The 60948-nt window shown below is 33.8% G+C and overlaps 5 protein-coding genes and 2 pseudogenes across 9 annotated transcripts; 2 read left to right on the forward strand and 5 right to left on the reverse strand.

The window, feature by feature from the left end:
• Positions 1-7473: 7473 nt before the first annotated feature.
• On the reverse strand, positions 7474-9982 carry LOC131601690 (probable plastid-lipid-associated protein 10, chloroplastic; annotated as a pseudogene).
• A 9200-nt stretch (positions 9983-19182) lies between these two features.
• On the reverse strand, positions 19183-28744 carry LOC131601695 (uncharacterized; annotated as a pseudogene).
• Positions 28745-31106: 2362 nt separating this feature from the next.
• On the reverse strand, positions 31107-35927 carry LOC131601706 (uncharacterized). The gene is made up of 9 exons (XM_058873576.1): positions 35914-35927; positions 34595-34673; positions 34428-34504; positions 32953-33189; positions 32453-32549; positions 32243-32293; positions 32080-32160; positions 31747-31818; positions 31107-31506 (listed from the first exon to the last, which is right to left on the reverse strand). Exons 1-9 carry the CDS (start codon positions 35925-35927, stop codon positions 31489-31491), a joined length of 726 nt encoding a protein of 241 aa, XP_058729559.1. The 3' UTR covers positions 31107-31488.
• Positions 35928-40482: 4555 nt separating this feature from the next.
• Positions 40483-46384, forward strand: LOC131601088 (uncharacterized). Its single transcript, XM_058872814.1, has 9 exons — positions 40483-40838; positions 41757-41987; positions 42099-42201; positions 44085-44164; positions 44254-44331; positions 44437-44528; positions 45025-45136; positions 45571-45696; positions 45783-46384. Exons 1-9 carry the CDS (start codon positions 40587-40589, stop codon positions 45897-45899), a joined length of 1191 nt encoding a protein of 396 aa, XP_058728797.1. The 5' UTR covers positions 40483-40586; the 3' UTR covers positions 45900-46384.
• Positions 46385-47330: 946 nt separating this feature from the next.
• LOC131601086 (F-box/kelch-repeat protein At1g51550) lies at positions 47331-50034 on the forward strand. The gene is made up of 2 exons (XM_058872812.1): positions 47331-48015; positions 48715-50034. Exons 1-2 carry the CDS (start codon positions 47589-47591, stop codon positions 49668-49670), a joined length of 1383 nt encoding a protein of 460 aa, XP_058728795.1. The 5' UTR covers positions 47331-47588; the 3' UTR covers positions 49671-50034.
• A 57-nt stretch (positions 50035-50091) lies between these two features.
• Positions 50092-53736, reverse strand: LOC131601087 (kelch repeat-containing protein At3g27220). Its single transcript, XM_058872813.1, has 6 exons — positions 53236-53736; positions 52262-52491; positions 51171-51341; positions 50953-51058; positions 50621-50827; positions 50092-50465 (listed from the first exon to the last, which is right to left on the reverse strand). The coding sequence occupies exons 1-6, from the start codon at positions 53587-53589 to the stop codon at positions 50295-50297; spliced, it is 1239 nt and encodes a 412-aa protein (XP_058728796.1). The 5' UTR covers positions 53590-53736; the 3' UTR covers positions 50092-50294.
• Positions 53737-56514: 2778 nt separating this feature from the next.
• Positions 56515-59993, reverse strand: LOC131601089 (uncharacterized membrane protein At1g16860-like). Of its 5 annotated transcripts, XM_058872820.1 has the most exons (6): positions 59793-59993; positions 58033-58748; positions 57758-57879; positions 57411-57566; positions 57097-57308; positions 56515-57004 (listed from the first exon to the last, which is right to left on the reverse strand). In XM_058872820.1, the coding sequence occupies exons 2-6, from the start codon at positions 58658-58660 to the stop codon at positions 56812-56814; spliced, it is 1311 nt and encodes a 436-aa protein (XP_058728803.1). In that variant the 5' UTR covers positions 58661-58748; positions 59793-59993; the 3' UTR covers positions 56515-56811. The 5 variants fall into 5 exon arrangements, with proteins under 5 accessions (XP_058728803.1, XP_058728801.1, XP_058728799.1 ...); XM_058872818.1 differs by having other exon boundaries at positions 57758-58734; XM_058872816.1 differs by having other exon boundaries at positions 57758-58748.
• Between the last annotated feature and the right edge of the window lie 955 nt (positions 59994-60948).

The following is a 60948-nucleotide window of genomic DNA, read 5'->3' on the forward strand; positions in this document are numbered from 1 at the left end:
CCACCATGTTAGGGTAGATAGCACCCTTCAAGACTTCTTCAAAATAGAAGTCCAGTTCTTGGTTGACAAAGAGGGTTTCGAGGTTGATAAAGTTACGAACAAGTTCATCCTCAGAGAGTCTGAACTCGCCTTTGATGAGGGCTTTGATGTTATTAAAGGAAAGAGTTTCAGCCATTGCAAGGTAAGAAAGGTTTTTGAGAAAGAAGTTGTGTGTTTTCTTTTTCTGTGTTTGGTTTGGAGAGAAAGCGCATGAATGAAGAAATGAAGGCAATATTAGACCCTTTATATAGACTGGGAATACTGAAGGGTGGTTTTAAATTGTTAATGATTGATTGGACTGCGTTTGGTTTTCCAAAAAGAGAAGTTATGGCTTCCGCCGTTTCCCGCCCTTGGAAGTTGAGAAGTAATCATGAAACTGATGCACGCACGTCTTAAACTGACGTTTTGAAGAAAGTGACGTCACTGTTCAATAATGATTATGACTAGAGAAGTGGAAACGTCAAGTCTAGAGGCAAGGATGCTGCGAAAGATGTTCAGGTTCTACACGTTGCATTAAATAAAAGCACTGTAGAAAATCTAAAGATATATTTTGGCAGAAATTGAAAGACTCGCTAAAATAGTGCTGGCAAACATTATAGATATGAACGAAGAAAATAGGAGTCAAGCATACAAATAGATGTTTCTACAATAGTTTCGATTACAAAACGAAAATGTAACAAGTAACAGAATTGGAAACAACTAGTTAAAATCCTCAGGGAGATCCTTTTTGATCTTCAAGTATTGAGTCTCCCACGAAGACATACGAAGCTCAATTAGTGCCCGTTGTTTCTTCAATCTTTCGATCTCTGGCACTAATTTCTGTGCAGTCTCGAAATGTTTAATTCCCGACTGCACCACTTCGAGCAAATCTTGTTGGTTGGATTTTTGTATGGCTGCCTGACAACGTTCAGCTTCCTTTATCTTGTCCTCGAGTGCCTTTATCTCTTGTTTCCAGGAGTTGATGTTCTTCTCATAATCATCAAAGGCCTTCTGATTTTCTGAATGTTTAAGCTTGAGGGCCTCACCTTGTTTCGTTGCGTCCACAGCAGAATTCCATGAAGAGTCATGAGAGGCCATTGTCTCAGATAGCTCTTTTTCGACATTTTGCTTTCGAAGAATGTTGGCCTGGAGTTGCTCAAGTAGAGAGCCTAGCAGAACAATTACCTCTGAAACTTCTGTGGAAACTTGAAACAAATCTACTTTCTTTAAAAGTTGATTTAAGTTGTGACTCTTAATAGGTTCCCGGTTGAGAACATCCACAAGATTGACCCCAAAGAATCTCTCTTTTATTTGTCGGAGGAGGCTAGGAATATCTTCTTTGTCACTAGATTCTACAGTTACAGCTGGAGAGACATCAAGTTCCCAAGGCGAAGAAGTATTCACATTCATGATAGCCTTTAAGAAACTAAGAGGATCAGTTCGCTTAAGTTGTTCCAGCTCCGAAGGAGTAGGCTTCGCAGGGGCAAGCGTCGAAGTTGTCCCAGGAATGGTTTTTGTATCAAGAGTCGAAGTTCCTTGAGGATCTTGTTTTTCCGGTTGAGAAGTTTCTTCCATAGCATCTTGCTCCGACGCAGTATCTTCGCTGTCATGTGGTTGTGGGTTCACATTGTCGCTGCCTGAGAATGGGTGATCTTCTTCCAAATTTTTGTCTTGATGAGTAGGTGGGGATTCGTCAGTGGATTGGCTTTCTTCGACTGGTTCATTAGGCAATATGGTAGCAATTGGTCTAACATCTTCGAAGACTGGCGAAAGAACATGAGTTTGGTTTTGAGAGGTACCTGTGTTAAACGGAGCAAAGTTAGTCATAAAGATAAGCTGTTGAGGGGTTTAGTTGACGAAAGTAAAAGTTTGACAATTACCGTGAAGTTTGTCAACATTGATGGTAAGGCCATGATCCTTAAAACCTGAAGTGGCAGTGCCAGCATCATCCTGCAATAACAAGGTAAATGTCAGTTCAATTATTTGGTTAAAATCACAAGATAATATGTGGGGTGGAACCCAAATACCTTGGTTGGGATATTGTCTGGACTTGAATTATGACTTTCCACAACGAAAGCATTACTAGCAGTTTTCAAAGGAGATTCTTCAGAGGACGCCTTATCGCCAGGAGAAGCATCTTTAGAGGGGATTTATCTTCGCCATCTGAGGCAGCTGTCGAAGAAGCTTTCCGTTTCGAACCTGTTGGGGGTTTCGAGCTCTGGCAAATAGGTGATAAGTAAGATGGATACTACTCACAGATTATACAAGATTAAGAATATGAGATGAGTATGTACCGTGGGCTTCTTGTTAGTGACGATGGAATCACTCTCACTTGGTTTGTTGCTCTTAGATGTCCCAGAATCTTTTTGGGCAGAAGCTTCTTTGATCTTCCTCCTTCGTGCAACAGCTGTAGTCGAAACTGAAATCAGTATATCAGCAAAGAAAAGAAAAGTCAGTCGAAAAGACTGTCTTAATCCAAACCTTCAGGTATTGGAGTCAGGACACGAACATGTTTAAGATCTATATGAAGATGTCCTTTGAAAGTATCCAAGGTATGCTTAGTCGGAACCACTCGTTCAGCGCGTTTTTTGGTACTCTCTCGAAGAATTTTGAGAGCATTCCCACACACAAACCAGTCTGGGAAAGGAGGACTTAGAGCCACACCAAAATCAGTACTTGGTAGTGGAGGGAATTTTGGAGGATTAAGTTTGAAAGCCACTTCATAGCGTAGTTCTGGTCGAACATACGAGGGCAATTTCAATTTATCCAGTTTGGCGGAAAACTTTTCGCGCAAAATGACTGCAGCCTCACAAACGGTCCGACTAAGATCATCAGGCCTCTAGATAGTTTCAAAGAATTTTTGAAAAGCTTGGATTTCTTTAATATGAGTTGAAGTACCTTTTTGAAAATTCTCCTGCACATCAGTAAAAGCTGCAGTTAGTTCTTGAGCAAGGCTATCAGCATCAAAAATTTGAGAGCTATAATAATCCGTCCACCATTGATGAAAATCTGGTGTAGAGCAAAAAGCAGGTTCGAAAGGAACAGGAGAAAGATTGGTGGTGCCAACGTATTTGTTGATTTTTGTTTCACATTCTTCTTCAGTCAAGTACAAGGTATGGAAACACATATGGCTCCTTTTCTCATATAAGCACTTGGGTTTTATTTGAACCAACCCAAACTGTCTCGAGACCTAATTTGGTTGATAGCACATGAGAATACATTGACCTTTTGATGGTCGAAGGCGATGGGAAAATAACCTTGGAGTCAGAAAAGCTTCACAAATTTCCATAGACTCAGTTTGTTGATCCTGAGATGTTGATGGGAATTTTCGAGTAAACCATTCGGGACCTATTGTTCTGTGTACAAATGGGGCCATAGAAGGATCGAACTGGTTACGCCGGGCAAACATCATTGAATACGCCAGAAAGTGTTCACGAAGCTTTCCAATTTCTTCTTTTGGAGTTAGGTAAGCTAACCTGGTCCCTTCTATAGTTCGATTTTTGATTTTGCTATCCTCCTCATTGACGTTTCCTCGAAAAGGAAGATGAGTTTCGAATGTAGCATTAAGCCACAGTTGTAATAGCCAGAAAGGACCAGCATAAAGTAAACTACCGGATTTGAAATTCTTGGTAAGGTTTGCAGCTTCGCTGAGGTTTTCATAAAGAGACCCTAAAAGCAGTTGGCTGAGGTTGAGCTTTTTTCCAGCATGCAACTGATTAGCCATGCAAAGGTACCTCTTTGCAACTTGTATGGATCTTGAGCAGAAGGCACATCGTGAGAGCCACAGCGCTAGGAAAGCAATATGCTCTTCGTCGGATACTGCCGTTTCGGTGGTGATATGGTGCTTCTGGATGAATGCAGTATAAGTGACTTGCGAGTCATTAAAACCAATAGTATCATTATCCATTTCATTGGGATCGAAGGTTTCGCCAGTTGGTCGAAGTCCTGTAATCGCAGCCACATCGAAAAGAGTAGGGGTAACCATTCCACATGGGAGATGGAAAGTGTTGTGAGAAGCATCCCAAAAGTGAACCGCTGCTACTAACATGGGTTGGTTATATTCTAAGCCTGTTTTTGACAGTTGAATCAAATCGTATATTCCTAACGATTTCCAGAAGGATTCTTTCTGTTTCTCTACTTTTTCTAACCAGGCATAGTACAAATCAGGATCTTTGGCTAGAGGAATTGACCTAAAAACCTTCACAGAATTGGTCATATAGTTTACCCTAATTTTCGTCAAAGCCAAAGGGGTTACAGTTGAAGTTTCTTCAATATTAGCAGATTTTCCTGAGGGAGAACAGCCATTTTCATCTATCTTAATTTTGCTAACTAATGGTCTAGTCTTGTAATAAGCAGGGAAGAATTTATTCAGAGATGGAATGTTTTCACCTGGTAACGGACCCATAAAAGCAAGAGATTTTCCAGAAAGTTCAAAGGGAATGATTACCTGGGTACATGGTTCAAAGTGGTAGCAGGAATTGCTATGAATATGTACTTAACCCCTAGGTACATGGTTCGATTCCTGCGGAAGGCAAAAACAATATTTCCTGGGCAGCCGATAAGCGGACCTAGGGGGATTATTGATTAAGCCGGTAACAATCTTGGTAGGCCGGAAGCCCTGCGGGGTAAGCGGAAATCCAGGGTGTTACAGTACCTGACATGGTCTCAGAGACAACATTGCTGCGAGATGCAATTGGGTCATTTGTTGCATGGCCCTCGGAACTCATTTTCATTGATGATGAGGTATGTTGAAAACCATTATAAATCATTTAGTTTTCAAATGTCAATTCTGAACCGTTACGTTAATTATTTTTTACATGATAATTTTAGACTCCTTTAAAACCCGCAATTAAGGGTAAAGGGATTTTGCAACTCAACGAGTCTGTTGCATCACTAAAAGAGGTACATTTAAAATGTTAATTATATGATCTGAATCTAAAATTGCATGATTTTATAATTTACCTAAGTTATATGATTTTTAGGAATCTGCTCAAGGGTCACAACAAGTGAGCCAGCAAATTCGTAGCGTACCACCCAAGGAAAAGGAAAAGGGTCCTCCGAAGGCCGTGACAAAAAGAGGTGCTTTTGTGCCTCAGTATCGGCATACGCTTGTAACACTTGTGGATATGTCAGATTTGACGACAGGTGCTATTCGTGAAATTAATATGGATGAAGCTGTCTTTGGTTTTGAATTCCCCGAAAGAGTTGCACTAGAGGACATGGAAGAGATTTTTAAGCATGAACAATTAGGCGTTAGTAATATTCACTCATACATCCGGTAATCTGATGAATATATTATTTAATTAGTTGAACAATTTATTTACAGATTTCAATGAAAATAGTCTAATGTTTATTATGTTTTTATTTAAGGTTGTTGTATGACCAAATGATGCGCGAGACTGAATTGTCAAACATATTCCATTTTGTGTCTTCCTCCAATGTCAGCGGAGCGACACTTGATAGAGAACCGGATTCAGTTAGACAACGCTTAGTCGAGAGATTCATGGCCACTGGCAATACAGAAAGCTTGTATCTTTGGGCGTATGATACTTGACCAATAGGGTTAGTTTTTCATTCTTGGTTCATCTAATCTTTGTTTCTTTTGTGTAGCAAAATTTCCATATAAACTTTTGTTTTAATTTATAGAGCACACTGGTTGTTGCTTGCTATCGATCCTATAAAAGAAGTGGTCTATTATCTGAATTCGGTAGATGGTGAGTGGACCAATTATTCAAATATGAAGAAAATGATTGATATGTAAGTGAGATCGTTCTAAATATTCGTGTATATTTATATATTTAATTATTTGTGAGATTGATCTAAATATATGCTTTTATTTTGTTAGATCAATACAAGTATTCCGAAGTCAAAGAGACGCACAGGTATCACGGACTAAATCAAACAACATTACTTGGATCAAAGTGCAGGTACATTAATTTTCACAATTTTTCTTATAATAGTTATGCTACTTATAAAACAAGATAACTATAAAATCTTATTTGTTTTTTCTATGTAGTGTCCGCAACAGCGAAACAGTACAGATTGCGGATACTATGTTTTGAGGTTTTTGAAAGAAATCCTTCAAATGAATCAATTAGAGATTCCAATCACGGTATGGATTTATAACTTAGTATAATTTCTTATAATTTATTACATTTAACTAAATCATGCATATTATGTTTTTGTTATGTAGTACTTTGATGAATTCTATTCTGCTTCTTACACGAGACTTAAGTTGGAAGAAATCAAAGAGGAATTGTGTCAATTTTATATTCAGCAAAAAAGCGTATAGGTATGAATACATTATTGTGTGACGGGTTTTGATAATGACTTTGTGTTTGAGCCTTTAATTGTGTTTGAGCAAAGTTAGTTTAATTGACCGTCTTGCTCTGTTCATACTTTGCAGGACCAGGACCGTCCGCTCGTTGGATTTTGAGAATTTCGGGCTTATTCTGATTTAATTATGTTAGAGATGATTTAGTTATATGTATCTGTTGCAAACATATGTGAATTGAACTATAATGGTGTATATATTTTATTTTGGATTATAATGGTATATAATGTTCTACATACGAGTTTTTGTTGAAATAATGGTATATATATATATATATATATATGTAAGGCTTGAATTACAGGTTGTTATTTCCAAATAAATTACAGGTCGAACTGGGAGGCTTAAATTACAGGTTGCACTTTAAAATATTGCGTTTAGCAACGACAGCGCTTTTAAAAACGCTCTTAAAGGCCTACCTGCGAAAAAGCGCTGCCTAAGATGATAAAAGAAAACAAAAAGTTGAAAAAAAACGCTGCTAAAGGTTACCTACGAAAGTGCTTTTTGCTGCTAAAGACCCTCCTACGGAAGCGTTTTTCAAGGGAAAACGTTGCCATAGGCCTATATATGAAAGCGCTTTTTAAGAAAAAGCGCTGCCTTAGGCCTACCTACGACAGCACTTTTGCCTAAACAAAAGCGCTTCTAAAACCTATAGCAGCGCCACCTACGGCAGCGCTTTTAAAGCCAAAAAAAAAGCGCTTTCATAGGTCTTTTTTGACATAGTGAAAAGAAGGCATGTACAATTGAACTATCATCGTCTCGACATTTGATATCAAAAGTTACATTGAAAATAAACTATATCAACATCAATATACAAGAATGAAAATGAAATCAATAGATACAAAACAAATTTACAATACACCCTCCCCTTCCCCTAAAAAGTAACAAGATCAAATAATATCACATAGATTACATTGAGGAGAATCCCTTGTAGGCTATGATAGGTCTCCAAATTATTTCTTCCGCTCCATATGGCCAATTCCATAACGACGGCTCAAGGAGTGTTACTGTTATATTGCTGTCAAGCAGTTGAACTATTGATCAAAGCTCCTCAATAATGTGATTGGGCTCTTGTAAACACAAATACACCACCTCTACCAACAGCACGGCCCAAAAGCATATTATCATCCAAATAGCTTAGGTAATATAGTCCTCCTACCGATTCCCTGCAATCCAAAAGAGCATTATGCGTGTAATTTGCCAATAGACACTTTAACCATTTCAACAAAATGGCGCGTCATATATACACTTTAAAAGTACCGAAATATTGCAAGATCTGTAGGAGAGAAGCACACTATATAAGTTAACGGTTATGGCCACTGGTCTGCACTGGCCACTGGTCTCATTCACATAAAACTATATCACCATGGTTTTGGATTTGATGCTGAAACGTTTTTGTGGCATAAGTTTCCGGTGTCATTGGGATCTCAGTATTATTCAGTGCCAGTAAGATAGTGCATGCAAATTATAAACGCATGAGGCAAAATTAAGGTTGATATTTACATGTAAACTTATAAAAGATCGTGGTATTATTGCTGGAGATATTAGAGCCTGGAGCTGTTCACTAATATTTATATCTTGAAGTGTGATCTGCTAGGTATAAATCACATGTTTGTTATGACAGCATCATAGATACCAATTGAAGAAGGAAATGTCATATTCATACCAATTATGCATCGTGTACTAAAGGTCCCCATCATTTGTTGAGATATATTGTATAGAAAACATGTTTGTGCAAGATGATTACCTCTTGAAATTGTAGGTAGACATTGCGGGCGGACACAAGAGTAAATTTGGCAAATACAAGCAATGTGGCACCTTCTTGTTCCTACAAGAGTTGGGCTGAAGGTGAGGTGAGTGAGAACAATAGAGGTCAAGGCTCAAGCTAAGTTTCTCATCAAAATTTGTTATTCCAACCATCTAAGGTTAGGCTAGATGTTAGCAGGAAATAATAAGTGCAACTACTAGAAACAAATGAACTAGGTTTTGAGCATTTTGACATTCCGGCGTATTTTAACACACCCTTCAAGACAAATATCAGTGAAATTAGCATGTAAACCATCTAAGGTTTGACAGTGTATTACTTACCTCTAACAAATTTGGAATACTCCAGCGGACAACGATGCGAATGATGCCACTAGTAGAGTTATCACGGCATTCGAATTTCTGAAATATTTGTTCAACCTATCTCATTGCGGCGGAAGCAGTAAAATGGTGATGAGAGCAATAAGAGAAAATATGCACAAGTGTTGATGAGTGTGGGATAAAAGAAGTGAAATAAGCATAGTTAAAGTTTAGTAATAGAATAATTGAAAGAAAGAAAGTGCAGCAGCAGCAGCAGCATGGAATAGAATGAGAACATCGGGAGCAGAAGTATAGTGGAGGCGCCAGGTTTTGTGGAGTTTGTTCAAATCAATAGGTTCACCCATGTTGGTTCCTTCTACATTCACCTAACAGTAAGTATCAAACACATTGGTGGTCGGAGAAACAAAAAATGAATGAAAGAAAGTGAGAAATTGAAAAGAGTAGAGTAGTAACTAGTGCTTGCTCTATAGAAGAACGTTGATTAGGAGTCTTTGTGTGTCTTGAAGAGAAGTTAAAAGGTGATGATTTTTGTTCTCTAACACTGAATCATATACCTTCAAATTTAAAACAACCAAACAATTCAATGCAATTGAGAATTGGAAAATAAATTAATGACAAGTGTGTGCGGATTAGAAAAGAAAGGAAACATTGGAAGCAGATGTCATCATCATAGCCATGGAAATAGAGATTCTTATTGACATTGAAATTGATAGAATTGAAATTGTAGGGTGTGTGATGAATTGAAATTGTAGGGTGATGAACTGAAAACCAACATCATGAAGGATCAATCCTTTTGTTCAGAGCATTAGGTGCTTGTTTTTAGCCATACAGAGACTTTCTCAACTTCATAACCTTCTCTTCATTCCCTTTACTTCTGAAACCAAGAGGTTGTACAATGAATACTTCCTAATCAAGTGGTCCATTGAGAAAACTAATTGAACATCCAACTGTCATAACTTTCAATTCTTCTAACTAGCAAAAGCAACAATCAACCTCACAGTTTCCAATCTAGCTACAGATGCAAACAAACACCTTTGAGTAATATATGAATTCCTTCTAAATGAAACCTTTAGCTACCAGTTAGCATTATGCTTGGAAATTAAGCGATCTGTTTTGAGTTTAACTTTAAAAATCCATTTGAAATCTATAAGGATCTTGCTTTAGGGTAATTCTACCATTTCCCAGGTATGATTCTTCTCAATGCTCCTAATCTCTTCTTTCCATAGCTAATCTCCATACTATGCTACTAACAGCTTCATCAAGATTAATAGGTTAAACATCAGTAATAAGTGCCAAGTGCTGAACTAAATCACCATCATCTGAGAGAGCATTATCAAGATAAACTTGATAATGTGAAAGTATTGAGGGGAATTTTCTGATCCTTGTAGTTATGTTATTCACCACATGAGGCTCATCATTCACTGCCTCCTGAGTGGTTTCCTTCACTGAGTTGCTTTTCTCCCACTTAAGCTGCAATCTCGAAAATGTTTCAATTATAGGTTGTGAGTTGTGACTCACTCCATGAATTGGATTCCTCAAAATAAACATCTCTATTGAAGAGAACTAGTTTTGTCTTAGGATTGTACAACTTGTATAATGGATACAATATTACTACTCGCCAGTCAGTATAAAAGTAAAAGTATATCATCATAAACTAGAATGTCTGGATGATATAAACTAGTAGAACTCATATGCCAGTTAGTATTTGTTGTTATAAGACAAAACTCATTGTTGATGGAGGCTTTCGCGTCCGATCTTCCAAAACACGACCCACACACCACGAACACTATTAATGATTTTTTCACTCACATCATCAAGGAACTTGTGCTCAAATTTCTACCTGTAATTCATTACAAATCACAGTTACGACAAACTATGTTTGAAATTCTAAAGGTTAAACGTAAAAAGGCCATCCAAAGCAAATTATTAAAAAGAACTAGTATCAAAGGTTCACATCAAAGCACCAAATTTCAGAATTTGTGTAAATATTAATCATGTATCGGTTATGTATGCAACAAGTTCTAATACTTTCTGCCCCATATATGCAACACAACAAGAATATCAAAAGGAAAAATATCCTTAACTTTATGCAGAAGAACATCATAGCCATGCATACTTGAGGTGAAATCATACGTCTCTGCTGTCATTCCATCTTCACTTGTAACAGCTCTAAGTGCGACAACAAATGAGAGTTTTTACGAGAATTTTTTTGATTCCTCAAATTAGAGCTACATAAATAAAGGTGAAAAATACTTGAAAAAAATAATATTGTAATTTTAGGGGATTTTTAGTTACTCTATTCCATTTCAATAAGTAGCCAAACATAAAGAATGTCAAAGGAAAAAATAATCAAAAATTAATAAAATTATTGTGTAATTGCACATTTTTTGTCACACCAATTGAAATTGACACTCACTAGTTCTATATCTCCCACTATTAACAATTTCATCTAATAAATGAGTTCTAAGTTTGATTCCAAACAATCCTGCTTTTACAACATCAATTTCAGAAACCTTTGTTGTTTTGTTTATCTCCAAATTTGAACTTGAACACCATTCTCCTTGAACTATTCCTTTAAAACTTCTATTAAGAACCAAGTCATCAATTTTTTCTAGAACAAGTTCATCTTCCCCGATTGGACGCGCAAATGCCACGCCAATTTCCATCATTGTATCATAATGTGACATGTCAAGTAATTGAGATTCCGATGGATCATCGTCGAAAAGACTGTAAATTAGATTATTGTCGACGATAGTGTTTTTGAACTCTTGAGAGTTACATAAAACTGTGTGGAAATATGATTCCATAGGATAAGCCACATTGCTGAAAAACATTAGTAACTTTCTTGGTAAATTGTCCCATCCATAGATACAATACTCCATGAAAGATCTTGTAAGAATCATCCAAGGTGAACCTATTCAATATCTAACACACATTAGTATCTGACTCTAACACAACACAAGTAGTGAAGGTATGAGGAAAATTCATCTCACGCATAATATCCTCCAAAGCTCTCCACTCAACCGTTTCGTATGCCTTTTGAATATCCATTGGGATAGCACATCTAGGTGATACGTGTTTACGGTTGCAACCCCTCATAAGCTCCAGAGCCATAAGAATATTATCTTGGATCACTCTCCCTGACAGAAACGCCGATTGGCTATTATCCACCACACTATTAATAACTCTGTTGAGCCTTTGAGTCAGAATTTTTGAGATTATTTTATAGATTGTGGTACAGAAGGCAATAGGACGCATATGTTTCATATATTTTGCTGCAGGAGTTTTGGGGATCAGCGTGACAATCGCACAGTTTACAGCGACAAACAATCTGTTGTTTCCGAAGAAGTCTTGAATAGCTTTGATAATGTCCACTTTGATAATCTGCCAAGCACATTTGAAGAATTTGGAGTTGTATCCGTCCATTCCAGGTGCTTTATTTTCTCCTATGCCTTTAAGAGCATCCCAAATCTCTCCCTCTGTAACAGGTTGAATTAGATACTCTATGTGGTTTTCATTCATTTGGGTGCCTCTCCTAAGGGCCACAATGTCAACATGCTGCAGTATTGGGGATGTTGTTCCAATAAGGTTTCCATAGAATCGCAGCACTTCTCCTTCCATATCTTTAAAATCACTTTGTTGGTTGCCACTGTCATCTTCCATCATGTGAATTCCATTATGTTTGTTCTTGCCTTTCACAATAGCATGAAAGTAAGAGTTGTTACCATCCCCCAATTTCAGCCAACTAATCTTTGCTTTCTGCATTAGCATTCTTTCTTCTATTTCAGTAGCCTTGAGAAGTTTATCTGTCCAGTTCTTTACTTCATTCAAGTATCCATGATTAAATCTGTCCTCTGCAAGATGCTGCTGCGCTAGAGATAGCTGTTATCTCATATGCTTTATCTTTTTTACATCTGCAGTGCTTTCTCTAGTCAGTCCCCTGATAAGAGGTTGGAGTTTCTTTAGATTCCTCCAAAGAATGTACATCAGTTTACCTTGTACACTAGTATGCCAATGATTCTGAATCAGGTCCATGAATTTTGGATTTTCAGTGATCACATTCAAGAACTTGAATCTCACCTGTGACTTATGAACACTTCGCTGTTGAAATCACCTGCAATAAGCCAAGGGTCCTGAATTTATCTAGCCATGCTACCAATATCTCTCCACAAGTTTGATCTAAGGGCTAGTTGGTTTTGTGCATATATGACAGTAAGCCAACATAATCTAGTCCACTCCTATCAAGCAGCTCATAATTCATGTACTGATCTGATCTAGTGTGTTTCCTTACCTCCACATAATCCCTGTGTCACATGATCCATATTCGTCCATTTTGGTGATGATCATAGTTGTCCATCCAGTCCCAATGGAGGCCAAATTTATTCCTTATTCTAGCAGCATTTTCCTTTTTTACTCTAGTTTCTATCAAAGCAACGCAAGGCACTTTAAGGCTTTTGAGACGGGCTTTAATTTCAACGTGCCTTGCAATTTTATTCAAGCCCCTAATGTTCCAAGTGAGAATCATGGGGGAAACTTTCCTTCTTACTCAGTTCCAGCCCCTAACACTTCAAAGATGTTGCTACATCCAACATGGTTCACCCTAGGCTAGAGCACTGTGCCATCTTCATATGTCGTTCCTTTTCCTTTGGTTCTACTTGTATGCCCAATTGTTGTCCAGGCAATGTTGGGTTCTTCAGTGGTCTTTATGACTTTAGTTATAACTTCAGTAGCTTTGACATTTTCAATTGGTTATGTGGAATTATCCTGTTTCTGTTTAGCATGCCATGTCTTTTTATGCTTTCTTCTATCTTTCTTTTTCTCACAGTCATGCCCCACTTTTCCACAAGATTTGCAGGAGAGTGGTCTCCACTCATATTCAACAGGTTGGCTAAATTTGTTACCTTGCGGATCACGAATGGTAATGCTCTCTTTCAATTCAGTAGTAATGTCTATTTCAATGAGGATTGTTTCATAGGAGACTCTCATTTTCTTTGCAGTACACTCATCAGTAGTAATTGGCCTCCCCAAGAAGCTTGCAATTTTTCCAATACTATTTTCTCCCCAATACACCAGAGGTAGTTGATGTAGCAGCACCCAGATAGGAACTGTCCTAATTGCGTCTTCCTTAAACTTGAAATCTACTTTCCATTCATGGAGGAACATAGGTTTCCTAAAAATGGTGTTTGGCCCTCGATCAAGATTGCATCTTTATCCATCTTTGATTTCGTTCGTATAATGAAATAACCCTCTTCATTATAGTAAAGATCTGGCAAGGTTACGAAATTCTAAACATTCATCATGAAACCTTTTACAGCATTCATTGTTAAATCTCCCTCTAGCACATATAATTATCAATGAGTTTTCCCAATACTTAACTTCATATTGGATGTCCTGTTCGTTAATGATTACCTCAAGTTCGCCATCGACAATTGTTGGTGGAGTGTTGATGAGAATGCATAGTAGAAACAGAACAAAAACTACGAAGTTCCGCAGAAGATCTGCAGTGACTTTCAAAAGCAGTTCTGAAAATAACCATTTCTGAGGTCTCTGCAATGGTATCACAACTGAAAATGTGAACACATTAACTGCATTTTACTACATTCATTAGCAGTTCTGAAAATAACCATTTCTGAGGTCTCTGCAATGATATCACAACTGAAAATGTGAACACATCAACTGCATTTTACTACATTCATTATTATATTTCGGAATTGATCAAGTAGAAGAATTCAAAGCTATTATCAAAGTTATTCCTTTGTTTATTTGAGTGTGGTATATTATAGTGTAAATTAATAAATTATAGATAGCAATAATAAAGTCAACTCCTTGTGCATACAAAAACAGAATTATTTTACAGGTAGTATTTCCAAATTCCAACATATTTGAACCTATACAAAAATTCAAACTATGATCATTAGACAAAAAAAATGCTTAGGTTGGTGTCTGATTCTGATTCATACCCATCTGATTCAGACCCATCTGCGTTGTTAGGTGAAAGAACGCAACAGCATTCTCAAGTATCTTCTCTTGTTTTACGTTCCATTCGGAACCCGGAGGAGCAGCCATTAGAAGAGTTTTTTTTAGAGTTCCTCAAGTATCTTCACTTGTTCTACGTTCCATGCGGAACCCGGAGGCGCAGCCATTAGAAGAGTTTTTTTTAAAGTTTTGGATGATTCGATTCAGATTGAGATTGAAATTTGAGATTTACTTTTTATGATTCACTTTAAATTTAAATGTAAATGTAAGTAGATTGTGTAAAACGGGTTAAAGCCCAAAACACATCCTTTTATCAATATTTATTATTAGTCTTTTATCATTATTTACTAAAATTATTTATAATTTTAAATTTTTATCATTACTATTATCAATATAACTTTGTAAGTAATTATTATTATTATTATTATTATTATTATTATTATTATTATTATTATTATTTATTTATTTATTTATTTATTTATTGTGCATACAAAAACATAATTATTTGAATCATTAGTGGCTCTAGTTCCTTGATTTTTTGGTTGGCTTAGTTATTCAACTGTGTACACCAGTTTTACCCTTAATACATACACTGTATATACTGTTCACCATATTTATTCGATGAATAATGTTTTTTATTTAAATAATATTAATTTTAATATTAAAAAAAAACTTTTTTTTAAAATTTATTTTAAAACACAAATATAAAGTTGTGTCATTAACCAACTTCACAATTGTATTAACCACAAAAAAATGTACATTATTAATCAATTATTTTCCTTATTATTCATTAACCACTTACAATATTTTATTAACTAATAAAATACATAATACTAACCAAGTTCTGACACTAAATTATAAATGTATTAACCAACCTTTTTACTCTATTAATCAATTTTATTTTACTATTTTTTTATTTTTAAGTTTGAGAACTTATTAACTAAGTTATAAACTTTATTAACCAACTTTTATATAATATTAACCAAAGTCTGAATTGTATATACATTAATTTTTTAGGTTAGAATATATATTAATCAAATTTTAAATTGTATTAATCAATAATTTTAGAGAAAAATATATTAAAAAGTAAAAATAATATAAAAAAAATATCTGTGAACAGTGTATATAGTGTAGTATATAGATTTAATGTAAGAATAACATTTTTCTGAAATTAAATAATAATTGACAATATATTGACAATAGTTATTGATCATCGTTTTGCTATTTATTGACAATAGAAACAATTTTATTGACAATAATTCATTCATGATTCAACTACAACAAAAGATATCATGGAATTTTTTTTGACAATAATCCATTCATGACTCAACTACAACAAAGGCATCATGGAAAACATGTATGTACGTTTATTGAAACAAAAAATATTTGAGTAGTTGAAAGAAGAACAAAAAACATGACATTGATGCTTACCTTAAACATGTTTTTCTAGAGAGAAAGTAGAACAAAATAGAAGCAGTGGCTTGAATGATCAAATAGAATGACTGCAGAATACAGTGATATACACGGTTGTAGATGAAAGAAATCTAGTTTTGAAAGGATGTAAAAAAATAACAATCAATTTTTCACCAATAGAAAAAATTAATAAATTAGCTCCTCAATGGATTGTTCAATTTTTATTTTAAATAAAGAGGAAAATTTAATCAAAAAGTCCGTGGATAAAATTCGCCCGGCCCCATTTTTAAGTGAGTTAGACGGGAGCGGACGACTTAAAACACTGAGTCGAAAATTTCGGCCCAAGCCGCCAAAAATAGCGGTTCAAACGGACTGGCCTCGAAAGCCTGACCTATTTTGCCACCTTTAATTAGCGGAATGTGTAGAATGATCCATTTTGCCACCTTTAATTAGCGGAATGTGTAGAATGACCCATTTTGCCACCTTTAATTAGCGGAATGTATAAAACACTTGTAAACATTTACATTCACTCTAACATGAATAGTGTTTTTATTACAGACGGACTAGCTAATAAGTTGGAAGCATCCACACACAAAAATATAGAGTAAGCATTGAGGTGTAGTTATATAAGGAAATATGAAAGGTAACCTTAAGAGATTATAAAAAGTAAAAAATTATTTATAATGTAATAATGTGAATGAGTATTATATTTATATATTCTAACAGGCCTGGATACCAGAGGTACTACACCTACATTGTAAATGTAACTTCATAAATGACTTAAGACAAATTTCAAATATTAGTTGTGGTTGTGATTTTAGTATCATCAATGTATTTTGATAGTAATGTGATTTACTATAGGCTAATGCAATTATGCGTTAAGTTTGAAATGAGTTAGGGTAGTGCGGAGTGCACGCTCGTCAAGCCAAATGTGTAACTGAATACGAATAATAGAAACGGGGTTCCAAAGGGCGTAGCCCTAGCGGGGTGCGGGGCAGCGCCCTGCCGGGGTCTAAGGGGTGGCGCCAATTCGTTTGAATAGTTGTACCCTTTCCCAACAGACATGACCGTTTTTTTCCAAAAAGGTGTGTCTGTTCGTTTTCTGTTATTGGTCTCCTATATAAGGAGTCATTTGGCCTCGATTTTGGTACACGAAATATACTTCCTCTTTACATTCTGATCTGTTCTCTATTGTCAGAAAACAGATTGCTCTTCGAGAATTATCCCCGCAAAGATTTCGTGAACCCTGTAACATCCCTAGGTTGCTAATCACCAATAATTATATCAATATTGATAGTTAAGCATAATATTGATGATGATTAGTAATTAGAAGGTAATGTTAGAATAAAATTAGTGAAGTTGAGCATAATTAGTTTATGGAAGTTTAAGTAGAGGGCAGAATAGTCCTTTTACTTGTGAACTACATAAACCAATTTATGGAGTCTAATTCATTTCTTTCCTTCCACTTAGAGAAATTTTGAACAAGAGAGGGAGAGAGGGAAGAGGGAGGAGAAGAACAGCTTCTTGCATGCAACATTTCCATTGATACCATCATCATCTCAGCCCTATCATTCATCTATTTCATCTCCAGGTGGGTTTCTAGATAGATTCTTGGGTAGAAGTTAGATTTGTATAATTGGGGGTTAGGGTTCATAGAAATTTATAGTATGTTCTTGTGGGACTTGCTGATTTTGTGTTGTATGAGAATATGGAGAATGATTTCCCTTTATCATTGATTTATGAACATGCATCTTGAACCATGTTGTTCATGATGTTGCTTGATTTCATGTTCTATGTTGTTCTTACCTGAAATTTCCTGTTAAGAATGAATATTTTATGCTTGGGATAGATTAGGATGGATATAGATGTATTGAGACTGATTTTTATGCAGGAAATTAAGTATTTTTCAGTCTAAGTTGCAGGAAATCGATTCCCACATATTGGAAATCGATTTCTAGTAAAAAATTGGATTTCTGGGCATTCTGCGTGCAGGAAATCGATTCCCCCATATTGGAAATCGATTTCCTAAGACTGCATTGAAAAAAAAACAGATTTGAAAATAGCATAACTTGAGTTCCGTAACTCGGAATTAGGCGTTGTCGGAGGCGTTGGAAAGCTAACGGAAAGGGATACGATTTGCCTAAGCTTCCATAACCTTAGAATGCTCCTAAATATTACTAAAATCCAAGTGTATATCTTGATTAATAAAAGCAAAACTTGGTGAGGTAAACTTTAGGGTACATATTAAGAAGGATTAACGGAGGTTAACTAACAATGTTGTGTCATGAACAATGGTTATATAATGGGCATACGGGTAGTAACGGTGCGATGCTTGTTACTTATATGTGGTTGTCCTTGCGATGCGATGTTCAAGGATGCTCCCAGACCATATATTGAAGGTCCTTCTCTGGTGTGATGCTCGAGATTGATTGGTGCTCCGTAGTTCAGGAGTATTCTTCGAGGATGAACTCCCGGGGATGCGAACCAATACCTTCCCCTCTTTGTATTCATTATTGAGAAATGGAATTGTGAGATGCAATTCGATGTTAGTTCCATGACTTTAAGGAATCGAATCGTGAGATGTAATTCGATGTCAATCCATGTTTCTTATAGTCTATATTATTTAACAATTGTATGTTGAAATAATGATTTCCAGTAAGGTGAAGTGAGATGCTTCGGAACCGGAAGGAAATAGTCTTTCCGCTAACAACATTGGTACAACCTTGTAGAACCGAGTAGACCATGAGATAGGGAAACCCACTGAGATTAGTATCTTACCCCATTCCTATTATTTTTGCAGGTGCCTCTAATCAGGAGAAGGGAAAAAGCAAGGAAGTTTAGAGATGGGCGTGATAGATGTCTTGTGATTTTTTTCCGTTGTTGTATTTTGTTCTTTTTTTGACTATGTTATGGTTATGTATTTTGGTTTACTAGTGATGTACCTTATACATGAACTTATGGCCGTTTAGGCGTATCGTATGATTTCAGTACCACCTTTTAGCTATGTATCGCATTATTCTAGATATATGTTATGCATGATTTTTATAGTTGGTATTAGAGCAGGTTGATCCTCGACCCTGCCATGAAACATCAATAGTTTGGATTTCGCGTCAGTATTTATGTTGTTGTTATAAGAATCCTGTTGCATTAATTAGTATTGAGCCTGATCAACTCGATGTCTATGTATGTGACAGGAGACCTTATGGCTGAACAACCAAGAAGGAGGGGAAGGCCACGAGTTAATGCTGCCCCGAATCAGAACGAAATCCCGGAAGGAGAAACTGGTAACAATCCATGGGCACATATGATGCAAATGCAACAACAACAACAACTGCAGATGCAGCAACAACAACAAGAATTTATGGCACAAATGATGCAGCAGATGCAAGGTACCCATCCACCTCCTCAACAAAATGATGGGAGTAGGGGCTTTCGAGAGTTTTACCGCATGAACCCTCAGAATTATAACTATCTTCCAAAACATGACCCACACCACAGACACTATTAATGATATTTTCACTCACATCATCAAGGAATTTGTGCTCAAATTGGTACCTGCAATTCATTATAAATCACATTTACGACAAGTATCAAAGGTTCACATCAAAGCCCCAAATTTCAGAATTTGTGTAAGTATTAATCATGTATCGATTATGTATGCAACAAGTTCTAATACTTTCTGCCCCATATATGCAACACAACAAGAATATCAAAAGGAAAAATATCCTTAAGTTTATGCAGAATAACATCATAGCCATGCATACTTGAGGTGAAATCTTACATCTCTGTTGTCATTCCATCTTCACTTGTAACAGCTCTGAGTGGACAACATAGGAGTATGTTCTTTGATCACCTTGTGTAACACCCTTCTAAACCCCCGTGGAAATATAATATAATCAGAGTAAATAAACAGCAAGGATGCTACAATTATTAAATAAATAAAAACATCAAGTCGATTGTCATGCTTTATTAACAAACAGGTGTTTAGCACAGCGGAACTTAATTCAACAGTATTAGGAAACATCTCCACACAAATATTCAATACATAAATCCATAGCCAAAATGGCAACAATGTATAACAAGTAACGCTAAGACTAGTCGATCCCAGTGTTACTATCAGAGCATGACTCGACACGAACTACGGGCTAGTAGGGGTGTGCATGGTTGGTTATTTTTAGAAACCAAACCATATCCATTTTTAAACCATTTAAATGGTTTGGTTTTATAACCATAACCACAATTCAATCAAAACCGGTTATGAAACCGGTTATTAATTTGGTTATGGTTACGCAACCGGTTTTTTAAAAAAATCCAGTTTTAAACCGGTTATTTTTAAAAACTAGTTTTAAACTGGTTCTTTTAAAAAACTAGTATTAAACCGGTTATTTTTAAAAACTAGTTTTAAACCGGTTCTTTTAAAAAACTAGTTTTAAACCGGTTATTTATAATTTGGATAAAAAAAAAATTTTTTTTAAATCTGGTTTTTTTTTTTATAAAATCTGGATTTTTTTAAAAACTTGATAAAAATCGCTTATTTTTTAAAATTGATTTTTAAGGCCTAATTTTTACGACAAAAAAAATCATATTTTGAAATCTGGTTTCCTAGTATTTCACAAACCTCTTCTATTTGTGATGTTGTTGTTGAGTAATATTCTATAACAAGACACAAATTAGTCTTCATTGAAATAGTTCCCTTTTCAAACAAAAACAATGATCTTTTTCTCTGGTGATAACTTCATAGCAAATGAATATGAACAATACATAGCTAATTAAATCAATCATCTACATAATCATGTTAATGAACTTTTCCTCTAACAATAAAAACAATAGCTCTTCAACCATGTTTGGAATTTTGAAAGAAGCAGTCATCCAAGTTGATGCATTCTAAAAGAGAAGTTTGTAATGATTTCAAGTATCCTGACATAAATGAATTTGAGAAGGTGGATGCATCTTTGCAGCCTCTGGTCAGCCACAAGCCTTTCTCTACCGAAAATTTCCCAAGTCAGAGAGAAAACACAGTCCATCATAATCTAATTCAAAACAAAAGAAAACAACATCATAATCTATGGTTGCTCCAAACACATTATTACATTCCGAACAACTAAACTATATCTAACAAATTGCAACAACATTCAACATTAAATCATATTGAATTTCATACCGTTATCAATCTTCATCGAAAACAACGGGAGCCGGAAAAGTACTACCTCCTTTTGTAGAAGCTATTTCTGAAAGAAAAAAAAGAAACAAGAATTATAACTTATAATTAATCAAGTTATAATCTAATAAATGGTTATTTATTTTAAACATGTATGATTATTTTACCTTCCTCTAATTTCTCAAGATCCTTGTAATTCTCAACTAAAAGTGAATCAATGATTGAGGATTTACGCGCTGCTTTAAGGCAACTGTAACTACAAACAAGGGCTTCCATTGTTTCAGGTGTGAGGCAACTGCGGTATTCATTCATCACTCTTCCTCCAAGACTAAACGTAGACTCAGATGCTACAGTGGAGATAGGTATGGCAAACAAGCCTTTTGCCATCTTTGCAAGGACTGGAAAGCGATTCGAATTTTCCCTCCACCATTTTAAAATATCAAAGTCAATGGTAAACTGACTCTCTATAGACTCTTCCAGATACTTTTCCAAATCATTCTTATCCGCAGAAGAAGAATCAGTGCACTGTAAAAAACGATTGTAACTATAAAGGTCTTCCTTACCACCTAAGTCAAATCGATTCAACTGTGAATCACTTTGGGACCCATGCCTCACATGACTATACTCCATGAATAGTTCATTCAAGCGGGTATCCAACAAATCTCTTAACTTTTTTGCCTCTAATGAATCAAAATTTTGATTGATCAACCAAGTGACAAATTTTAATTTGTATCTAGGATCTAAGACAGAAGAAATCACCAACAACATATTTATCTTCTCAGGCTTTCCCCAATACTTGTCATATTTTTTTTTCATCTTGAAAGCCATGCCCTTTATGAATGAATCTTCACAAATACACATGTTATTTATCTTTGCCCCTATAGCAAATACCTCTAACATATACATATTAGAAGCCACATAGGAGGAACCTGATATCCGAAGTGTACAATCATAAAAGATTTTCAAAAATGGAAGAATCGATTGTGCTTCAATCCAGTCTAAGCTTGTGGGTACACCATTTCCCTTTTGAACTAGCTCTTGAGTGTACATGGGATCATGAATTTCAAGTACTTCAAAAGCTTTTTGATGTTTCAAAGCCGAGTCTAACATTAGATAAGTTGAATTCCACCTTGTTTCTACATCAAGGCACGCAAGACCTTTGTACTCGGTGTTTGAGCGTTTTACACATTCTTTGAATTTTGCAAACCTTTGAGCAGAAGACTTGGCATATTTGACTGAACCTCGGATCCTCAAAATTGACTTGTCAAGATCTTTGAACCCTTCCTTAACAATGAGGTTTAGTATATGAGCACAACATCTCATATGTATGTACTCTCCATTCAATACTAAACGATTACATGATAATAGCTTCTTTGCCAAATGTTTAATTGCAAGATCATTTGAGGATGCATTATCAAGTGTGACAGTTAAGATTTGATTAAGTCCCCAATCAGTCAAACACGCATCAATAGTGTTTGCTATAATATCTCCCGAGTGGCCTGTGACTTGGACAAAACTTAGAACCCTATTTTGTAAGGTCCAGTTATTGTCAATGAAGTGGGCAGTGATACACATATATGTGAGATTTTGAATAGACGTCCATGTATCAGAAGTGAGACAAACTCTTTGACAATGAAGGGCTAGAAAGTTTTTCAATTTTTCCTTTTCTACATCCCATAGAAGCAAAGTATCACGTGCAAGTGTAGTACGTGATATAAGATTGAATTTTGAGTTCAAGCCACTTACAAATTCATGGAAATCTGGATGCTCCACTTTTGAGAAAGGTAACTCCCAAGCTATAAACAATTTCACGAGCAAATACCGCAATCTCTCTTGGTCAAACCTAGGAACTGAAGGGGAAGAAGTAGGATGGCCATCACCATTCATTGAAGGTGTAAGTGTTCTTTGTCTCTTGTTAAAATCATTATTTGGGTTACTCTTGCAAGCCTTAGAATGTGCTGCCATCGAACTCGTTCCATTATACTTGAACTTTTTATCACAATAGTTGCATATAGCTATTTTTTCCAAGTTAGGATCTAGCTTGAAGTGATTCCAAACATCAGATCGATTTTTACGACTTCTAGTTTCGGGTGGTAACATAGTAGTAGTGTTCTGGACAACTGGTGAAGGAGTAGCAAATAAATTTGTTGGCTGACTTGGCTCAGATTCACCATCCATTTTGATATAAACTGCAAAATAAAACACAACACACAATAATAAGTTTAATAGCTAGCAAACCAACTATATAACCTGCAATGTAACATGCCAATTTCAAACGATTCACTGATATAGTGTGTGATAAATGCCAGATAGGTGATTAAATCATTTCAAAAGTGCAGTTGTATTATGTTAATTTGATATATTTGTCTAAATAATAGTATCATTTATCACTTGAACAATTAAAATGTTTTCTCGTAGCTATTTTTGTTTTTCAACCATATTACTTTCAGATTTTGATTTTGAAATAAGTCCCATTCTTGTTAACCAAAAAAATGAATGTTAGAAGCAAGTTAGTTTCTATACTTTGAGTATATTTCTTAACTTATAAAATGACCATGTGTTATCAAACCCAGAAACTTTATGTAAATCAAACAAAGCATATAACTCTTCAAATAGTATTGTCAACGATGACAACCACAATGACCCCCCTCTTCTTATTTTCATGAACTTAGATGCAACAAAGTTTTAGGTTAAGAAACCTTTTTTAAGCATATATTTTAATGGTGTACTAATACAATATAGGTTAAGGATGTTCTTTAGTAAATTGCCTAGATACTTTTGTGTAAGCTATATGCTGTTGTTCCTATAACTAAAGATCAAATTAAGTAAAACTCTTTTCAAAAGACAGCCATTCTTAATAGGTGTCTATCACTAACAGTGTATGCTAAGCAAAGCAATCTCATGCACTATATGATCTGAACCATAAACACTGAGCTACTTCTTTATATTATCTTGGATTGGAAAATGGCTGTTGATATCAACTAATTTTGTAGTGGAAATAATGATTTTAGTCCCTAAAACATCTCTGTAATGTTTATTACGCATACATTGAACGCAGGCAGTGGAGCAAGTATATCCCAGTATAATTGAATTTCTTAGTTGTCACGATGAAAAATAACAGACACCAATCTCCATCAATTCATGAAATACATTCTTCTTTGGTCATGCTTGATAATCATTCCTAACAGGTCTGAGTTTCGTGCATTGCAGTATCAAGTTTTCAAATTCTGAAGGTTGAATTACTACCAAAGATATAGTTACAGGAATTTCAAGTCAATAGTCCTTTAGAAAAAGTTATAATAAAGCACCACATTTTTTCAAGGAAAAACTCTATAACAGTATCAAGTTTTGTTATAATAATCATGTACATCTGAATTATATTCTATATGACTTGTTGGGATGAATATTCAAGTTAAGATGTTGTAATTCAGCAGTTTAACTAATAAAGCACCACATTTTTTCTACTTTATGAAGAGAAATAACAATGTTACTATGAAAAAGCAGGTGAATCATAACATTAAGCAGGTGAATCAAAAGCAGTTTAACTATGAAATAACTGTTGACTTGATTCCTATCATAACATTAATACACCCTTCTTGGCTCATTTATCTCCAATCAAAAGTGAATCAAATAGGCCTTCTCATCAGTCTTACTATGAGAAAGATTGTATAAAGGAGGTGGAAAATCGAACCGAAAAGATGATTAAGAAGAGGTCTAGAACCAAGTTTACTAAAGAACAGAAGAAGATGCATAAGCGGCAATCGCGATTCTGTAGCGGTTTGCAAACCGCTATTTCAGCATCTTGGCATTCTAATCTCAGAGTTTTAATCAAAATTACAGGACTTGTTGATATTCTAATCTTCATAGGTGGACTAGTTTCTTTTCAAAATAAAATGGATGTGATTCTAGAAGGACTACATGAAGAGTGTTAGGCATTGACAACTTTCATCAGATTCAAGGAAAAATGCATCACGTAACCTCACTTTTTGTTCCAAGTTCAATAAAATCACATTAGATTCCTCTCCTCAAATTCATGTTACTCACTCCTTTGATTGTTTCTCATTATTACACACACTTGCACTTTCATTGTTTTCTACTTTTTTAACCAAGTTTCAATCTATGCTACTTTTCAATATTACAGTACAACAAATTTAAATAAACCACCAACAATTAACAACACAGAACAACATAACCCATGAAGTGGATAGAAGAATTTACTTACAATAGAGAAAATTTGTAGTGAAATTTGGGATTAGGGTTTCTCACAAATTTGAGGGAAACATTGAAGCTGTGGTAAAAAAAATGATAGAAGATAAGCTTTGATTAAGAAAAAAGGATGAGTTCTGATTAGGGGAAATGAGTTTACCTGAAAACGTGAAGAAATTGAGAAGAAAATGGTCCTTGAGGTTGAAGATGAACAGTGAAAAACGCTTCTGAAATTTGAAATTCAATTGAATTTGGTAGTTTAAATTTGGAACCATATGATTATGGGCTTTTTGGATAATAACCGGATTATAACCGGATCCAAAAATAAAATATGGTTGGATAACCAACCATTTAAAAATAATCCGGTTAAAAACCATTTCATTATATCTGGATATTTAAAATGGATTTGGATATGGTTTTGGATTTGGGCATTATATCCGGATATTTTGCACACCCCTACGGGCTAGCCTACAAGCTATCTTCACCCAATCAAAACGCCGCTACATCCTTAATCTGAAAACATCAAAGTAAGGGTGAGTTTCATTCGAATTACTAAGCATTATGCAGTCATAAGCAATAAAATCTCATAGTAATTATCGTTCACTCAATCATACATATAACCGGAATTATTACAACAAGCAAGCATCAATTCAACAATATTTGGCCAACGGCCCACAACTCCTCATTCCATCAAATAATCAAGTTATATCAACAACAACTTCTTAATACATCAATCATGTAAGCACACCAAGGCATAACACTGGATTTCATCCAATCATGTTATAACCAATGCATATGATTCAACTGACACTATGCATGTGATACCAAAATTCGTGAAATCACATTCACAGGACGTCTCTCTTTGATACTGCCCTCTAGTCGCTCACACCCCACATGGGCACACGACTACTGCCTCATCGCTCACACCCCACATGGGCACACGATGACTTCATGCTAATCTCCGCACAATGGGAATTAGCCTTCCAATGCAAATGATTTATGAATAATGCACACATGACACATACTTACATCATCATACATCATCATCATTCCGATGCTTAACATCGCTTATCACCTCTTACCAATAACGTCACAACAAGTATGTACATGTATAAGCATCATTCAATCATTCACATACGTTCACCACAACCAACATATTAATATTAACAACATATTAATATTCACAATCATCAATCATCACCATCATCATACAATGTTACATCTATCATCATTGCACACCATGTAATAATTGCCAAAACCACTCAACAATAAAGTCACAAAGCATGTATCATTTACGACATGTTATATACCAACATCACTCGTTGGGTATCATAATCCCATCACCAACATAAATACATGCATCAATAGTCATATAAATAAGCACATATACATATATCATGTTTCAATTTATCAACAACTAAACCGAGTTTTTAAAGTAAAGTGGTTTACTGGCCATTTTATCACTTTATCAAATAAAGCACCTAATTAGCTTCGCAACGCCCAAAACGGCACATAAATCGGATACTCGGATCAAAAGTTATGGTTTTGTAAAAATAAAACATTTTTAGAAAATATGCTGCAGAACCCGGGTTGTCCCTACGTGGAAACCGGTTCCTGGCTGCTTCCAAAATCACGCCTCTGATTTTTACTATGGGGAACCGGGTTGTCCCTATATGGGAACCGGTTTCCAGCAACCCAGAATCCATACCTCTCTGTTTTTATAAGGGGGAACCGGTTCGTCCCACATGGGAACCGGTTCCTACGTACCTGCACAACCAAATTCACCATTTTGACAGTATTTACCCTATCTCGTTTCCCCAATTTCAGGTACATACGAACATAGCACACAAATACCATCAATTTGCACATCATCACATATTTCAGACAAATTTTATACAAGTATTAACAGTATATAACATGAGTATTAACAAAATCATGTAATTCATACAAATTCATTAAAACCTAACAAATTCCCAAACCCGACACGTACGATTGAAATAGACAACAATCCTAATCAATCCTACTACCTACAATCACATAAGGAATACTAACCCGAAGAATCCCCCCTTACCTCAGAGTCGAATCTTCGAAGGTCTTCTTCCCCTTTGGCTCTTCTCTCTTTCACGTGTTCTTCCCTTCTCAGAGTCTGTCTCCTTTTCTTCCCTTCCTCTTTTCCCAATTCCTTTTATTTTATGAAAAATAAAATAAAATATTATAATGGGCTTGCTTAGCTAACACCCCCTTACTGCTAACCACCACTCTAGGCCCAATGCCAATATTTCATCATTTTCCAAATAATTCCCAAAAATTATTAATTCTAATAATTTAATTAAAAAAATAATAATTAAATTAATAAACAAGAATTAACGGGGTGTTACACCTTGAACTCCAACAGATCTTAGTGGTAAGAAAACTGCAAAGGCTTGCCATATTTGATCATAAAGGCCAGCATCTTTGATTGACTGAATGAAAATCTCATCAACCTGAAAAACAAAACAATCAAGGTACTACTACTAAATCAATATTGCAGACAAACACAAGCTCAAAAGCTCCATGAACCGGTCGGAGAATATCTAATGTGTTTCCCTCAGTTACGTCACCCAATACTCTAATTGCAAGACCAGGTCCAGGGAAGGGATGACGTTTTAGAAATCCCTCAGGAAAATCCATGATCTTCCCTAATTGATGAACCTTTGAACACCGGAATGAAAATAACAAAAACAAATCATAAGATAAACAGAAACACAATCAGAAAATCCAATTCCAAGCAAAAGCAACGAAGTCAATAGTTGAGAAGCAAAAAACCTCATCCTTAAAAAGTAGTTTAAGCGGTTCAATAAGTTTCAGCTGCAAGTCCTCTGGAAGACCGCCAACATTATGATGGCTCTTGATGGTATGCAAAAGGGTTCTCCCACTTCCAGGTGGTGGGCATGATTCAATCACGTCAGGGTACAAGGTCCCTTGAACCAAGTAAGAAGGTCTGGTTCCCAGTTTCTCCTCTAGCTCCTCAGCAAAATCATCAAAAATGCTGATAAACTCTTTACCAACTATTTTCCTCTTCATTTCAGGATCTGTCACACCTTTTAGCTTTGTAAGAAATTGATCTGCAGCATCAACACACACAACCGGTAAATGAAGATCCTTTTCAGAGATTTCCATCACCCGTTCGTGCTCTTTATGCCTGTACACAACAACAACAACAACAACAATAATAATAATAATAATAATAATAATAATAATAATAATAATAATAATAATAAGGGTTTAATACATTTCACCCCCTGCCAAAGTAGCGAGATTCGGTTTTCCCCCCTATTAAAAAAAAATTTAGCCTTCGCCCCTTAGAAAACAAGATTCTGTTTTCAGACACCCCCTATTCCATGTTTGGCTGACTGGGCTGGGAGAATCTTGCTGACTGGGCGCCTGATTTCCTTGTTTGGCTGACGTGGCTGCTGCATTTGGAAAGCTTGAAAAATTGTAAATTAATAAGTTGCAAAACCTGGGATTCAAACCCAGGTCACTAAGACTATATTCCTACAAGCTTACCACCAAACCATGTTTGTTTTTTTGATTTTAATTGCCAAGTAGTTGTTCTATACTAACTCAGTATACTAATTTTATTGCCATGTTTGTTTCGGTTCATATACTAATTTTAAACTACCTATATATGTTAATAAAATAAAAACGTTAATAAACTACCTATATATGTATAAAACGTTTTCAAAAAACCTGGGCAATAAAAATGTTAACTAAAATGTTAAAAATGTTTATTGAAATGTTATATTAAAAATGTTTATTAAAATGTTAAAAATGTTTATTATTAAAAAAATATTTATTAAAATATTAAAATCATTATTTAAAATTAATAATATATAATGTTTATATAAAATAGCTGTACATATAACATATTTTATATAATTATATTTTTTTAATAATTTTAATTAACATTTTATTTATATAATTATATAAAATTATTAAAAAATGTTTTAATTAACACTTATATATTAAATTATATAATTATAAAAAAAACATTAAAATATTTAAAATACATTTATATAATTAAATATTTAAAATACATTAAAATATAATTAAATTAATTAAATAAAGTAATATATAAATATTAATAATAAAATGATAAACATATATATAAACGTATATTAATAATAAAGTATATTAATAATAAATAAATAAATAAAGTAATATATAACTACTAATAATAAATAAATAAATAAAGTAATATATTAATATATTAATATTAATAATAAGTAAATAAATAAATAAATAAGTAAATAAATAAAGTAATATATAAATATTAATAATAAACCATTTAATAAATAAATTAAATTTAAATATTAATAATAATAAATAAATAAATAAATAAATAAAGTAATATACAACTATTAATAATAAATAAATAAAGTATATTAATAAATAAATAAAGTAATATATAAACGTATATTAATATATTAGTAATAAAGTATATTAATAAATAAATATTATTACAGTTTTTTTAATATAATTAACATTTTTAACGTTTTTAAATAATTATATAAATGTATTATTTAAATGTATTTAGTTAACGTTTTTAATATAATTAACATTTAATATAATTATATTAAAAAATATAATTAAAATGTTTATTAAAATATTATTAAAAAAAATGTTTATTATTAAAATGTTAAAATAAAATAGCTGTACATATAATATATTTTTAAAATGTTTATATAAAATAGCTGTACATATAACATATTTTATATAATTATATTTTTTTAGTAATTTTAATTAACGTTTTATTTATATAATTATATAAAATTATTTAAAAAAATGTTTTAATTAACATTTATATATTAAAAAAACGTAATTATTGAGAAAAGTTAATTAAAAAAACGTAATTATAAAAAAAGTTAATTAAAAACGTTAATTAAATATTTTATTAAAAAAACGTTAATTAAAATACATTTATATATGTACAGTTTTTTTAATTTATATATTATTGAAAAATAATAGAATATTAATATATAGAACTGATTTGCAATTATAAACAACAAAACATGCATGATTTGGTGGTAAGCTTGCAGCAATGTTTCATTAGGGACCTGGGTTTGAATCCTAGGTTTTGCAACTTATTAATTTGCATTTTTCAAGCTTTCCAGATGCAGCAGTCATGTCATACGCCCAGTCAGCCGGCAAAGGCAACTTTGCCAGGTGGTTTACACTCCGCAAAGTTGCCAGGTACAGAACACCCCGCAAACACACAGGCTCCACAGTGAGTCACAGAACACCCCGCAAACACACAGGCTCCACAGTGAGTCAGAGCAATACGTTAGGAGACTTGTGAGGTGAATTTCACCTAGCAATATTTGAATATTCAAAAACTTGCAGGGTGAAATTCACCTGACAGATCTTTTGAGATACCGTATTAAATGCACAACGCAAATTTTAACGCAGATAATAAAAATATATATATTATTCTAAATATTAAAATTAATATTTAGAATAATATAAAATAAATATAATCAATAATTTAAATTCAATAAAAAATATATATTTATATTACTCTAAATATTAAAATTAATTCTAAATATTAAAAATAATATTTAAAATAATTTAAATATAATAAATAATAAATAATTTAAATTCAAAAAAGTTTAAAAATGTAAATTTATAATAATTTTAAATATTTAAATTCATACTTAATATAAAGAAATTCATATTTAATATAAATAAAATAAAAAATAGTACTAGAAAATAACATTTATAGTATGCAAAATAACCAAATTACATTTAATAGAAAATAACCTTCAACCTTTATTTTTAGTATGCAAAAACAAAAATAACATTTACATATGCACATACCATCACCATTCACTCCAATACATCATGCTAACTACCAAATTATTACTAATTTCTTAACCGAGTCTCAAAATCTACCAAACAGTCTCAAGTTGTAAATATTCTAATATATTAGAATATATATGCATGCAGCTTGGGATGACAAGTATGTTGGTGCACAAATTCTTATTACAAAGGTACATATTAATATTAATATTATTCAATCTAACTCATCAATATTGCTACCTAAATATTCTAATATATTGGAACATATATGCATGCAACTTGTTTTAGATGGAAGAGTACCGTCTTCATGAAACACTAGGAGGTTTATCATGGGTTCTACCATGGGCTAATAATCAATATGTTGCTTCTGCTACATTTGCAATATCCACTTACTCTAAATATTTATCTTCAAAAAAAGCCTCCCTCATATGTAGTGGTGATGCCGTTTCCATATCCACTTGCTCTAAATATGTTGCTTCTGCTACATTTGCAATATCCAGTTACTACTAGTAGTATAGTTAAATGAAAAATAACAAACAATAAACAGGGACAGCAAAGGTAGAGCTTCAAATGTGGGCGTAAATTCTAGAAAACAAATACAAAAATATGCAAGCAACCTTAGACTAGAATAACAAGGGACCAAATACAGAAATATGCAGTATAGAATAGAAGAAATATGTTAAAAGGCAACATGAATATAAGAAGAAAAACAATGCTTTACCTCATTCCTATCACCAATACACTGATCACCAATAATAAGCCATAGATATTCTTCAAATTCTTCATCAGGAGCCTACATAAAAAAAAACTCAATCACCGCACATATAGAGTTGCAATGGTAAATTAAAAGCAGCTGAAAATAAAAGGTAAGCCACCAAGCTGGCATTCCCGCATAAAACACTATTTAATCAAGTCAGTGGAAAGCTTGACTAAAGTCAAACTTTATCTATAAATAATGCTACGCTAACTTAAGAATCAAGAGCATATTTAAGGAATGATCAAAGTAGCCTCATATTGTAAAAATTAACAATAACAATTGAAGAAAGGAACGCACCAAACGAACATCAAAAGCTTTTGCAATGCCGGCTAAGGTAACATCTGAATGCAGTGGACCTACACCTCCCCATATAAATACCTACAAGCAGGTCAGATGAATAATATGAACCATCATTTGATTTTCAAGAAATGTCAGAACTTTCTAAGCATTTGTATATTACCATATCAGTCTTAGATTTCTGTCGCTCAACTTCTTCTGCCACAGAATCTATCTGTACAAAACACATGTGCCATAAAAATAAAAGTAAAGGATTGGGTTAATGATGTCTATATTGCAGTTTGCATATGGTCTGTATCCAACCAACTTTTATATCTGTAAAGCAAAACCATTAATAAATACAGAGGTAGGACTTCTATAAAAATGAACTCACATTATTGTGAACTACAGAACATTGCAACACGGACCAACCAATGGAACCCAGCTTCCTACATAAATATGGTCCCAACTGATCCTCAACAATTCCAAACCTGAGCTATGGAGCAGGGTAAAGAATAATAGAACATTAAAAGAGCAGCTGAAGGACAATAAAAAACATTCACTGTACTGCACAGCAAGACATGATGGAGATTAAAAATCTGCGGTTTCATTTATTTTTCTTTCATTAAAAATGCTGTTTGTTCATGAGTATAACCAACTATGACAAAATATAGTAGCTCGGCAACAAATTAACCAGTATAAAATCAAAAAAATTCAACAGGTTTAACATTGAATATTGATGATCCGAAACTCAAAAAGAGGGATAAATAGTCAGGTATAATTGAACTATCTCCCAATGGAAAATTATAATGCAGAGCATACTAGTAAACAGAGCATAGAGTTTCCAATAGATTCAACATAATCCAATTGTCCATGTGATATTCTGGTACTTACAGAATCTCATGTCCCATAGAAATGACTGATGTTGTGAGTGTGCTGTTTTTATGCACATCCAAGCCATTGCTATTAGCAGTAAGTTGTCCACCAGAAGAAGATTTGCTTTTAACCCTCCCTGCCCTCTCTAATCTTCCATCAGAAAGTAAATATGCTGGTTTGAATTTATTGAAAGAATTAATGATGGATAGTAAGGAATTGGGAAAAGTGTCGTATATGTTGCCAATTGAAGTATATCTGCACAAGATCATAAAGTTATAATTGCACACTGAAACTATTTGAATAAACACAATCAACTGGAACATAAGATCAACAATGACGGTACGATTAATAAATGCTAGAGATGAAATTGGTTGCTTTGACTTGTAGCTTCATGTAGTCTTATCCTATTAGGACCCCACAACCTCCACCATATGCAAAAATGTATTTTTATGAGGTGAAATGAATTATAAATGAATGGCAAATACAAACGGTAATTTCATGTGAAAAGAGCTGACATTTGTAAACCAGTTCAGAAACTATGCATAAGAGAAATTCAGAGCTAAATAAACAATCGGATTCTATAACATTCTAATAGCTTGATTAATTCTCACCCCAAACCAAATCGAACTTCAAACCTAGCTCAGAACCAATTCTGCATCCCAATACAAATATGCCAAACAAATATGTCAAGCCAAGTACATTACCTGCCAAAAATATACTGAAAATTAGAACTGCATTCATGCCCAAAACAATTCAAAAGAATAAGACTACATGAAGCTGCAAGTCAAAGTAAAACCAGCATGTTTGTTCAATTCAACATCCAATTCATGTTCTACAGATTCATACCAAGCCAAAACACTTCAAGGCCAATGTTAATTCATCATATCAGTTCAAGTGCATAAACGACTACTACGAAGGAAGGTTAAGGATGAGTCTCGACTCAAATTTGATTGAAAATTCCAAAATTATCATTAAAACATTGTAAATTTTAGGGGAAATTTTGATTTTTTTAGAGGGCGAAAAGATATCGGGCCAGAAAATGCTCAGGACCGGCAACCTCTCAGCTCCGCTATCCTGCTGTTTACCCTACGGCGGCCATTATAGTGTTCTCCACCGCTAAGCGGTCGACATCGGCTCCACTTCGTTATAGCGCCACTATTGATTACTCTGTTGCAAACTACTACAACACAATTCCATTTGCATCAACAAGAATTAACCAATATTATATGAAAACTTTCACTCACTCATCTTAAACAACTTCGACGGGTTACAAAATACACAAAAACACAAAGGGAAGGCGGCAAATTTTTGTTATTGTTGAATGGACTAACAATTATGTACTGATAACTATAGTTAGTAATTCTATCAAATAACACTAACAGTAGCCACATAATTTTCCAATAGGAATTAACTACTAACTTCTAATAGTTTTATTAACACTAACAGTAGCCCAATTGGATTTAAAATTATTGCAATCAAAATGAAAAAGATACCTGAACTCCACCGTCGCCGCCTTCCCTTTGAGAAATCTCAAACTCACTATTCTTAGCAAGTAACACCACGTCCAATACTGCAAAGGCATAACGCCAAAATATCAAACTCAAATCGTAGAAACCATGGAAGAGAAATCTGAAATGAAAAACTAAGTTCACTAAAGTACTTGATTGGAAAACCCCAAAATCAAAACCTCCGAACGAGAAATCACCAACCCTGTATGAGAAACCCCAAATGCCAAAACCCTAGAAACGAACTATCGCAATCGTGTGGGAAGGCTTGGAAGGAATGATGCAACTTGCAAAGGGTTTTGTGGATATTTTGTTTTTTCTGAGTGAATCAAGTTTGGGAGAGAGGTTGGTTCCTTCAAAGAGTGCAAAAGGAGAGAGTAAGGGTCCGTTTGGTTCAAACGGAGGGGAGGGGAGGGGAGGAAATTTAATCGAGGGGAGGGGAATGGAGGGGAAGGGAGGGGAGGGAATTTAACTAAATATATGTTTGGTTCAAAGAAGGGGAGGGGAGGGATTTTAACAACAAGTATGTTTGGTTCACAAGGGGAGGGGAGGAATTTTAAAATCAATTTACCTTTTTATCCTTATAAATATTATTATTTATTCTTAGTAAAAATAATTCTAAATAAAAATAGTATTGAGCAAATTTCACCAGATAAAAACTAGTTCATTCATAAACCATAATATAATCGTAAACATATCTTCAACTCAAATCAAACCATTATCTGATTCTATGATTCATCTAACCCAATAAAACAATTTCTATAATTAAAAATAAATTAATTAATGTTAGAATATTAATAAAATTGAACAAATAATATTAGAGAGTTAAAAATTTTATTTATAACATAAATATATTATATTTGCATTGTATATTGTTATTATTATTATTATTATTGCTAATAGTATAATAAAAAAATCTTATTATTATGATATATAAGAGCTGATATAAGTATAAGTATGTTATTATTATAAAAAATATATAATATCGAAAAGAAAACTTCAATAAAATAAAAAGGAAAAAACTCACCTGAGAGCAACAATGCACAAATAGCAACCGCACAATAGAAAAAAATAAACGTGAAATAATACAGAGAAGAAATCTAATCTTTAATAATTCAATAAGGACAATCTTGGAATTAAAAAAAATGATTGAGGTTAAAATAGGGAAAATAATAAAATTATGATTACTGTATCTTCCCTCCTCTCCAAATCCCTCCAATTTGGAGAGGAGCAATAAATGAGTCTAGGAGGGATTTTGCTCCCCTCCCCTCCCCTTATAAAAAATGAACCAAACACATATTTTTATAAATATTCCCTCCCCTCCCCTCCCCTCCTCTCCATCTACTCCTAACCAAACGGACCCTAAATGAGAACGTGGGAGATGGAATTCAAAAGATAATATTAAAGAAATCTTGCGGGATGATAAATACCTAGCAAATTTTATTGTCATTGACACTTGCGGGGTGCTCCTCACCCTGCAACCTCCATGTCTGACACATGTCCCTACCACTTTCCATCCTCCCATACTCCTACTTGTTTGCGACACGGACTTCACCACCGAGACGGTGAACAAGACGCTGAAGACAGTAACAAATACCGAGAACGGAACGGAATTGCACCGGGCCTATTCGAGGAAGCCGTCGGGGAAGGAAGGCGAGTCGGATGCATGGACGGAGTGAGGACCGCCGGAGAGAATGATGAGGGAAGGGTTTAGCTCGGTGATGGCTTGGAGAGAGGAAGTGCCGTTAAGGCAGATGGAGAAAACGGAGAGGCTTCGAATTCGACGAGTGATGAGGTGAGTGTATTGAGAACCGAAGTGAGGATGAGAATCAGCTCCGATTTCACGCGTTTAGGATCCATTGCCATTGAAAGCTTCAATTCTATGGTTTATGCTGAGAGTAGGGTTTATGCAAATGCAGCAGTAGTGAAAACTTTAAATGGCTACTATTTTAACGTATGCATGGCAATTGGCAAATGAATTTTAACGTGCGAGAAGGTTAAACATTTTTATATAAACGATATTATTTCAGAACTTATTTTAGCATATTATAATGGTCAAAATAAAATATCAATTATCTACTTAATATAAATTTAAGGTTGTCATGATCATAATCCTAGATAAAAACCCTAGCATTTGCTTATGTGTCATTCTCATATAGTCTCGTGCTTATGTGTCATCATCATATAGTCTCATACTTATATGTCATCCTCAAAAAATTCTACCAATTAATAAAACCTCGTTCAACAAAATAATAATAATTAAAATAGTAATAATTGTAATAATAATAATAAACATAATAATTATAATTATAAATATAACTAAAATAATTAATCCTAAAATTTAAAATACTTATTTTGAAATATGTTAATTGTAGTATGTATAACTCCTATTATCATTAATATTATAAACTTTTAAACTACTTTTTTTATTTTATAAATTAGTAATAATAGAAATAATATAATACTCATGTATCAATATTAAAAATAGTTATAATAACAATAAATATTTCATATAATTTTATAGTCAATTTCTGATTATTTTTAATATTTTATACAACTCAATATTTTATATTTTTCAAAAAATGTAGCTAAAATTTTATAACTTATATTATCATTAAATATTATAAAATTTTAAATTATTTTTTATATTTTATAAATTAGTACCAATAATAATAATATAATATTCAACTACCATTATTTAAAATAAAATTATAATTATTATTATATTTTATACAATTCATTATTTTATACAATTTATAATTTATATCACAACTAACATTCTTTAAAGAAATTTACTACCTCTATAACTCAATATCATTAAACATTATAAATTTTTGGGTTAATACCATTTTACCCCCCTATCATATAGGTCTTTTCCGGTTTTGCCTCCTGTAAATTTTTTTTTTTAATAACAACCTTGTCATTTCAAAAAGCTAACTTTTTAGCCCCTAAAGTCAAAATCCGCAGGAAAATCCGAAAGAAAATCCGCAGGAAACCTGCAGATTTTTCTGCGGATTTTGACTTTAGGGGCTAAAAAGTTAGCTTTTTGAAATGACAAGGTTGTTTTTCAAAAAAAAAAATTACAGGGGGCAAAACCAGAAAAGACCAGAAAAGATCTATATGGCAGGGGGGTAAAATGGTAATAACCCTAAATTTTTAAAATAATTTTTCTATTTTATAAATTAGTAGCAATAATAATAATATAATGTTTAGCTGTCACTTTTTAAAATAATAATTTATCTACTTAATATAAAGTAAGGTTGTCATGATCATAGACAAAAATCCTAACATTTGCTTATGCGTCTGACAGTGTATTTCAATTAATCTCAAAAATAGTATTAATAATAATAATCATAATAATAATAATAATAATAATAATAATAATAATAATAATAATAATAATAAAAATAATAATAAACATAATAATTTTAAAAAATTTCATACCATTTATATAAATCAATAATTCAAATGATATTTTATTTAAAGATTATAACTAATTAATTTAATACGTAATATTTTTATATTATTAGAGCTAATTAAAACTAATTTATTTTATATTATTATAACTAATTCATTTTAATTCATTATAACTAATAAGTTTATGTTATGTTTTAAAATTTTTAAATATAATCAAAATAATTTACTATTATATTTATAACAGACTAATAATTTATAATTATTAAGTATAACTTCTATAGAAAACTGTATTGAAAATAAACGGTACCCCATTAAAGGTTTTTATTGTGGTGTTTTTTGACCTTTTCAATTTCTTTAATATAAAATTTTTATTCAATATAAATAAGTTATATCTATCACCCAACCCGTATAGAAACGAGATCTACTTTTCTTTTTTTATTTTTGGTTACAATATCTACTTTTCCTTTTGTATTGATATCTTGATTACTTTTTCAGAACTCTCTTATATTTTAACTATTTTTTAATTTACGTTGCATGCTAATGAATTTGATTTATACCCCAAATTGAAGACTCATACGGTGTTTTGTAATAATTTGTTTTGAACAATTATATTGATATTGACGTGTAATCTTTAAAAAATTACATACAATTTATATAAACCAATAATTCAAATGATATTTTATTTAAAGCATTATAACTAGTTAATTTAATGTGTAACGTTTTTATATTATTATAGCTAATTATAATTAATTTTTTTATATCATTATCATTATAACTAATTCATTTTAAATTATTATAACTAATAATTATATTTAATGATAATTTACTATTATAAATATAATTAATATAATTTACTAATTCATTTTAATTAATATAATTTTATGTGTTACACTACACTCGTGTTATTTTGCTTGGTTCAAACATAGGGAAGCGTCAATCTAATTAACGTCTCCACTATCCCTTTAAGAAGGGGCGCCAACTGAAGTGGCATTAGCGCTTTTGTCCTTTCTTATTTTTTAATAAAAAATAAATAGTAATATTATTTAATTTAAATCAGATTACATGCATGAATATTTTTTACATTAAAGATTGCCACCCGATTGGTCAATGGCAACCGATTCCACACCTCTGAGGGTGCCCTTTGACGTAAAGGTCTACCTTGATTCACCTAAGGTGTTTAATACGAGGTCTCTTGGATATTAATGTCATCCATAAGAAATTATTGTAAGTCTTTTCCATTTTAGTTGGGTTGCGTTGCCGTAATTGAATTTAATGCACATGTCGTCGTAGTTTAGTTGTGTTGGTTGGGTCCATGTGGTCACAGGTGGCGGCCTAGTCAGTTTGGTTGTGGTGTTTGGTAGTCATGTGTCAGTTAGATTCTTTGGTGCGATGTTAGGGTGTGTTGTGTAACACCCTAAACCCCAAGCATTCATTTCATAAAATATGCAAAACAATTTACTCAAAAATGGGTCATATTTTCTCAACTAACATCTTTCTCAAATCATATTTATAGAGGCAAAAATAAATCTCAACACAACTTTAATTGTCTCATAATTAAAATCAACTACATTTTAAATCATAAAATAAATAGTTCAACAAATCTCATAACACAATACAAAAAGATAACTCGTCTCAGTGTTACAATATCAGAGTGACACGCGAAAACTAAACAACTAAAAAAATGATAAACAGCAAAGAAGGCCAACTATACCATCCTCCAACATAAGCAACAACTAAAGCGCCTCTACCTGAGTATCTGCACCACAAGCGTAAAGACAACAGAGAGAGCAAACAAGAAGTGTGAATACATTCACATCTATTAACGATGCATAAAACAGGAAGAATAGTACAATTAGCCTAGATAATCAATCACACAATTCATCCACAACTATAATCATTCACAGATGAAATTATGTATGCAATGTATACATCTCCTCTAACCCACTTGTTATTGGTTCGTCTCTGAACATGAAACTCATCATCGGTTCCTCTTTGAACCTAAAACTCGTCACTGGACCGAAGTTCTACTCGTCACTGGACCGAAGTCCTACCTATCTACAATATACATGATGCAGGAATGTGACAAACAAATGTAATACTTATATCAAACCTCCAACTCTAATACTCGTCAATAGTTCCTTTCTGAACCTAAAACCCAACATGAATATTGCCAACACAAGGCCATAACAATGAGTTTAGTTTTATGTTCACTTAGCTCTTTGATCAACTAAATGTTGATGGCAGAAGCTTTGAAGTGAGTTGAATGAGTTTGAAAAAATGTAAGTTGAGAGAGTTTATGACTTGAGAGGTTCCGAAACTTTTGAGAGTTTTGTTTTAAAAAGAGATGAAAGAGAAGGGTTTGACGTCTTTTAGATTAAAACAGTGTCCAGTGATGCATCTCTGAGGTGCATTTCCGTAATCCTTTTGACATAGTCTTAAAGTCTGTCTAAAAAAACAAATGTGTTTGAAATACGTCAAAACTGATTTTTCAAATCTATAAACAACTTTGATTTTTCACTAGGGTGGTAAAATTCATTTTTAATCTCTTAAAAAAAACATGTTTTTTGGTTGGTACTATTATTATGATTTTCAAACTTTCCATAACTGATTGAATATCCGAGTCACACCCTAACTCTCATCCCTATCACTCAACACATCACAAAGTGTATATATTCTTTCTTTCACTACGCCAACAGGGTTTAGCTTCAAAACCTTTCATCGTCGAATTCAATGGAAGCGATGTCGTTTCATTCGATCTCCGACACTCATTCACTCCTCCACCACCACCACACTCCTTCTTCCATCATCGCCGCCGCTGCCGGAGTAACATCTCGACCTTCTTTCCTCAAAATCACCCAACCCTCTCACTCACACTCACATTCATTGGTTGCGGCTCCTCTTCGTCTCTCTGCTTTCTCTACTCAACTTCCTAGCGAAGAAGGTGACGAACTCAATGCCTCTGCTTTACCTTCTCACCCTCAGGTACCTTCTCTCTCTCTCTCAATTCCATTCGTATGCATCTCAATTATTTGTTCTACTTTGCTTAATAATTCGTGTTTTGATTCGTGCTTTTTAATTTCAATTTCTGAATGCTTTGATTCTGTTTTTTCTGATTTCAGTCACATAAAATTGATTTTCACATGCTTATGTTCATTTTGAACTAGTTGATTTTTAAAAAAAAATGATTTTTATTAATTCATGGTTGAATAGTTTGGATCAAAAGTGATTTTGAGTGTAAATGTATCTAGAAATTTAAGCTCTGGGTAGAATTGAGTTTAGGGCTGCTATCAAATTTAAGACAGGAAGCCAAACATAACTATTCAGTACTTAAACATTGTTTAACCTAACCAGACGGGTGTTTGGCCGTGGAACCAAACAGAAAGTAAAATCATGTTTTCCTCTCCAACCAGAAGGAATTCTAATTTGAAGCTGTCATTAGTGTATGTTTATTTCAATGTTGGAGGAGAAATAAATTATTGTAGATGCATAGAGTTGATTTTTTTTTTTATATCTATGAGTGATTTTGAGCAAGCCTTTTGATGCTGGAATTTCAGAGTTGATTTTTAGGCTCAAATATATTGTTAACTCACTTTTCTGTGAATATAACCTAGCACGTTCTAACATTTGTATGCAACCATGATTCTAAGCCTCGAATTTACTATTCAACTCACTTTATGTGAATGTAAGTATGCATAAATCATTTTTCATTCAAATTAATTACAAAATCAATTTTTGCTGCCAACGAACTAAGTACACATGTATATTTAATTACATAGTTATAAAATTCAATGATTCATTATAATGGGATTGTTGTTTGGCCTGTTTTTATAGATGATCATGTAATATGTTTATCATTGACATTTGAGTGACTTAATTAGGTTGATTTTTATTCTTCTGAAGGAAAATTTAGGCCATTCTCCGAGTGCAGATGATGATAACGATGATGATGCACATGAACCAATACAAACGGGCATGTCATGGTCAACAGTTACAACTCCCGGAGGAAGTGGGTCAGGTGGGGGTACACGGGCTGGACTTTTCAGAACTCCGATTTCTGGTGGTGTCCAGAGTGCAACCTCGGCCCATGGTTTGCCTAGACCTGCTTTAGCAGTTCGCAATTTGATGGAACAGGTAAAGTGGTGATTATTGTATATATTCAGCAGTAGAACTGAACCTAGCTCTGATTTCATTCATGGATTACCTTTATTGATTTGCAAATGTTTTTTCCTTGTATAATTCAAGGCCAGATTTGCTCATCTTTGCACTGTAATGTCTCGAATGCACCACCGACGAGAAGGATATCCATTTGGTTCTTTGGTTGATTTTGCACCGGATTCGATGGGCCGTAAGTTGATAATTCTTAATTTGCTTGATTGAATTTTCCTATTCACTTATGAGTATTTTAGGCATTATCGATTTAGTTATTGGTTGTTTATCCTTTTAGTTTGAATAAAGTTAAAAGGAGATTAAGTTGGGAGTTATAGGCCACTGGTCCAGTGTTACAGATATGTAACATTCTTGATAACTGGTTCTCACAATGTTAGATATGTAACTTTCTTGATAACTGGTTCTCGCAATCCTAGTATTTGGTTACCAAGTTAATGAAAACAGATACTTAAATAGTTGTAAATTGGGTGTTATTAGAGATGATTCCAATCCACATTTTGTTCGCTCAGGAAAGAGTGAGAATATGATAAGAGCTGGAGATTTGGGTAGAAAGTAGACAGACTACTTGTAGAACAACTTACTTGTGGAACCCCTCTGCTTAAACTAAAATGCATAATGTTAAGAGTCCCACTTCGAACAATATATGGCCCGAACATGTCTTTATAAGTGGGGGCAATCCTCATCCTACAAGTCGGTTTTGTAGGGATGAGTTAGGCCCAACCCACACATTCTAAAATGGTTTCAGAGCCTTCCTGCATCGTCCATGCTTCGGTCTCATTGAGGCCTGAGCGTGAGCGGGTGTGTTGGAGTTTCCGCCTTCATTGCGGTCTGCCCCTAGTCACCTTAATTACGACATTTGGCTTGCCTTCATTGCAGCCTCCAATGCTTTCATTGTGTTGGGTTTGAAGGGGTGGATTTAGTCGCACATAGCTTAGCGATATGGTTTGTGTTGTGTTTATAAGTAATCCTCACTTTACAAGCCGGTTTCATAGGGATGAGTTAGGCCAAACTCTAATTGTGTCACAAAAGAAAGCAGCATACACTCCAGACTGTACAAACCTCTCATCCCCTATCTCTTTTTCTCTTCCGCCCTTTATTTTTGCCAATATTATAAAAACCGAACTGGTCATTGAACCGATAAAGGCACTGGTTCACATTTGAAGAGTTCAACTATGGTCAAAGTGGTGATTAATAGTACTTATTTATAATATTATGTACAAGTAATGTATTAGCACAAAATGGTTATACTATATTATTTTTGTGATAAAGAAAAACCACATATCAAAGTTCACGTGTATGGGCCTTTATAAACTGTCTAGGACGGTTCAAACCAATTCTTCATCACTGGTTTTGCACCAATTCTACTGTTTTTTTTTTGGGTTAAATGAATTGAACATTTGATCAGATTCAGATGGTCAGGTTCAGTTTTTAGAACATTGATTTTTATCATCACCCTTTCTAGTAACTCCATGCAACACATGTTAGCCATCCATGTTGTTACAGCCTTCCAATATCTCATTCTTTTCTAACAAACTTTTCCCATAGCATCTTCTCTTTGGCGGGTACTTTTACTTTCCCAGTCCCTCTCCTGCCTCTCCTTTCACACATATGCATCCCACTATACACATTCGACCTATCTTATTTCTACCATAAACATGTGCTAACTGCCATTATTATATGTGAATAGCATGCGGGGATCTTGGGTTTCATCGTGTTTTTGCTTTTGTTGGAATATGGGCACGTGTTATTGAAAATTCAAATCCAAATGAAAATTAATGATATAGCGTAAATATACACAAAAATAAAGAATAACTGAAAGTTGACAGCCTGCCTCAAGATTATTTCATTCTAAAGTGCCCCTGGATGTGTGCCGGTTTGGTGGTTCCATTTGTTCCTCTCCATTACATAAGCTAGATATTTTGATTCACTTCTGAAATTTGTTTCATGCTGATCACTACTTAATTTGGCAGGTTATAGATCGGTAGGACTTGGTACCATTATAGTTTACTTGTTTTTTAAAAGTATTTATCTAAAAAAATGTCTTGTATTCTTGATTTGCAGATCCAATATTCTCATTTTCTCCTCTTGCAATTCACACAAGGAATTTGTTGGCTGACCCAAGATGCACACTTGTTGTTCAGGTTTTCTATTTGATATTTCCTATATGAACTTTTATATTCTGCTTCTTGTTTTTGTCCACCTGAGTTTTATTGACAGTAATGTTTATTAGATACCTGGATGGAGTGGTTTGTCCAATGCAAGAGTAACTATTTTTGGCGATGTTTATCCGCTTCCAGAAGATCAACAGGTTATTTACCAATTAATTTATTCTCGTGGGTCAGAAAATGTGCACTTTATATTTTTATTGAGGTTTATTTGCACATACATCATAATATCAAATATGTACTAACAGGAATGGGCACATAAGCAGTACATTGCAAAGCACCATCAGGGTCCTTCTCAACAGTGGGGCAACTTCTACTATTTTAGGATGCAAAATATAAGGTTGACTACTTTCTATCTATACTGTGTTGAACAAAACATCTTGCTGCAAACTCTTTTTGGGGCATTTTACTTTGGCCTGGTTTATATTTGACAATAAAGGGCCCATTGTGGTAGAGTGTGACAAAAGAAACAGTTTTTTCAGTTAGTCGCGAAACAATCATATTCTTGGGGTTTCGTGAAGCATCAATGTCATGCGTAGGACCTTTTGTTTTCCATTGAAGCTTCCCATAAAAAGTTATATACTCTCTCCAGTCTTAAATATAATTAAAAGTAAATGTAGTTGTTTTAAATTTGGACCTAATACATTTTGACTTTTGCTTATACTTAAGACAGAGGGAGTAGTTACTTATAAGATGATATACAGAACTCATGAACCATAAAATCCATGCAGAATTGGGAATACTAACTTGCTGTTCGGTTCAGAAACTTGCTGTTCGGTTCAGAAACTTGCATGCCTAAGCATACCTAATTCCATCATTTTTTTTGTCTTTGGCAGTGACATATATTTCATTGGAGGCTTTGGTACTGTTGCTTGGGTGGATGTAAAGGAATATGAAACCCTTCAACCTGATAAGATTGCAGTTGATGGTGGTGAGCAGTATCTGAAGGTAAATTTTCTAATTCTAACTCAAAATATTTCTTTCTTACTCCATTTAGAACTTAGAAGAACATTATGGATTTGGTTTCTGGATGGGAGATTATAGTAGCTGGAGAATGATGATGGATGCATAAGATATTCACGATCTTCACTCAGGATTTTTATATATGTTTACTAGATAAATAATTAGTTATTCCCCCCTCCCAGAAAATAACCCACAAACCAAACTTATGTTGATGTCTGAGTCTAGCTGTTTCAGTCAATTATTTTGCAAGGATATTGCATCATTTAGATACTTGTTTTTTGATTATCTAAAACCTTTCCTTAAGTAAAAGAATCCGAGCGTCAGTGACTCTGAGAAAAATTGTTTATTCCAACAGGGTCTATATCTCTTTCAGAGTTATAACAACACTTCATTGTTTGGTTTTATTTTTGAAACAATAGGAACTCAATGCCATATTCTCAAAGCCCCTAAAGAAACTACTATCTAAGGAGATTGAGGTAGATGATGCCGCACTCATATCTATCGACAGCAAAGGGACTGATATTAGGGTTCGTCAAGGTGCCCAGGTAAGCTTTTATTACAACTGTTAGTTTGCCAATTTAATTTTTGCAGCTGCTGTTTTTCTTAGTATTGTTTAATGTCTTGTATGCAGTTCAACATTCAGAGGATATCATTTGATGAAGGACAGAGTGTTGAAACATTAGAAGAAGCTAAAGCCGCTCTTCAGAAACTAATACACATAGGAAAAGTGTGCAATCTGCATAAATAAGGCATTGATTTGCAGAAATAAATCGCGTGCGCGTAATGTTATCCTCTCTCTTTGACAAGAGTAGACAAGATTGAAGATTCCGAACCCTGCGAGCTTCTAATCTTTGACTTTTTTGGACGTTAATTTATACTTTTTTGCTAAGGTGGCTGACATGCACCAGAAATTGTATCATATGTGCAACTGCAAGGATATTTTATTTAATCTGGTAGGCCATGAAACATACCTGGATTCACAGCTGTCAATAATTTCTGCAGCCACTACAGTCTGCCGATCTAAACCTTTCGATAACATACATTGTGATTTCAGCAAATCAGAAATTTGAAATTAACCGTCTGATCTTCAGACTAAGATCATTGACTGTAGTGGCTGTCAATGACCAAATCCATTTCTGGCTCAAACTGGAAATAATATATCAGAACTCAGAAGAAATAAGCAGTATGTTTTTTTTCTTTTCCATGTGTGATGAAGTTAAAATTTGATGTGAACTTCAATCATTTTCAGATATAAAAATGGGTTAAGCTATATCTGGCTTTAATTTTCTTTAAATTAAAATGCTTCTAGCCAATTAGTGCACTGGTTTTCCAAATATTCTAAATTTTAAAAAAATGACTTCTTTTCACATGTTTTCTAAAACTTTTTCCAAGATAAGCTAACTCACGGATGCACTTACTTTCTGTCTACTGTCATAATTTAAACTTCCCAAAGATAAAGTGATTCACACATGCCATTTCTTGAGGGTCCATTGTCATAAGAAAACCTTCTTTAACTCACAATAACCACGTTCTGCCTTTATTGTACGGATCCAAAGATGCTACTGTAGTTGAACAAACCTAAGAGTACTTGTGAATGACCCGGGATCTTTTTCGGTTTAACTAGAGATTTTGAATTTGAATTTAGACGTCAATGTATTAGTGTTAAATCTGCGGACGAAGAATTTTGTCGTCTATTATATTTTTCTCCGACTAATACTTAGTTTACATCAAAATATTGTAGTTGATCCATTCCAAATTTCCAATGATTATCATTGGTCAATCCAAACTCCACAAATTATAGGTGGCAACCTACATAAAAAGCATGAACATGACCTTCTTAACGTGTAGGTAGAATCTATTCCACCTCTTAATTGATGGGAATTTGGTCAAGAAAACCCCAAATTTCAAACCATAACTGTAAAATTAGTTTCACTATAGTATCTATGGCAAAACAGAAGCTTTCATATCACATATAGTATCCATGCATGATGCACAATGATGTTTTAACAGTGTCAGAGATTTTTATTTCCTTCTTTCATTCAAAGTGAAAAAAAACTCTTGTCTTATCCTAACAAAATAAACATGCTACAAAAACAAGCCAAAACATGTTGAAAGAAAAACCAAGACTCATAATAATTCCATAAAAACGACAAGAAAAAATGGGCACCCCACTAACCTGTCAAAAATCAATCTTTATACACCAATTCTTTTTACCATTATCTTCAACATGACACATTACTATACAAAATCAACAAAAAACCAGTTTTTTTTTTTTTTTTACCAATTCTCAATTATTAATCTACCACACCATCTCCCTCAAACAAACCCTTTTCTCTGTCTTCTGCCAAACACAAGCCAACAAGAAAAAAACATCAACTTTTGTTCTTCCAACAAACCATAGTTAGGTTCAGCAACAAAAAAAAAAAAAAAACCAGACATGGAAGAAACCACTAGTGTTAGTTCTTGTAATCATAATTATAGTGGATCACCAATAACCAACATACCTCAAGATTACATCTTTACTATTATCCTTTTTCTTCCTATAGATGCAATCCTTTCTCTATCCATGACTTGCAAGAGATTCAAAGGTGTAACTTCATCTGACACACTGTGGAAATCTCTATGCAAGAGAGACTTAGGTTCAACATGTGTAGATTCATTACTCAAGTCTTGTAACTCCAATCACCATGTTCATCAATTTTCATGGATGAAACTTTACAAACAAGTGTACAAGATTGATTCTGTTTGTTGTCATAAATTGTCATACCCTCATGGAGATTTGGATTTCCCTAAAGCTAGAGCTTCTCACTCTCTCAACTTTGTTTCTGATTGTCTTGTTTTGTTTGGTGGTGGCTCTGATGGAGGTTAGTTTGTTTTTCCATGTTTGTTTTGGACTATTTTCTTTGTTATGTTTTGTTGTGAATCTTTATAAGTGATTCATATGGTTTCTGGTTTTAGACTAGATTATGATTAAATATTATATATAATCTTATCTTCTTTTTTTGTATATCATGTTACCTAGTTTTGATAAAGAGAGACAAGTTCTTTACCCTAAAAGGAAAGGACTTGAAACAAAAAATATTATAGTTAAAAACTTATTGCAGTTTTAGTATTATGCAATTTTGATCCGAGTTCCAATTGCGCGACTTGAGTCTCTTCGGTATCATGATTGTTACAATTAGGTCCTCCCTCGAAGAAAGGTCTAATTTCTAAGTCAATGCTAACTTAGACTCGCATTGGTTACATAGGCTCCTAGCTTTAGAAATTAGACCAGTTAATAGAGGGAAGACCTGATTGTAAGAATTGGCTTTATAGAGGATTCAGTTTGCGCAATTGAAACACGAAGACCTACAATTGTGATACATGAGTAACAAAAATGCAGAGTTCAGGATTTGATTCGTACTAAATCTCGACCATGAAATTAGTCTAACATAAGAGATTTAATAGTCTCATCGGTTAGATTAATCAAATGGCGGATGTTTCACTAAAGAGGTTGCAAAAGATAGAAATCGAGTAGTTATGTGCTTGTTGTGTATAATACATTTGTTTGTGATTTGATTTAGGCCGACATCTTGATGACACGTGGGTGGCATACATTGGTAATGATTTCCAGAAAATATTGAAATGGAAGACAGTTCATTCAGGAATTCCAAGTGGAAGATTTGGTCATACATGTGTGGAAATGGGTGATTTCCTTGTTCTCTTTGGAGGCATCAATGATCATGGAAACCGTCAAAATGATACATGGATTGGAAAACTTACACACAATGAAAACAAAAGCATTACATTTTCATGGAAAATGCTAGATATTGGGAGTATTGCTCCACCTCCTAGGGGAGCTCATGCTGCTTGTTGTATTGATGGCAAGAGAATGGTAATCCATGGAGGAATAGGACTTAACGGCCTCCGTTTAGGGGACACATGGATATTAGAGCTGTCAGATAGTCATTGTTTCGGTACATGGATTGAGATTGCAATCCATCCATCGCCTCCTCCACGATCAGGACACACGTTAACTTGCGTTGCAAGAAATAGGACAATACTATTTGGTGGTAGAGGTTTAGGTTATGAAGTGCTTCATGATGTTTGGTTATTGGATACTTGTCAAGGTTGCATGAGATGGATTCAAGTACTTTATGATTTACAAAATATACCAGATGGTGTTTCACTTCCTAGAGTTGGTCACACTGCTACAATGGTTTTAGGAGGTAGGTTGTTAATTTATGGAGGAGAAGACTCATCAAGACATAGGAAAAATGACTTTTGGATATTAGATATTAGTTCTATTCCTTCAACCGGAGCAAGTTCAAAGATAGTGCTGACAAGAATGTGGAAACACTGGAAATCAAACGGATACGAACCTAAGGCTAGATCGTTTCATCGGGCCTGCGTAGATCCTTCTGGTCGTTATTTGTACGTGTTTGGTGGAATGGTGGATGGTTTAGTTCAGCCTGTTGAACCTTCTGGACTTGGGTTTGATAAAGAGCTCTTTCATGTGGAGCTTGTGCTTCAACTCTAAGGATTAATCAACAGATTCAGATTGTGTATAATGCAACTGCATACAGTCAGATATATCCGGAGTCCGACCCAGATCCAAATTATGATTGTGCTTTCAGTTTAAAATACCGAGTTTGAAATCTATACCATCAGATCTTGATCGAACGATTTAAATGTGACTGTATTCAACGCAGATCCCTACTTAAGGAGACCAGTATGTTATGTGCATTATAGTTTATCAATGTATTTTCAATCACATAACCATTATGTAGTGTCTTTTACTGCTTGTTACAGTATTGTTATTGTAAATACAGAAAAAAAAATCTATTGATTTACATGTATTAACTGCAACTACTTATTAGAAAGAGATATGAAGATTGTAAAAACTTTTGGCATTGTTCATTAGTATTATATTAGTTTCCATCATATAAGCGTTCCTCAGAAAAGGTGAGTGTAATTTTTCCTTTTGTATAATAAGGTCTGTAACAACAACTATTAATGTCGAATTGAATTAGTCATTCTCAGTTAATTACAACAACGAACATTCTGGCGACAAAGAATATGTAACATTTTGGCCTCTTCACCTCTGCTGCAATTTTCGGATATTAAATAAGGAAGATGCGAAAAGATTCCACAACAATTGCTCTCACTCATTCAATTTTAATTTTGTTCTCCACATTTCTCCAATGACCTTTTTTGGTGATGGATCATCGGGTCCCTTGTCTCTCTGTCCTGAAGTGAAGTACAACCATCCATTCCAAAATCCTACTAAAGTCGTTTTCACCCGGTATGGTAATTTTCCAATCACTGACCACTTCTGCAAAATTGATAACATTGAAAACAAATTATTAAACACAATAATAACATAGTATGATGCATATAAGAATGTAAGTTGACATAAATGATCGAGTGTGAACAAATTTGCAGCAACAAAAGCAAAATTCCTAAGAGCTTTATAAGAGAAGTAAATACCAAAGTATTCAAGTTAAACTGGACCACTTCTCCGTTTAAAACCATTTTCTTGGTTTCAGGGTGCTTTTCTGTGGTGCCTCCAAGAATAACAATTGAATTGTTTACAAGCACCCACGCAAATTCAATATGTGAATTTGGTTTTGGCATTGGAGGTAGCTCTTTCCACTTCATCTCGTCATCCAACATGTAAACATCACTAAAGACCACCTGATATGACAATAAACAATGAGTCACAGGGAGTGACAAACTATGGAACAGAACCGTAGAAGGTTGGGTTGATCACAATTATACTAAATAAGACAAGAACCATAATAGTTATATTTGCGACTTACCTCCATCCTGCGTGAGCACTTAAAAATAGGTGACCCAGGTTTGGCCATAAAATCACCTTCTTGACCACCAATAACATAGAGACGATCATTGGCCACAACACAAGCCCTAAAATATGATATTTATCAGTAACGAATTGCAGGTGACATATGCATGGTGCCATTCACATAAGAAAATGAATATAAGTAAATCTAGTAGATTGGAATATAAAGTGTGTGACCTGTGAGGTCCTCCACGGGGAATGGGTATTTCACTTCTCCACTCCTTTTCTAATGCTCTTCCATTCTTGACAGCAAGACTCCAATGTTCTAATCCAGGTGTATGTCGATTCTCTTTACTGCCACCCATCACATGCAATCTACCTCTCCAAAGTTGAGTTGCTGGTGCATATCTACAATTGAGTACAATATTATCAAAATCTTCCACCCAAAATCCAACACAAGAAAAATTACGTACATGAAACCAGGCTAGTAAGCAACAAGAAATATAAGTCTTTTTCCACTAGATAGAGTCAACTACATGAATCAAACAAGCACCATGAAATCCAAGCAAAATACATCTAAAGACAGATCATCCAAAATGATCATTTTCTTTTTGGCCAAATAATAAGTAAGACGAGTAGAGAGAAACAACAACAAAAGCCTTTTGCTACTAAGTGGGGTGAACTGAATGGATCATACTGCACCTTAAATGTTTTTCCAGGACTCCCTCTACATCCACCCAAAGTCAAACTACTGAAACCTGACTGAAACAGGAAAGAATGGCATTTTTAAGCTTATCCTATTCAATTTCAAGAGTAGTAATAATATAAATGTTATCTTGCATGATAAATTTACCAATATAAATGTTATTATGAATTAAACTTCATATGTCTAATCCCACTTCTCTGCCTTTTTTTTGTGTGTGTTTTTGTCTATATTCTCATTACTTCTTTGAAACTTCAACTTCCCAATTCAATTAGTTGAAGATAACTATGATGAACAGATATGGGATGGACTTTCCAAACACCTCTGCATATCCAACTTCCCTATCATGATATTCAATGGAGATCAAGATTCAGCATTAGTAATTTCTTTCTTAATAACTAAAATATGCAGGTGATTGATAGAACGAGTCTTTACAACTTCCTAAAGCAACATAGAGAGCTACAGAACGGGGAAAAACATCTTTGATATCAATATCATGGTTAAGGCGACAATTTGAAGCATGTCAATTGCAATGAAATATCAGAAATAAATAAATAAACAAACATATATGGTGTGGTAATTGGAGAGAGTAAGTACATACATTCATATATACATACATACATACCTAGGGACTGGCAAAGAAGGGAGATCACTCCATTGCTTTGTTTCAGTGTCAAGCACAAAGTTACGAGCGGTGGGACCTCTACATTGTGGGCCGTACTGCCCAGTAACTACATAAATGTATCTTCCATCTGTCACCATTCCTAAATGCGAATGTGCCATTTCTTTTGGCATGTCAAAACTTTCTCCCCAAGTTCCATCATCAAAATTATATATATCAACATGAGAATGTACCTACAAAACACAATAGTATATAACAAAAAACACTCAGACACGTTTGGAAGAACTTATATGGGCTAAATATGTGGGCTAATTAAGCACTTGTGTAAGTGTTTTGATGATCATCCAAATGTATCTTAATTTTGTAGCTGTTTTCATCTTACTCAAAGTTTACTCTCATTTCCTCCTCAATGTCAAAAACAACTTATTATACATGAAATCTCTTATAAAATAAAAGCTCAATGTGAGAAACAACAACTCATACATAAAAGCTCTTGTTCAATAAAAGCTTGGCTTTAGAAACAATTTAGCTCTTATACAATAAAAGCATGTCAGAAACAGCTTCTGCATAAAAGCTCATCTTATACAACAAACACTTATTCTATACATGCTTAACTAAGCTTATTAGAAACAGCTTCTGCATAAAAGCTCATCTTATACAATAAGCACTTATCCTACACATGCTTAACTAAGCTTATTAGAAACAGCTTATACACAAAATCTATTATACACACTAAACACTTAGGCAACATTTGGATTTCCTTATGAACAACTAACCTAGGCTTATCTACTATCATAAACCCTTAACAGGCGTTCGCGAAAAAGCTTATGAAAATAGCTTATGATATACCCATAAACTGTTTTCACCTTATTTCAATAATCACTTAACAATAGCTTAATAAAACAACTTATAAATTAAAATTATACAAAAATTCAATCTTTCACTAAATTTGAAATAGATTATATAAAAGCACTTACAAGATTAATGGTGCCATATCCAGCAAAAACAAAGAGACGATTTCGAATCTGAATAGCAGCACCATCAAGACGAGGAACAGGTGAAGTTGCCATTTTTTGCCAAGTGAGTTGAGGACCAGGCAAATCTGCATAAGCATCTGCAAGCAATCTAACAGAACTACCATCTTTCTTCTTGTTCTTGTTCTCTTTGGGGACAATGAAGGTGGTGGAGGGTTTGGAATTGGGAAGAGAGAAATAGGAAGAAGGGGAAGAAGAAGAAGCCCAGAGAAAATCGGCAATGAGAGCAAACCCTAGAAGAGTAACGCAGATCAGAACCAATTTGGCGGAACCCACTTTTACCGACGGACGAACCATGTCATTCACCGTCAATACAAATCAGAAGAACTCAATCATCTCTCTGTAAACTCTAAACTTCAAATTCTCACTTTTTCTTATTTTTTTCTTTCTGTTTTTTTGTTTTTCATCTTATTTTTTCTTGTTACCTTTGTTGTTACTTTGTTACTCCTCCCCCACTTTCATCATAAAAAAAAGGGACAAAATGAGAAAATAAGATCAAAATAATTGTTTTAGATATTTATATATAAATATACACAAATTAATAATTTCTTCTTTTTTGAGAAATACGACACTCAACTTTTAGAAAATAAGACATATTAGAATATAAACACTCTGTAGAGATATATTTAGTTAGGGTTAACTGATATTTGAAAATCGTCGGATGACAAAATTTACATATTTGTCCCTTAAAAAATAGATGTATCAAAGAAAGTTTTGTGGCCTTTAAACCTTAGAGATTCATATTATAAAGTTTAATGAATGATTCAAGGATACATTATTTTAAATCATAAACCTCAAACTTGCGGTCATCATTAACTTGATTGTTATAGTGTTTGCAGATACATCATCTACTATCAAAGTTCATACGCAAAGGACAAGGTTTGGTCATACATCATCTCACCATTACAAACACCCTACAAAAAATTTACACATCTCAAGTAGGGATGACAATGGGCAAGGTTTGGTCAAGGTACCATCATACTCGTCCTCATACACACGATTTGAAAAATCCGCATACTCTAGCTCATACTTGTGTGGATATCAATGTTAGTACTCAAATTTGTACCTTATGGATACCTAAATACTCACACATGTACATATTAGCTCCAGTTTTAGTAGAAATAAATCAATCAATTAAAGATATCATTTTTTTACTTTTTTAATAATATTTTAAAAAAATAAAAAAAATTATCATTGAATTATAAAATAAATGAACACTTATATTAAAACGCGTAATAGTTTGATAGTGATGTATTTTTAAAAAGTTATATTCATATATTTTTATAGAATAGTAAATTAAAATATATAAATATATATTGTGTGGGTATGAGGCGGGTATGTACTAAGCTATACGTATCCATATTCATATTCGTGTTCATGTCCGTACGTATTTTGTAGTTTTTACCTACCCGTAAAGGGTATTTTTACTGGTACCCACTTAACAGTTCTTTACCCCAATACTCACACCAATATTGGAAGACTTTCGCAAACGCCTAGGCTGACGGGTGCAATTGGGAGGGGGAAATATTCATATGTCTCAACAACTCCTCCTTAAACCCGTTGAATGGCAACCAAACTACTCGAGTAAAAACACATTCTTAAAAAGGGACAAAAAATTCATCAAAAAGGCTGCATATTCTTTTTCCAGTATCAATGTGTGAAATCAACTAGACAGAAGAATGACCTACTTTCACACGAGCCTCCTCCACTTTCTCAGCATTATCAAAGTAAGAAATCATCCCCACTAGTTTGGGTCCACACAGCGATACATACGAGCATCCACTAGTTCCACTAAACCTGCGCGTCCTTGTTTAACCATTTTTTCCCAACTGTCGTGAAAAAGATAATGTCAGCAAAAAACTGCACTACTACTCCTAAAAATAATATTATCCCTAATCGTCATGTTACTGGGGTCATGGACATATACCACCCTAAAAGTAATGTAAAATAGTGAGATCGTTACTCATCTCAAGCTGCTGTAGCTACATCCAGATCCATATAAGATCTGATGGAGGATGCAAGATGTGTAACCACCTCCCCCAAATCCATGTTGTTGAAGTTCCCCTCTTCATCTTCTTCAAAAGAATCGTCAACACTTTCTTTAGTAGAAATACTAAGGGGTCTGTCACCACTCTATACATAACCCCCTTCAAGTCCTTAGTTATCACTAAGCACAATAATGCTAGGATTGGAGCCATTAACTTCTAAGGGGTCAGAATTTGGAATATCTAGATTCTCATATATTGTTGATAATGAAGAACTTCCAGTATCAGAGTCATTCATTATGTTTTCAAGAATATTTTCTACATTTTTCATCATAAATACAAGAAGCTAGACAAAAAAAATGTAAAAAACATCATTCAAAATAGTATTTTAGTAAGAAGTTAAGAAAAGGAACTACTAAGAGGAAGAGGAACTTGATAATATGGATGAACTAGGAGCAATGGACCCAAACGAGAGAGAAAGATGGCGAAAACAAAAATTATTAAAACGTAAAAGAAAGAGAAATGGTTTGCAAGAAATGTAAGCTTTTAGTTATGAGAGGGAACAAAAATTGTTTGATAGGTCAATGAAAATTTTATATAATGGAACCAGCTGAAGCGAATCAACGAAAACTGGATTAAAGAAATAGTCCAAATTTTGGTTTATGTATTAACCGTGTGTATTTTGATATCAGAATTTGACATATCAGAATTCATACTAGCATAAACTCTAACCCCCAAATGTCTAAAACTCAAACCAAAACTAAGTAAGAGAAAAATGATATAACATTCCCATTAGATGGAATATAATGTAGGTTAACTAGAATCTATGACAATTGCATGCATCAAAATTATAAAAAGCAATGCAAGAATGAGAAACTTATTGAATATTCTTCAAATGTGAGAAATGAATTATCAAAATTAATTAAGTGACTTATTGAAAGGAGTAAAAATTAAGAGATTTTTAAAAGAATGTTGAATTCAAAAATTTGAGAGGTTTTATGTGTGCTTTTTGACTTGATTTCAAATGTAAGATAATGAAGAGGGAAAGACGGGTCAGGTTATATAAAAGGGTGTATCCTGAATAGTTATAGTTTTTTTATTTCCATGAAAATATAAGAGTTCCAACTTCTTTTTTTTTTCGACATGAGAATAAATAGTAAAAATCTAATGAATAAGTTATATTCCTAATGATAAAAAGTATTTAGGCATGCTATAACAATCTATTTAGCATGTTAGCATAACAACAATATGTTTCATACACATTTAAGAATTTTCACTGCATCAAAACATTACCAAAGTATACAACATATCCTAGAAAAACATGAAACCAAACCATAACTATACACAACTATTTAAATAGAATGAAAAAATAAACACAAACACACTCACAATTCCTGCCATATCCATCCATCTTAATCTCTATAATAATGTGTCAATATTAACTCCCACCACCACTAATAATAGAGGGGAAAAGAATACTATCTAAGAATCACCAATTAGATGATGCTACAAACATTCTTGCTCCACATAAACCTCAAACTGGTATCACATCAGTCTTTGACATGTCCTCACATCTTAACACTATTCCTTCCAAGCTTGCAGGAAATATACACTTCAACCAATGGCAACCTGTTGTGATTGGCTCTGGTGGTGGAACTATCATAAGCACATTCTCATTCCTGTGAACTACTCCCATTACACTCACTGTGCTTCCTTCTTTTATATGCCTGTATTACAAATCAAGTTACACGACTCGACGTCAGAACAACAAATCATCACCAATCATATGTGTGACAATAAATGGATAAAAGAAAAGTACCCTTCTTCTAGCCGCATGATGCGGTCGTCACTTGACAAATTTCTCTCTCCCAACCACCGGAGAAACTCTGGAGATAACTCTTCTTTGGTTGGATTTACATTGAAGAGATTTGAGTCATCAACATAAGGGGTCACTCTTGCTCCATGACCAGTCTTAACCAATGCCCTTAAACCAGATTGGAAATCGGAGATGTAAAAGTCAACCACACGCCTCTGTCACATGACACACGTTCCGGTCAATCGAGTCAAACAGAAGTAATATTCTCAAGACAATAAGAAATTATCATAAGCCAAAAGGAAAACTAAGTAACTCACTTCCAGCAATCTAAGGCCCCAAGAAAATCGTCGATGTGTAGGATTAGCAGCTTTTGAGTCCCATCCTCGATACTCGTATAAACTTGTTGATGTATATACGCATCTCGGCACTTTTTGGAAAGATGACTCGAGAGGTACATTGCCGCAAGTAACAACCTACATTACCACAGACAAACAAAATAACTCTAAAGTTGACGAAGAATAGTTTATAATGCAAAGTCACGCGTATAAATAAAATATTCGAAATTAGCACTATAAGATATATGACCTAGAGAATATAAATCCATTACAGGAAGATGCATATTTCAATGATAGCCGATGAATTAAGCTAGAGAAGCAAAGCTTACCCCGGAAACCTTCACAAACTGCCCATTCTTTGCAGTTCTAAGCTCGGAGTCTGGATAATTAGCAACGAAGCCCATTATAGCTCTTCTTCCCCAATAAGTATTCCAAGTGAAAGACGCAGCAACTAAACCAAAGAGAATCACAACCACAATAAGGAGAATGGGATTGTGCACGGCTCCAAGAATAAAACCGCCAGCAATGAAACCCATGACAAAAAGCAGAATTAATAACCATAACATGGCCTTTGGAAAATTCCTTCTGAAGGAGTATTCATCACCTTGACTAAGAACAGTCACAGCTTGATTGTGAACAGCTGCAGCAGAGCCTTGCAGCTTCATCGAACCTGTCGCTTCCAGAGGACCGGACACTTTCCTAGGAGCACCGGAAGAGTTTAGCGGGCCAGATGTTATGGGCCCCGATGTAATGAGACCTGTTGTCGGAAGAACAGGAGGAAGAGGTCCAGAATTTTGACGTCCGGTTGGAGTTACTCCCCCAGACTGAGGACCAGAAGACCTTTTAACCGGTTCCCCGTGCTTACTCAGCGGCCCGGAATTCGATTTCTTTTGTGAAGTTGAACCAGCCGCGCCACCAATAGACATGGAACCTGAAGTAGTATAGATAGCTCGAGCGGCAGCATTAGGATGAATCGGGCCGGAATGTGAACCGGCTCCTCCGAAAGATGTTGCTCGTGATGGTGCACCTGTTAATGGTCCAGATTTTCTAGATTTCGAACCATCAACAGGAATATCAAACATTTTTCCCAATTCTCCCGACTTTTTTATGTCTCCGCCAGTATATGGCATGGCTGCGGAGGACATCGTTGGAACCCTTTCTTTCGGCTGCTCTGGCCGCCCAGACACATATAGGCCATTACTAAGCTGATGAGATGGGATTCTAGAACCCATCTACCTTTTATGGAAGAACTCTTCCGAGAACTAGCTCAATTGTACTCCCAGAAGCAGGTGCTGGACAAGTTAAACTGTCGAAACAATACTGAAAATTTCAAAATTAAAATCCACAGAAACGTATAGAATTAGTGATCAAATCAACTAAACTCAGTTGTTTGCAATAAATTTCCATGTCACGTAACAGAAAAAGTATATGACTAACGAATAAAACAAAACTCAAATAATGATGAGAAAAACATTAAGCATTATAACAAATTTCGGCGCGTTATTCTTAATGGACATAAATCTAACATAGACTACCGCATATGAAATCCGTGTTAAAAATTAACAAGCGTGAGGTGAACAAGAATCAAAGTATACGATAACCAACTTCATAGCACCTTCAACACGCAACCACACACATACAAAAGAAGATAAATAGCATATCAACTCGCCAACACCATTACCAGAAGACAAAGAATCACTAGAAAAAGCAAAAACCAATAGAACATACATGTTCATCACTCATTATTCTTAAATAATTACATACCTATACAAAAAAGGGCCCGTCTACATATCAATAGGAACACAGATTCTATCATAACCGCTATCTTACCACAAATCTCATGCATAGATTATTGAATAAGGAAAACTAATCCTAAAGTTTATACTCAGAAAGTTTCATGTAACCGAACATTCTTTGGTTCACAAAGGGACAAAACTCTAGTTTTGGAGAAAAGATTATCACAATGTCAACATCAACAAGATATTTTCAAGCGTGTGACAATCTATAAAATCAATAAAAATCCAATTTTTCATATTAAAAATTATAATAACAAGTTGGCATTAAATAGACAAATCAAGTAAATAATTGAAAAAGGAAGCTTCCATGAATATTCAACCCATCAATCAAGCATGAAAACAAGCATCCAATGAAAAAAAACTCACATACAATACAAGCAACAATGTCATACAAAATTGAAACAAAAAGTCAAGTTTATGAACAGGAAATTAAGCAAAAATAAGGATCTAAATAATGAAATTGGGATCTCAAAAGCAATGAGTCCATAACCACAAACAAGATCAAGAAAAAAGAAATGAAATTTAAAGGATCTAAGAGGGAAGAGAGAAAAGGGTAATAGAAAGATACCTAAATGAAATCTGGAAGAACAAGTTTTGGAAAAAAAAACAAGAGAGTGTGATGTTGTTGTTTTATAGAGTAAAGAAAGAAAGAAACTGTGATTCGGAGAATCTAAGGTTGTTGTTGTGTTGTTGTTTGTGATTTGTGAGACTGAGGTTTGAGTTGAATTGAGTTTGAGTTCAGAAAGAGTATGTCTGGTTTGGTTATGTCAAGAAAATAGAAATTAAAATTAATAATAATAAAAATTAGAAAATATGCATTGAATCATATCATGACACATGTGTGCATTTTATATGTTTATTAATTTACTTTCATTTCATTTCTATATATAAGGTACAAATAAATGGAAATAGAATTTTATTTTAATGATGATTTTTTATAAGGTACAAAAATTTTATGTGTCATTAAAAAATTTAATTTCAATTACTTTAAAAGATGAAATTAGATAATTTGTGATATGTAAAAGATGTTTGAATTAATTAGTTAATTATTATGCATGCTATTTAAAATTAATGATAGATTGAGTATGAGTGAAACTGAAATTGGATTTTTAATGTGAGGTTTTCCGTTTCAGATTTTTGAATGGAAATTTAATTGAAATGTTATGGTGTTTAATCACAATGTTGATTTAATTTAAAATGTTATATTTTTATGTTTGAATATTGACAGTGTGAAAAATTTGGTCCTTGTCAAACTTTTATCTAAAACATCACTTTAGAATTTTTTAAAAACAAGAGACAACAATAAATCTCAAATTAATTTAAGGGACTAAAAAAGATATTTAGCCAAATATTATAAATATTTTTTGAGAAAGTTTCAAATAAAAAATTATTTTAAATATTTTTATTTTAAAAATATTATTTTAATTTGAAATTGTTTCAAAAATTTTTTAGTAAAAACTATTTTTGAAATGTATCTTTTTAAAAAAAATTATGATTTTGACTATGTCTTACTATTTAATAATATCTTTTATTTTACTCGATATAAAATTAATCTTTTAATTTATAAAAAAAATTTATTTTATAAAAAAGTTTTTTTTAAAATATTTTACAAATTATAAAAAAAAAATTTATAAGATAAAACAAATGAATCTTTAATAATTGGAATGTCTCTTTAAATAAAATTAATAATATGTAGATATATAATTGGTAAAAATGAATTTCCT

Source organism: Vicia villosa, linkage group LG5, assembly GCF_029867415.1.
Source record: "Vicia villosa cultivar HV-30 ecotype Madison, WI linkage group LG5, Vvil1.0, whole genome shotgun sequence".
NCBI classification, from domain to species: Eukaryota; Viridiplantae; Streptophyta; class Magnoliopsida; order Fabales; family Fabaceae; genus Vicia; species Vicia villosa.

Excerpts from the sequence above, each read along its gene's own strand:
- LOC131601706 (XM_058873576.1), bottom strand. Across the intron at positions 33,190-34,427 it reads GCGGCGACGGTGGAGTTCAG|ATATACTTCAATTGGCAACA; the intron begins GTATCTTTTTCA and ends GATCTTGTGCAG. Across the intron at positions 31,819-32,079 it reads AAGCTTTTGATGTTCGTTTG|GCTCCTGATGAAGAATTTGA; the intron begins GTGCGTTCCTTT and ends TTTTTTATGTAG.
- LOC131601088 (XM_058872814.1), top strand. The coding sequence starts at position 40,587 with ATGGAAGCGATGTCGTTTCATTCGATCTCCGACACTCATTCACTCCTC. Across the intron at positions 40,839-41,756 it reads CTTTACCTTCTCACCCTCAG|GAAAATTTAGGCCATTCTCC; the intron begins GTACCTTCTCTC and ends ATTCTTCTGAAG. Across the intron at positions 45,137-45,570 it reads GTGGTGAGCAGTATCTGAAG|GAACTCAATGCCATATTCTC; the intron begins GTAAATTTTCTA and ends TTGAAACAATAG.
- LOC131601086 (XM_058872812.1), top strand. The coding sequence starts at position 47,589 with ATGGAAGAAACCACTAGTGTTAGTTCTTGTAATCATAATTATAGTGGA. Across the intron at positions 48,016-48,714 it reads TGGTGGTGGCTCTGATGGAG|GCCGACATCTTGATGACACG; the intron begins GTTAGTTTGTTT and ends GATTTGATTTAG.
- LOC131601087 (XM_058872813.1), bottom strand. The coding sequence starts at position 53,589 with ATGGTTCGTCCGTCGGTAAAAGTGGGTTCCGCCAAATTGGTTCTGATC. Across the intron at positions 51,059-51,170 it reads CCCCGTGGAGGACCTCACAG|GGCTTGTGTTGTGGCCAATG; the intron begins GTCACACACTTT and ends ATCATATTTTAG. Across the intron at positions 50,828-50,952 it reads AGTGCTCACGCAGGATGGAG|GTGGTCTTTAGTGATGTTTA; the intron begins GTAAGTCGCAAA and ends TTGTCATATCAG.
- LOC131601089 (XM_058872818.1), bottom strand. The coding sequence starts at position 58,660 with ATGGGTTCTAGAATCCCATCTCATCAGCTTAGTAATGGCCTATATGTG. Across the intron at positions 57,309-57,410 it reads GGGGCCTTAGATTGCTGGAA|AGGCGTGTGGTTGACTTTTA; the intron begins GTGAGTTACTTA and ends GTCATGTGACAG. Across the intron at positions 57,005-57,096 it reads ATCATGCGGCTAGAAGAAGG|GCATATAAAAGAAGGAAGCA; the intron begins GTACTTTTCTTT and ends TTTGTAATACAG.